The following is a 72,089-nucleotide window of genomic DNA, read 5'->3' as shown; positions in this document are numbered from 1 at the left end:
TTCTTCGTCTTCGGGTCCTCTCCTGGTGGAGAACTTCAGGTCTTTCCGTAGCTGGTGAGACTTGTGGTCTGCGGCTTGTGGTGAACTAAGAGCCAGTGGCAGTTCCCAACTGTACCGACAGTGGATCTGCATATCATGTTGGACATATCGTGTGTCACATCCAGCGCGCGTCGTCATGCCTGTGAGTCAAATTGGTTGCCCAGACCAGGAAACGCGTGCACCTCGCACGGAAACCTGCCGGGATCTCAGGGCTGTGACAGGGAAGTTTTCCATGTTCTAATAATCATAACGCTAGTCCATGTCGTTGGCATGTTTTCGTGGTCACATCAGAACATTACAGCTGCCGCATCACGCCGTTCATCGCCCACAGCGTGCCGTTTTCGCTGCCTCGTAAATGAAGGTGAAAGGATAAAGTATTACTGCACCAGCGTAGGGTTGTTAAATGATATTCATGGTTTCCTGCTCTCCATGAACCATAGTCTATGGTGCAATTGGGCATAGTTGATTCCATTCGAACAGAACCGTGCCGGCCGATGTGGGCGAGCGGTTCTAGTCTGGAACCGCGCGACCGCTACGGTTGCAGGTTCGAATCCTGCCTCGGGCATGGATGTGTGGAATTTCCTTAGGTTAGTTCGGTTTAAGTAGTTCTGAGTTCTAGGGGACTGATGACTTCATATGTTAAGTCTCATAGAGCTCAGAGCCATTTGAACCATTTTTTTTAACAGGACTAGGCCTCACAGTGGATTCGTATAAACAAAGTCAGATTGCATTGTAAGAGGGGATTAATTCAGGGGAGAATTTGTATAGTTTCCACCCCAATATATCCTTTTTTCTGGTTTATATTTGTCATTTTTTAATGATTTATCAGCTCAATTGTAGTATAAAAGAAAGAATAAAAACTTGTCATTATTTTTGTAACCCTAAGTAGGTCATTGTTCTCATTCATACTCCTCCAACCATTCACTGTTTTAATTTTATTGTGGTGATACATTGGTACACCTGCAATTCAAAATTCAAACCTATAAAATTTGTTAATTTGATTATTAATTTGAGTTCTCAAAGCGAGAGCAGACATAGGTAACAAAAGTACCATGAATAAATTCACTAATTTCATGTATAAAAATAACGATTGTAGCTCGCGATTTGAAGATTGTTGAGAAGATGATACTATTCTTTATGTAAAGATAATAACATTTAGCATCACTTGGACATATATTTATGACTAAAGCAAGCGTAGCAAGCAAGTTCATATATTGCTGATCAGCTGAATTTGTCTGCACATGTCTCATGTGTTCTGAGTTTTTTCTGTATTGTGTTGTCTGTCTTGTACCTTATTTGAAGTCCTTGTTTACTCAATATGTTGCCTATTCTGTGGACAATTTTGTTACTTTAGATGAGTGTGTGCAATTTTTGTGTGTGTGTGTGGTGTTGCACTGATGTATTCTGCATGTGGTCATCGTTTGTGTTCCGGCGTAACATCAAGCGCCGGCATGTCGGCCGGGAACGTAACCGCAGAGAAGACTGTGAGATGACGTCAGCAAATAGAACGCTGACTAGCACCGCACCACGACAGGAGCGGCACCTACACGAAGAGAATAGAAGCGCCACAACAGCTAGCCTCGGCCGCACTAGAAGAGCCCTTATCCTAACTCTTTAGTCGCGAGTTGTGCATTGTATTAACTGCTTGCAAGGAAATTGTATATATCGAAGGCCACTGATTATTTGCATGCCGCCCCTTGCTTGTGACACCTCATTGTAACTCAGCTAAGTATTGTCAATTTACTTGACTGTAATAAAAACCATTAACCTGATTTGCTTGAATGTTGTCTAACTATACGAGAAGAACCCTACATTTTTACCAAGGTGGCTTCTGTCGACTCCCCCTCCCGGATGATGCCCTCTCTCCCCCCATTTATCCCTCCTATCAACTCTGATCCTCACCTGCCCCTCCCTTCATCTGTCCTTTTCCCGGGCTCCCTCTTCCCCCCCTTCCATCCTGTTCTTTCCCCACCTACCCTCTCTTCTCTCCCCTGAGTCCTTTTTGCTCCACCCAGCCTCCCCCCCCCTTTTCTATGTCCACTCCCTCCATCGGTTCCCCCTTTTTTTCTTTTCATCTCCTCCCCCCTTTTCCCCCTCATAGGTCCAGGCCCCCCCCCTCCCATCTGCTGCCGTGCCACCTGTTTAGTGCAGTTATGAGTGAGTGTTCAGTGTTGTGCGTCCCCAGTCAGTGTTGCGAACAATCACCATACTGTCGCTACTTGTGTTTTTTATCTCGTGCGGACAGAAACCAGACTGTCGCCGTGTTTTTTTAATTGTGCATGTCTCCTTCCTGTGTGTCTTCATCTGCAATGCCAACGCTGTGTTTTTGTATTTTTAATTCCGCAACTTTCCGCCATTTTACTGTTATTAACAACGTCACCATTTTATCACCTTTTTATATTGTTTGTTCTCTCACCATTTTGTTTAATTTTTCTCTCAGCTGTAGAGCAGCGTATTAAGCTGCTGTCAGCCCGCCCCTCCCAGGTGGGTGGGAATCGAAAATCAATAAAGGAAAAAAAAGACCCAGCATTGGCGATGAGGATGGGATAAAGTCGCGGCTGAACTTAAAGAATAACAAGATAGCAAAGCTATTGCTCCCATTCAAGCTAGTCAATGGGCTAGTCCATTGGTTCTGCTCCCCACACCTTCGGGTCCCATTTGCCTCTGTGTTGACTTTAGGTCTACAGTCAACCCACAAATTGTGACTGATACTTATCCATTGTCATGCCCAGAGGATCTCATGGACAGATTAGGCACTGGTCGTTACTTTTCAAAAATTGATTTGCATGACGTGTATCTTCAAATATGGCTCGATGAAAAATCTCAAAAAGCATGTATAATAAATACTCATTTGGGCTTGTTTAAATATTTGTGTTTGCCTTTTGGCAGTGCTTCCGCACCCACCATTTTCCAACGGTATTTGGAACAGCTGACTGCGCAAGTACCAAAGTGTTCAAACTATTTGGACAATATTCCAAATTTGTGTGCTTTGTTTTGTGTGTTATCTGATGTAGGACTAAAGCGTAGACTGGACAAGTGTGATTTTTTTAACTCTGAGTTGCAGTATCTTGGTCATGTCATAAACAGTCGAGGTGTACATCCTCTTCATTTGCATTTGTTAGATATATGAAACTTGCCAGTTCCTGACAATGTCACAGAACTGCAGTCAGGTTTAGGGAAAATGAACTATTATATTTGATTCATACCGAAAGTGGCACAAATTGCAGCTCCATTGCATCGCTCGCATCGCAGGAATGTCCCCTTTGTTTGGATAGATGAGTGTCAAGTAGCTTTTCAAAAACTTAAAAGGTGCATTGCTCAGTGATCGATGCTTAGCTTACTTTGATCCTTGCAAACCAGTTCTATCGCAAGTTGAAGTTTCCTCTTACGGAACTGGTGCAGTGCTTTCGCACAGAATCGGTGATACAGGCAGGCCTACAGCTTTCGCATCAAAAGTGTTGTCCAAGGCTTAGTGTAAGTATTCACAAATTGAGAAAGAGGCTTTGGTTATTGTGTATGGTGTCACCAAATTCCACCACTATTTTTAAGGCAGAAAATTCTACTAAGTAACGAATCACAAGCCTTTGCAGTCCTTGGTTCATCCGACGAAATGGGTTCTTGTACGAACTGCCCAAAAAATACAAAGATGGGCTTTGTTGTTGTCTCAATATTAGTACGAGATAGTGTACCGTTCGACAGCTCAACATGGTAATGTGGACGCACTTTCACATCTTCCGATTGGCGCTGATACAGACTTTGAAGCTTCTGCTGCATCTTGTTGTTGTCACATTGATGCTTGGGATTCTGAATTGCTTCAATCTTTTCCGCTGCATTATAGGAAAAATGCACAGGCCATGGAACCTGATTCAGATTTAAGCATTTTGCTAACATACATTCGCACATTGTGGCCTCGTTCCTTGCATAGCATGAAAAACTCTGTAGTGCAATGATTCTTAGCACGTCGGCACAGCCTTGCTATACAGAAAGGAGTGATTCTTGTTCAAAATGACAGTGGACAGTCACGTGTGTTGATCCCTAAAGTTTTGCAAAAAGATGTGTTGTAGTTACTTCAGCAAGGATGCTGTGGGATTGTTCGTACAAAACAGGCAGGGTATGGACACCCAAATAGAACAGATGATGTCACAGTGTCATGCATGCATGGACAATCAGTCCGATCCTCCACAAAAATTCTCTGCTTGGCCTCAGTCGCAATCACCACGGCAACATGGGCACATAGACTTTGCGGGAACTTTTGGAACACTCGTTGGTTGATTGTGGTTGGCTCATATAGGAAGTTTCCTTTCCTGTGACAAAGAACTCGACAACATCACGTAGCACAACTCGGGTGTAGTCGTCTATTTTTTGCCTCGAAGGTTTACCTGAAGTCATGGTGTCAGAGAATGGCCCTCAGTTCATGTCAAATGGATTTGAAACATTCTGTGAACGCAATGTCATACAGCATCTAACTAGTGCACAGTTCCATCCACAGTCAAACGGCGAAACGGAACGTTTTGTCAGAACCTTCAAGCAGCATATGGCCAGACTTCGCGCTGCTGACACCAGGAATCAAGCACAGCAACTGTCTCTCGTCTCCTATTGTTCGCACTCACGAGATCGACCATCGCTGCCGGAACTGCTTCACGGCCTCCGCCGTTGGACACTCTACATCTGCTCCACCCTTCTGAGCATCCGGCGCCAAAGGAAGGCCGTAAGTATAGCTTCGCGCCACGTGATATTGTTTTGTTACAGAGTTTTTAGCGGCAGCAGACGGTTGACGCGGGACGAGATAGTCCGTCGACTTGGCGCTTGCATGTCTCTTGTTTCATGTGCAGATTGCTTGCAGCGCCGACATCAAAATCAACTTCGCCACTGTCATGTACACGATGATCTTTCTGTCTCTTTTCACTCAGATTCATGGATCCCGAGGACAGCGCGGCCACAGGAGCCGTCAGAGGATGTCATCTCGACACGGCGGGGCGACCTCATGGAGATAGAGCCTTCGTCTCCTCTACCGCCTTTCGTCTTCCCGACGAAGCTGGACTCGCCCACAAAGCAGCCGCCGACGCCTTCCCCATCTGGTTATTGGCCTCCGGAGGTGGACGCGTCCCCTTCTGGTCGTTTTCCGGGGGACATTTCCGCCAGACCGAAGGCCGGATGGTAGCTTGACGTCCCCTGCAGCCACAGCTTCCGGTCCAGCGGCACGTCCACCCACCAGCCTCCCCCGCCGTTGCCACGCTCCCTACGCGACGACGGTCCGTCGCTTTGAGGGTGAGGAATGTTCCGGCGTAACATCAATCGCCGGCATGTCAGCCCAGAACGTAACCGCAGAGAAGGCTGTGAGACGGCGTCAGCCAGTAGAACGCTGACTAGGACCGCACCACGACAGGGGCGGCACTTAATACGAATATCAGCGCCGCTCCAGCGAGCCTCGGCCGCACAAGAAGGGCCGCACTAGAGGACGAGCCGTATTCCTGGCTCTTTAGTCGTGACTTGTGCGTTGTATTAATTGCTTGCATGGAAATCGTACATATCGAAAGACATTGATTATTTGCATGTCGCCCCTTGCTTACGGTCACTTTGCTAAATTAAGTATTGTCAATTTAATTTACTGTAATAAAAACCATTATTGTGATTTGCTTGAATGTTGTTTAGATCTCTGATAAAATACCCTATAGTAGACGAGAGTCCGCAGCTCGTGGTCGTGCGGTAGCGTTCTCGCTTCCCGCGCCCGGGTTCCCGGGTTCGATTCCCGGCGGGGTCAGGGATTTTCTCTGCCTCGTGATGACTGGGTGTTGTGTGATGTCCTTAGGTTAGTTACGTTTAAGTAGTTCTAAGTTCTAGGGGACTGATGACCATAGATGTTAAGTCCCATAGTGCTCAGAACCATTTGAACCATTTAGACGAGCGGGCAGGTCCCCACAGTTTGTGTGTTGTGCTGTGTGAGGTTTTGTGTGTTGTGTGTTCGTTCCTTTTCTGTTTACAAATTGGTTGACTTCATTTCTCCATCTTACATTTATGATGTAACCATTTTCTTCTGCTATTTGTTTTATTGTGTTTAGCTCCTGTGTGTAATTCTGTTTGCGTATGGGTGTTCTGTTCAATCTGTGCAGCATGAATCTGCTTGTGTGCCACCAGGTGGTTCAATAGATTGTGAGTCGTGGTGCTCATGGTTGTCAGTTTCCTCGATATTATGAAGTCATGAGTGTTGCATGTTTTTCGTGTGGTGACTCCACAAAATTTAGTGTGTTGTCTGTTTCTGTTTCCAGTGTGAAGTGAATTTTTGGATGTAAGTTGTTTGTTACGTTGTGTAGCTGCTCTCTCTCTCTCTCTCTCTCTCTCTCTCTTTCTCTCTTTGTGTGTGTGTGTGTGTGTGTGTGTGTCTGCGCGCACGCGCGCTAGTGTGGGGCATATTATGTCATCGATATAATGAATCCCGTCTATAACTATGTATTTTTTTGGTTTTGTTATGTGTGTGAAGATCTTGTTCTCTATGTTATTCACGAATATGTTGGCTAGGAGGCCACTAGTTGCTGATCGCGTTGGTAGTGTTTTGCATCCTGATTGAGTTCATCCTTTATTTTCAAGTGACACCAGGCTTCAGCTTTTCTGTCAGTTGAAACATGTGTTCTATTCATACGTCCATTCAACTAAAACCACTGTTTAATAGTTTAGTTGACTGAGTTATCCATCTTCCTTCTGAGTGATAGCAGTCTGTAGTAGTTTTGTCAGGTGAAGTGAAGCAGCGGCGTACAGTAATAAAAACAGCTGTGCACATACCCCCAATAGGGTCACCCCACCCCCATGTGTATATGAAGACACTCAATGAGTACACCAAAATTGAAATATTTATGTAATTATTTACTGAAAGACGAATTCTTCTTCCACCATTTGAAACTGTTAAAATAGACCGCTGCACATAAAATTGTTCCAAATGCAATTGGCAACACGTAACTGATTGGTGGGTTGGTTTTGGGGAAGGAGACCAGACAGCGTGGTCATCGGTCTCATCGGATTAGGGAAGGATGGGGAAGGAAGTCGGCCGTGCCCTTTCATAGGAACCATCCCGGCATTTGCCTGGAGTGATTTAGGGAAATCACGGAAAACCTAAATCAGGATGGCCGGACGCGGGATTGAACCGTCGTCCTCCCGAATCGTAACTGATAAAGTATGCTTGGTTGGGAGTTGGTTGTTGAACAAGCATAAAAGTTCTCTTAGGGATGTGTGCAAGGAAAGGATACACGCTAGATTTTTGAACTGTTCGTATTCTGCTTTCCTGAACAGGTGTGACGACGACCACCATTTTAATCTATCTATCATCCTGAGAGTCCGTTTCCGCACGCTTCACGTCAGCGCCCTACTGCTGGCAGGGCCAGGAACACAACCGGCACGAGGAGGTGGCGGCGTGGACGGCGCGGCGCGGGGCAGTGCCGTTAGCAAGCGCTCACTGGCCACCTCCTCCCGCCGGCTGGTCACCTGGTCCTTGCAGCAGCAGGGCGCTGACGTGAAGCGTGCGGAAACGGACCCCCCTCAGATTTAAGTTTTAAGTTGGCACAGTGGATAGATAGGCCTTGAAAAACTGAACACAGATCAATCGAGAAAACAGGAAGAAGTTGAGTGGAACTATGAAAAAAATAAGCAAAATATACAAACTGAGTAGTCCGCGCAAGATAGGCAACATCAAGGAGACTGTGAGCTTAGGAGCGCTGTGGCCCCGTAGTTAGCGTGAGCAGCTGCGGAACGAGACGTCCTTTCTGTATTTTCGCAAAGTTATGAACGTTCGTTCACTGACGTCTCTGTTCCCTGTAATAAGTTTAGTGTCTGTGTTTTGCGACCGCACCGCAAAACCGTGCGATTAGTAGACGAAAGGACGTGCCTCTCCAATGAGAACCGAAAACATTTGATCGCAAGGTCACACGTCAACCGATTCCTCCACAGGAAAACACGTCTGATATATTCTATACGACACTGGTGACGCCATGTGCGTCATATGACAGGAATATGTTGTCGACCCACTTAACTTGTACACTTGGCGAATGGGTAAAAAGATTCTTCTACCTTGCCCGGTTTAGGTTTTCTTGTGGATGTGATAATCACTCCCAAAAAAGTGATGAAAACATAAGAATTTGTCACATAAACTGCAACAAATGAATGCAACAGTTTCACAGTCGCACAGTTTTCCCTGTGCTCTGTCAAAACATATGTTTTTAACGTTTTCAAATTTTTCCGTGTGTAGATCGTCAAATCCTGCATATGTCCAAGCAAATCTGAACATGTCCTGGAATTTTGGAGAGCGAAGTTGATTATGTGTGAGTGCCTGAACTTTGATAATTGTCTGAAAATAAAAAATTAAAATTTTCACTCGAGGGACGACTTGAACCAAGGACCTCTCGTTCGGCAGCTGCTCAGGCTAACCACGGGACAACGGCGCTTCTGAGCTCACACTCTCATTGATGTTGCCTATCTTGCACATAGACTACTCAGTTTGTATATTTTGCTTATTTTTTTTCTTAGTTCCACACAACTTCTTCCTGTTTTCTCGATTGATCTGTGTTCAGTTTTTCAGGGCCTATCAACTGTGCCAACTTATAACTAAATCTGATGGGGGTGCGATGGGGAGGTTCCCTTGTCAGGATGATAGATAGGCGGATGATAGATTAAAATGGTGGTCGTCGTTACACCTGTTCAGGAAAGCAGAATACGAACAGTTGCAAGAATCTAGTGTGTATCCTTTCTTTGCCACACATCCCTAAGAGAACTTTTAGGCTTGCTGCAGTGGTGGTTATCGCTGAGTTAAAAAAAAAAATGGCTCCAAGCACTATGGGACTTAACATCCGAGGTCATTAGTCCCCTAGACAGAACTACTTGAACCTAACTAACCTAAGGACATCACACACATTCATGCACGAGCCAGGATTCGAACCTGCGACCGTAGCAATAGCGCGGTTCTGGACTGAAGCGCCTAGAACCGCTCGGCCACAGCGGCCGGTTCGCTGAGTTCTTGGGTTTATATATATATATATATATATATATATATATATATATATATATATATATATATATATCATCGATCGGTTTTATTCCACGCCAGTTTGATTTGACAGATGAAACCACTCAAAATAAACAGTTTCTGAAACAAACGATTTTCGGCTTTTTATTGGTGTTTCTTCCTGCAATAAACGTAGAAATCGAACAAAGATTGAAAAAAAATAAATAAAAGAAATTCTCTCTTTCAAGTAAGATGCATCTAGAATGAAAATATCTAATTAAATAGTCAAAAAAAATTTATTCCGTTCACCTGTCGTTGCTTTCCTCAAAAAGAGGTAAGTAGTTGAATACTACAAAAAAATCACCAGTATTCTCCTACTGATTCTAATTTTTTCAGACTCTGCTGAAAACTCACATTGTAATCGGAGATCATACCACTACATGGGCATTACGAATAGTCAGTGCAAAAGGGTGAAAACTGAGGGTGAAGAACACGTTTTTTAAGTTTTAATTCGTCCGTTTTCAAGGACAGATAAAGACACAGATGTCGACACAGGCAGCAGCAGATGAGCTACTTTCGGTTTTTATATTATGCTTTGAACGAGTTGTTGTTAAATACTTAATGTGTTACTGTTACCATATTTTCTTTCGTCCTTTATTATTTTAGAGAAATGGCAGACAAACTCTCAAAGCAAATGAAGCACTGCTCTTCATTGGTGAATCACTTCATGAGAATGTTTCCAGATTAGGGTTGGTGCCATTTGCAGTAGAACAGGCGTCCGGCGACGACAGCAAGAAACTTACCGATACGACCAGGTGGATGAAAGTTTTACACACTGCACGTACACACGTACGACACATGGCAGCAGGGACATTGTTCTGTTATGTCTCAGCAATGTTGTACAAGTTCCTAAGCTGTGCGTTTGTCGCTCGGTTCTGACGACATTATTGTTAAAAAAGTACTGATCACTTTTTTCCATTATACACTCCTGGAAATGGAAAAAAGAACACATTGACACCGGTGTGTCAGACCCACCATACTTGCTCCGGACACTGCGAGAGGGCTGTACAAGCAATGATCACACGCACGGCACAGCGGACACACCAGGAACCGCGGTGTTGGCCGTCGAATGGCGCTAGCTGCGCAGCATTTGTGCACCGCCGCCGTCAGTGTCAGCCAGTTTGCCGTGGCATACGGAGCTCCATCGCAGTCTTTAACACTGGTAGCATGCCGCGACAGCGTGGACGTGAACCGTATGTGCAGTTGACTGACTTTGAGCGAGGGCGTATAGTGGGCATGCGGGAGGCCGGGTGGACGTACCGCCGAATTGCTCAACACGTGGGGCGTGAGGTCTCCACAGTACATCGATGTTGTCGCCAGTGGTCGGCGGAAGGTGCACGTGCCCGTCGACCTGGGACCGGACCGCAGCGACGCACGGATGCACGCCAAGACCGTAGGATCCTACGCAGTGCCTTAGGGGACCGCACCGCCACTTCCCAGCAAATTAGGGACACTGTTGCTCCTGGGGTATCGGCGAGGACCATTCGCAACCGTCTCCATGAAGCTGGGCTACGGTCCCGCACACCGTTAGGCCGTCTTCCGCTCACGCCCCAACATCGTGCAGCCCGCCTCCAGTGGTGTCGCGACAGGCGTGATTGGAGGGACGAATGGAGACGTGTCGTCTTCAGCGATGAGAGTCGCTTCTGCCTTGGTGCCAATGATGGTCGTATGCGTGTTTGGCGCCGTGCAGGTGAGCGCCACAATCAGGACTGCATACGACCGAGGCACACAGGGCCAACACCCGGCATCATGGTGTGGGGAGCGATCTCCTACACTGACCGTACACCACTGGTGATCGTCGACGGGACACTGAATAGTGCACGGTACATCCAAACCGTCATCGAACCCATCGTTCTACCATTCCTAGACCGGCAAGGGAACTTGCTGTTCCAACAGGACAATGCACGTCCGCACGTATCCCGTGCCACCCAACGTGCTCTAGAAGGTGTAAGTCAACTACCCTGGCCAGCAAGATCTCCGGATCTGTCCCCCATTGAGAATGTTTGGGACTGGATGAAGCGTCATCTCACGTGGTCTGCACGTCCAGCACGAACGCTGGTCCAACTGAGGCGCCAGATGGAAATGGCATGGCAAGCCGTTCCACAGGACTACATCCAGCATCTCTACGATCGTCTCCATGGGAGAATAGCAGCCTGCATTGCTGCGAAAGGTGGATATACACTGTACTAGTGCCGACATTGTGCATGCTCTGTTGCCTGTGTCTATGTGCCTGTGGTTCTGTCAGTGTGATCATGTGATGTATCTGACCCCAGGAATGTGTCAATAAAGTTTCCCCTTCCTGGGACAATGAATTCATGGTGTTCTTATTTCAATTTCCAGGAGTGTATATAACGACACAGCATTTCGAACCACTGCAAATTTTATATATGAATATTATTCGTTTTGTAAAAAAGGTTCATTTAAAAACGAAAAATTTAGCTCTGCTGCTATGAGTAATTGATATTTTGGTTTTCTGCCCAGGTATTAGTAAGAAATAAAAAAAAGACCTGTTATAACTGAGACCAAACAAATACCGAAAAACACTGGTTATTCAGAACTAAAATAGAGGAATCGGTTTTAACTGGTCGGTTTTTTCCATCCCTACCATGCGCCCGCCTCCAACGACCGTTGCCCTCCCCCCACGGTACGGAAATGAAATCATTCAACACAGAGACAGTGAAAACATTCATATAAGTGATGTAAATGACACACACTTGTGTCAAGCGATTGTTTTACTGCAAATGAAATTAATCAAGCCTAGAGAGTGATGTGACCGCAGAGGAGTTCCATTCGGTTGTTTCTCTTGACTGAAAAAACCGACTGAACGAAAAAACAATCGATGGGAATCGGTTGTTGAAAACGGTCGGTTGTCCTATCAATACGTGAATTCGCTGGTTGAAATATCGCGTGAAAATACGAGTATTTACAATGAATAAAAATCTGATACAAAAATGCGAAACATCAAAGCTAAAATAAAATGGTATTTTAGATCCACAGATTTATCTCGCGGTAAAATAAAATATGTGGACGAGAGACCTTTTAATGATTGTGATTTGGATTTGACTTTGAATTGAATTGAAATTATTTTTGAAATTTTATCTATACTTTTGAGTTTATGCTTTCAAAAACTGGCTGATTACTAAAGATTAAGATGAGCAAACTTTTTGTTCACGTTAAAGTTACTTTAATATGACTCAGTCTTGAAACACATTGAATTTAAATTGAAACCTGAAATAAAATTTTTGTATTTGCCTCGGTTAATATTTTTAACAAGCATGAGTTCTTTGTTAAAATGTGTAGCTGCCCACACACGCGAGAGAATTGTTCTTACCGCCGTTAACAAATAATTGGAGTCCAAGTCGTGGCGCTGGGATCTCGGCGAGTAACTGAAAATACAAATCTTAAAAACTATGTTTTCTTCCGCTGCCTTAGGTGGCTGTGCAAAAATATTTGTTATGTTTTGTGCGGGTGATCTCTTCGCTTCCGCTAAATTCGTTAATTAAAAATGCCACGTTATGGCGTCTGTTGCTGCAGCGGCGGCTGCAACTGTTGACCTGAAAATTACTCAGAATACTGATTTTAAAAGGAAACGGACATGAGACAGGGCTCACGTTCTACAAATAAAGGTGAACAATAACTTTAAACTATTATATTATTGAATTAATACCACAAATGCGCTTACACTCGTCAGCAATTTACAAACATCAGACAAGAGAAAAAATTTAGATAGTAGAACAAATGAACGCTTTTCTTCGTCACATTAAACTTACATAGATTATATTGTGCATAATTAGTAATCTATGCACCCAAATATTGAAATTAACATTATACACAACAATAATACAAAAGAGAAAAAAATTTATGCCGCCTGTGCGGCCAGTATTGCACTCAATATAATATTTCGGATCGAGATAAAAATTCTCGTCCATGTTAAATCTTTTTAATATTTGCGTTTAAGTTTTTTCAATATTTTCCCTGGGGATGGCACATTTGGAAATTTAGGAAATTTATGGTAAGATCTTATGAGACCAAACAGCTGAGGCCAACAGTCCCTATGCTGTTTAGGTTTTTATGTTGGTAACGCCACGTAGCACTCTATATGAAAATCACTGACTGTGCTGTGTGAAGTCTGTGGCTGGGTGGCACTGTTGGAATAGTCGCTATTATAGTGGTGGGCAGTTGGATGTGAACAGCGCATAGCGCTGCACAGTTGGAGGTGAGTCACCAGCAGTGGTGAACGTGCGGAGAGAAATGGCAGAATTTTGAGAGCAGACGATCTGGACATGTGTCCATCAGAAAGAGTAAATTTGTTATATTGGATGTCATGAACTGACATATATGTGATGACTTTTGAACACTATTAAGGTAAATACATTGTTTGTTCACTATCAAAATCTTTCATTTGCTAACTATGCCTATCAGTAGTTAGTGCCTTCAGTAGTTAGAATCTTTTATTTAGCTGGCAGTATTGGCACTCGCTGTGTTGCAGTAGTTCGAGCAACGAAGATTTTTGTGAGGTAAGTGATTCATGAAAGCTATAGCTATTGTTAGTCAGGGCCATTCTTTTGTAGGGATTGTTGAAAATCAGATTACGTTGCGCTAAAAATATTGTGTGTGAGTTTAGTGTTGATCAGAATAAGTAAAGAGAGAAATGTCTGAGTACATTCAGTTCTGCTCAGCTATTTTGAAAATCAAATAACATAAGGGGTTTACCAGCACAGTAATTCATTAATTTCTCTAAGGGGACATTTCATATGGCGACCCTGCCAGGGTACCTCACTAGAATCTTCTGATTTTTTCTTGTAGTTTGTGTAATTAGTGTAGCTATTGTTTATTGCTAGCGCATAATTATAGAGAGAATTTCCTTTGTAGTTGTAGTTTTTCATTGTTGTACAGTAAAACAGTTGTGGCATGCATGTAGATTTGCACCAAGTATTTCAAAGCTGCGCATGCAATTAACGAGATATTATTTTCAGTGCTTGTTTTTTCTCTTCAAATTGTGCTTTTCTTGTTATCGTGTGAAATACGTGATAATTACGGCGTGTGAAAAACGTAACACTAGGCTCCAAAGTAAATTAAGAAATGACAGTGAAGACGATAGTAATGTGTTAGCGGCACCATGTAATGAATTAACATATATTCAAAATAGTAATTCGGTAAGTGTTCGTAGGGAAATGGACCAGGCAATAAATAATGGTGCATACAGTGAAACAATTAGAGAACAGGGAAGCATTGTCGATCGATCGGTCGGCAACAGTTCACCTCAGGAATCCGAAATGACAGGACAAAATTTTGTAAATACCATAGATTCAGGTTTTGCGTCCTCACCTTTTTCTCAAATAAGTCAAGACACATTTTCTGCTTTTCAAAATGCGAATATTGCCGGTTCAAATGCACTGCCGAATAGCACTGAAGAACATGTTTCAGACACCAGTGCATTGTTATTACAGTTAATGCAACAAATGGGACAAGGGCTACAAAAGTCAGACACAACACTTGAACAAAATCAGAAGCAAATGGGACAAAATCTTCGAAAGTTAGACACAATGGAACAAAATCTTCGAAAGTTAGATGCAATGGAACAAACTCAAAAACAGTCATAGCAACAAATGGAACAAAATCAGAAACAAATTAAAGAAACACTTCAACAAACACGTGAAGATTTAACTACTGAATTACATAACATCGAATCGAAATGTCAAAAAGTCTGTAATGACGTAAAAACACAAATTTGTGAGCATTTTCAACCTATTTTTTCGCGGCATGAAAATGCATTACAGAATCACGAAGCAGCCATAAAAGAACTGCAAACTAGTGTTCATGAAAATCACGAGACCTTGTGGGCTAAAACTGACTCAGTTGCAGCTACAGATTCGGTTACGGAACTTGCAAAAACTCAGGAAAACTTAAAGGACACAGGAGATACTCTGAAAATTGGTTCAGCACGACACATGGAGGAAATCAGTTCATTATCAGAAAAGTAGTTGAACTTTCGGATCAGCTAAATAATTTATCTACGAAGGTAGATGATACTCTGAATGACACAAGACCGGTAGTCTTTAATGACACAGAAGAGTATGAACAAATTAGAAAATCAAACGAAATCAGAATCAAATCAATACACAGTACAAAAGAGAAATCTGAAAAGTACAAGATCAGTTGACACAGGTAATACAAGAATTACATATTTCAGAGGACACTCGCGATCCAATACGGGAAGAGGGACATAGAAATACGGAACAGCCACAAAATAATAATACAGGGCACTTCGGAAATTATGAAAGAAATTGGCAAGGTACATCGAATTTTGAGATGGAACCGCAGAAACGACGTAACAATTAGCGACATGCGACTCGCTGGCATGATGATTTTGACTATAAGCTGTTTATTACTACACGTAAATTCAAAACATTTAAGAATTCCAGCAACCACATTCATCTGCAAGCGTGGCTTCATCAATTCTCTCATTGTTTTCCTCCCAGCTGGTCATTGGAGCACAGATTAGAATTTATATGTGGCTATTTAGAGAATGAACCAGCTGTAAGAAGCGATCGCTCATTCACGATTGGCACATTGAAGGAGAATTTTATAATGCCTTCCTCTCAGCATACTGGTCTCAAGCTACACAAGACCGAATAAAACATAGCATCATAATGATGAAACATTTCGAACAATAAGAATTTTCCAGTCTTGTGAAATATTTTGAAGACATGTTGCACAAGAATCAGTACCTGTCAAACCCATACAGCCCCTCAGAACCCATCCGCATTTGCTTAATCAAATTGCCTGAACATTTACGACATATTATTTTGGCAGGACATTGCAAAGACGACATTGAAGCTTTTCAGGGACTGTTACAAGAATTGGAAATTGACACTGACAATTGTGGGACGCGAAAACAGGAACACAACAATTACAGGTCACATCCGTCACAATTCCGCGATCACAGAACTAATAACTAGACACGACAAGGCTATTCTTACAACATAAATCGTGACCAAAACAGACACCACCCATATGACAACCGTTGGCAGAGTAGTAATAATTACAGGGAAAGATCACCTCTCCACGGTAATGACTATCACAGAGACAATCAGAGAAACAGACAATATGGGAACCAAAATAATTACTATCAAGGGAGACAGAATAACTTCAGATGCAACGGTCCACCACGCAGTTATGATTCCGGGAGAAATTCTCCACCACACGACCGACAAAAAGAAACTATGGAAACTACCGACAAAACGACAGACCTGAATTTCATTAGAACTGGCAGGCTTCAAACAGGGCAGGGCCCTCTCGGCAAGGTGAATTTGTAGAAGTTAGGTCTCCTAATCCTAATAACGACGCGCGCCAACTAGAGATGGGCAAGACTGTTCTTTTCAGAGATCAGATCAGAACTGTTCACTCCCTGAAATGAACTAGCTCTTTTTCATGACTCACCACTCATTCACAACAGAAAATAAATGGAAGGCACATTGCCCTTTAAACTTGGTTTATTCCAGTACTATACCTGTATTTTGATCTTATTTGATCCTATTTTGAAGTAACACAGATAATGAGTATGAATTTTGTATTGTTTATTGAAATTTCCATGATATGACAAAGTTTTTGATTATTGATTTACTTTGCACTATCGTGGTTTTTTGGGTGATCGGAAAATGTTGTAACTTGAGATTTACATTAACAATATATTTGGCTATAATGTATTAAAATTTCATTAACCTCGTACAAATACATCGCAAGCCATATATTTTTAAAGTGAACATTTTCTCCCAAAGACGCCTAAAATCGCAAAATCCGTACTACAATAAGAAAAAAATACATAAATTTGACTGTAAGACCAAAGTGCTGCATATAGCCTTCCGCAGAATAAAACAAGGAAAAACTGGTGTATCACTTTTGCTATACATTTATCGGTTCGCTCATAATTAAGGTGTAAATTCGAGTGACCATAATAAAAATTCCTATAGCAAGAGGAGCCATCAGGAACCTAATCTGATCAGTGTAAACAAATAAAAATAAAATAAGAACAAATGATGTATACATAACATAATTATGTAATATACATAACGGTATTGCTACGAAGAACGATATCCAGTAGAGACGAACTCCGATGCAGAGGCGCTGAGTTAAGCAGGTCGAGCCGCGAGCTGTATTGCTGCGTGAGGTAAGACCGCAGAGACCAGAGTGACACCTGAGTTGCTTTGCTCAACGCTCTGGCTAGAGTCGAGAACGTTGAGTGGGTGAGCGTTGAGCCGGCGAGTTCCGAGGGTGGGGGGAGCGGTGGACGGCCACCACTCACCCGCTCGGAGACAAATCGTCCGTTCTCTTGCGAGCAGGTTGTTGCAAGTAGTTCTTATGTTCTCCGCTAGGAGGCTCTCTGTCCTGTTGCTCGCATCAACTGCCCAGAGGGCAGGACGTGCGACTGAAACGATCGCTGACGGAGTTCAGGTGCGTCAGACACTGCACGCGGCAGAGGAAGCACAGAGACGGCAAGGCATATGTGAAACACAAAATCCAATGCGGCACTGCACAATGCAGGCAGCCAAGGCAGAAGCAGGGTAGAGGCCGGCGCTGGCTGTGTTGCGTGGCTTGCAGTGTGCTCTGACCAGCAGAGGCCCCGCTGACCTGCTCCCACTCTCTCTCTCTCTCTCTCTCTCTCTCTCTCTGCTGTGGGAAACGTTTCGAGCTACCGTTCTTTTTTTCTGAATCACTGATTGTTCACTCCTTTGAAAGATTCAACTCTATGAATTAGTTCAGGAGCGGATCCCCCATCTCTAGCGCCAACGAAGAGACAGACAATGACTCGCACAGCAGGCAGCCACGTGCGCCAGCTGGCTCAGAGAAGAATGACATAGACGTTAACCTTGAGAAAAATTTTAGCATTCCTTACTGACGTATAAAACACGATAATTGCTTTGAAGTTGAATCTCTGCGTACTTGGAAGGGTAAAGGATTGCACTGCATTTCACATGTAATACCGTTTATTGAGAGATAATCTGCTTTTTAACTTAGTTTTTGGTATAAAACGTTTCACTTCACATTACTAGTGCGCTTTGACACACTTAGAAACTGTTAACATGCAACAATGATTTAAAGTTAACAATCCAGTCAAGAATCTGGGCAACTTATTTAGACAGTAATTACGAATGCATTGTTATAGTGAACAGACGACATAGTGTTATTGTGTGTACATTCTTGCTTGTTTAGTTGCACGATTATGTAACGACTATAAGGCTTACATACTTAGAACATATACTGGTACTGCTAATGAGATTTTAATGCAACATTTTGGTTTACTTGGAAATACATTCTGGATTTAAAGTACTTTCTGAGAGATACTAGATGACACAGTGGTTAGTTTATTTGACAGCTACACGATTATATCACGATGCTGCTAATGTGTGACACAATTTACATTGTTGCTTTTGCGGTGTATCTGTTTTATCTCTGCACAGTTTTTCTGATTTCTTCTGGAAAGGAAAACATGTTTTAGTAGTAACTTTTGTAGTATAGCTACAATGAGACAGCCTTTTTCGTAGCACAACAATACATTAAAGTATAGTACTATCTTGATCACGCTACTGTACGTAATAACTGCGATATCTATACGCATAGCATTTCACTTTTGTCTATTATGAGGTAAGTACATTGACTTCTACAGAACTTTGCTTATGGACGACGATAATTACGACGCTTGGCACATTTTTACCGTTAAGTAATGACAGAGATTATCTTACAACAAGACACACAGTTTAGCGCTGCAGTACACGTATTTGAGTGATTAATTTTGTACTTCAAACATTTATTTTTAAAGACTTTTGGATCACAAAGATACAAAGAAAGTTTTTGGTGATACATTTCATTCATTTGCTGTAATCTGTAACACATAAGGGTATAATTACATTAATCCTCATGGGGGTACACGCTTACTTTGTGTACCATGTGTGTAGCTAGCACAAGGAGCCATAGCTAATATGGTATTTGCTTATACAACTTTACACATCGGTACCATATTTCTCTAACACAGAATTACAAAGCTATATGATTATTTAACAGAGAAACAAACATTTTTTTACTATGTCAGTGACACATGTTGACGCAATTACACAGTTGGATAACTTTGCACTTATGTAATTGTATTTTGTCTGTACTTTGTGAACTGTTCATTTTTTTTCGGAACCATTGTGATACTATGAGAGCTTTGAATGATGTGTTTGGTATGGGATCATGATTTTTAAAGTACATTTGAGGTAGATGACACTATTGGAATGAGCAGAGAATTTTTTTAAGGTTTTGAAATTATTGCAGAAAGCTACGACGATTTTGAGATTTGGCTGAGGTTTTATGATATTATTACAATGACAATGTGTTTTATGCTGTTGAGGTATGTTTATGATCAATAAGCTGATTCTACCGCGTATGAGGAATGTGATTACGTGTTTATATGTATATGAATAATGAATAGAAGTTGGGGACTCTGGTTTGTGAAAAAGGATGTTGGAAACCGAGAATCGTACTTTAAGAGTTATGAAATGTGTGTATATGCATGAATGTATCACAATGCCGGCGAAAATTTTTTGGACACTGTTATATTTATAGGATTTTGTTTCTACACATTTATAACGCAAATTCTCAACCGGTGAAATTTTTTTATATGAGACTGTCACTGCTATCATAAATATTTCAGTAAGAAAGCTAAGTGACCTTGATGTAATGCGTTATGGGCGCCCAGCTGTGCCAGTCGCCTGGAGAAAAAGCCATTACGTGAAAAAAAAAGAGGCCATTAACCTTGCTATTGACATTTCTTTGTAGAAAGCATCCCAAATATGACACGCTATTACTTGGAAACATATGATTATACTGTGGAGCACGTACTTTGTGCTACTTACTGAAATGCTTATGAATTGATGGGAAATATTCTTACATTTGCTCACCTGATTATGACAAGTGTCTTTCTACGAGAGTTGAGAGAATTTCTACTGACTTATGAAATGCCACATGGCTATTGAATGATGTTTTTATGATTTGCTTTACATACTTGCTTATTTCATTTGATATCTGGTTTCCAGCTGTGTTGCAGCATTGGTTTTATAAAATAAAATTAAATGCACTTGCTAATGTGAACACTTTCTGTCAACAGATTTATTAAATAATAATTTTATGATCCACATTCTTCGAGAAAGGAGCACTTGGAAAGGAAAGAACAATAAGAAGGGACTAATAACAGTAACTTCATACACAATTTTCTTTTCAACAACTTGGTAATTTTTTTATAGCAGAAGTTGTTGTGATGCACCACTTTAATGAGATAGACATTAAGATGTGAATAGCCATTTTCCTTATCTGCATTGTTGTCTTTAGTGTACTATTTTTCTGCTTGTGAGTTTCTCATGTTTAGATATAAGTTATTGCATTTGCTGCTGCTGTTTGTCAGGCATAGTGCTACTGAATTTCACTTTGTATTACTCTGTTAAGCCAGTTTTACTACTGAATTATTGTAATGTCGCATTTGCTTTGCTAATTTAGATATACTGCTGCTTGCTTTACCAATCTGCATTTTTTTGTCATTGCTGTTTGTGTTAATTGTTTTGTGCTACTGCATTGACTTGTCCCTTAGTTTATGCATCTGAGCACGGTAGATTTAAGTTAGCTTAAGAGGGGGTAGACTATATAAGAAACAAACTATGAAGAATAGGGAAAGAATGCATTGAGAAGTTATATGAAAAAGATTTGGGCAAAAATGAGTATTGTACAATGAGAAATATTTATTTTGAAAGAGGATATGAACAAAACAGTAGCGCTTAGATAGGATTTTTTTTTTTTTTTTTTTTTTTTGGCAGGAGAGGGATGATCTATGGAATGAAGTTTTGCAGTACCAGATGTCTAACTGAAAACAAACCTTGTCCTTTCCTTTTGTGTTATTCCGCTATGTGTTTGTGTACCTTTGTGTATTTGTGTTCTTCATGTCTTTATATGTTTATCTGATAAGAGATATGTTGTAGAATTTTTCTAATACTATGTTATTTACTTTGTAACGATGTTTAGACATTATTAATTCTGTTCTGTTTCAATACTCATGTATGAATTTAATGTTTCGAAAACTATTCTCATTATTTTATTTATTTACTTATGTCATTATTCCTGTAACACTGATGTATATGTTTATTTCTATTCTTTTGTAAAGCCCATATTACTACAAATGTTATCTGTACTATTATGTTCTTTGATGACGTATTTTGTACCTTTGTAATTGTATTCTTATGTTGTAAATTTATAATTGTATAGATACCAGTTCTTCAAATTAAGTTTCATTTCACCGCACACGTTTCTGTTGGCCATAGTATATGCACAGTATGTGAGAAGTTGGGACTGTTAGTGATTGCACATGTGTTAATAATTCAGCAAGGGACTGGTTAACAGCATTGCTGGTTCTAAGGACAATTCCAAAACCTTTGTGAGTGCAAAGTGGTTGTTTATGGACTTGCTATATTGTCCGCAAGAGTCTTCGATGGTGATTGTCCACCCACACAGTCGCAACAGATGGCTGCTGGCTGTCTCTGCAAGGACTGCATTGGGTCTGTACCTTTGCTGGCCCACCAATACCATAATCTGTACCAGGACTACAGTGGGTCTGCTCTGTGATGACCTACCTACCGATGTTCTTAAACTTCAACTGACTCTGCTGTGGGTTTGCTTTTGTTGTGGTCCATTACCTGTCTGCATGTCGAGAGTTAGCACTGTCTTTCTGTTGGAAGGACTACACTAATTCTTCAAGACTGCATGGAAATCCACTACTTCCGTGTGCATTTTCTTTTACTGCTCAGACTTTGAGAAAAACACTGCAGTTTTCTGTGATGAACGATCAGGACTGTCTTTATGGTCTGTGAGAAAATCTTTGCTTTTGACCAACAGTATACAATAAGTATGTGCATTTGATATTTTGGTTATTGTAATTATGAAAAATTTTTTCAAATCTGTATTGGCCACTGCCCAGACCAATTTGTAAAATTTTTTTTTGTGGGGAGCATGGGGGCTATGTAAGTAGGCTGTTTAGGTTTTTATGTTGGTAACGCCACGTAGCACTCTATATGAAAATCACTGACTGTGCTGTGTGAAGTCTGTGGCTGGGTGGCATTGTTGGAATAGTCGCTATTGTAGTGGTGGGCTGTTGGATGTGAACAGTGCATAGTGTTGTGCAGTTGGAGGTGAGCCACCAGCAGTGGTGGATGTGGGGAGAGAAATGGCAGAATTTTGAGAGTGGACGATCTGGACGTGTGTCCATCAGAAAGAGTAAATTTGTAATATTGGATATCATGAACTGATATATATATATATACCTCACAAAAATCTTGGTTACTCGAACTACTGCAATACAGCGAGCGCCAATACTGCCAGCTAAATAAAAGATTCTAACTACTGAAGGCACTAACTACTGATAGGCATAGTTAGCAAATGAAAGATTTTGATAGAGAACAAACAATGTATTTACCTTAATAGTGTTCATTATATATATATATGTACACTAAATACATTGTATTTACCTTAATAGTGTTCATTATATATATGTACACTAAATACATTGTTTGTTCTCTATCAAAATCTTTCATTTGCTAACTATGCCTATCAGTAGTTAGTGCCTTCAGTAGTTAGAATCTTTTATTTAGCTGGCAGTATTGGCGCTCGCTGTATTGCAGTAGTTCGAGTAACCAAGATTTTTGTGAGGTAAGTGATTCATGAAAGGTATATGTATTGTTAGTCAGGGCCATTCTTTTGTAGGGATTGTTGAAAGTCAGATTACGTTGCGCTAAAAATATTGTGTGTGAGTTTAGTGTTGATCAGAATAAGTAAAGAGAGAAATGTCTGAGTACGTTCAGTTCTGCTCAGCTGTTTGAAAATCAAATAACATAAGGGGTTTACCAGCACATTAATTCATTAATTTTTCTAAGGGGGCGTTTCACCTAAGCTTACACATTACTTAATCTAACTTAAACTAACTTACGCTAAGGACAACACACACACCCATACCCAAGGGAGGGCTCGAGCCTCCGAAGGGGAGATCCGCGCGAACCGTGACAAGACGCCCAAGACACAATTACTGACGTACAGAATCATTTCGTTTAGCAATAAATCAGTTCGCATATTTGTATTAAACTTTAACTCATTTTCCTAGAAACTTTCTTCAAAAATGCAAATATGTTATTCTTATATGAAAAATATTATCCATGTAGGTGTTGCGCAGGTCTGCGCTCACGTACCAACAATTTTGTTATGAAGATATTTTAGTTATCCTATGGCTCACCTAGTAATGGAAGTCGAATTTTAGCACCAGTGGAACACATATCAACCGTTTCCTCCTTCCATTTCAAAGCTTTACAATACGTACCCATTTGATCCATTCTTCATGACATGAGTGATCGATGATTAACATAGCCAATTAACGCATTATAATCAAACGCAGCTTCTCCAAAACCCTCCCACGTTCTACATGTTGGCATGACGTCTCTCTGATTGCTGTGCAGCATTTCAATGACGCCATCGGTATGAGTCTTCAAGCATCAGATCAGTTATAAGAGATGCATGACGGTCAGCCTCTAAAATGCGACACCCTGTGACAGTTCTCATGTCTCTCTAGCTCTTAAGGCCGCATGACATTATACATCCAAGTTCTGTCGTATTTAACATTGCTGAAAGGTTTGTCGGGTTCGCATAACTTTCATAGCACGAGCCCTCTTAGAACTGTGCACAAACTCTCGCAAACTATTATATTATTGAATTAATATCAAAAATGAGCTTACACTTTGCGAGGCATATCGTGAAATATAAATAATATGTTTCATAAGACTTTCGCAACGTAATAGTTGTAAATACGGTATTCAGACTTACCGGCGAATTTTATAATTGTATCTCCACTAAATTTTGCCATTAAAACGGTCCAGCATCGCCATGTCGTCTGGCAATTCTTTTTAAAGTTTCAGAAACCCGGCGCACGAGAAAACATTGGTTCTCACTGACACGGAATAATCTACAAACACTCAGAGTCATCCACCTCCGCGTAAGCGTCGACTGTATCACACTCCCGTATATCGTATTTAGAACTGTCAGAATTAGTCAAAAAATGATACAACTTTGTAAAGAAGCCTATGTTCCTCCTGAAGGTTCAAGGTATTTCCATGCCAAATTTCATCGAAATCGGTTGAGTGTGGAAACGTAACAGACAGACTTACTTACACCCTATAATATTAGTATTGAAGAGTATGGATGTTTGCTAATTGAGGTTTCCTGTAGTTTATAAACATGGAGTTTAAATAAAATTTTATAAAATGTTCGTGTTAACGAGATTCGAACCAATGACGCTGGGTATATGGCTATAGGCAACTACACTCGAAATCGCTGCGAAATCTTCGGATCTTAAAAGGTGACTTCTTGGAGCAATTTTGTTGCTAGTGCAGGATTTTGTGCACGAACTGACGTCTCAGTTACTGTATGTCCGACAAAAGTTCGATGTGATTCATGTCAGGGGGGGTACGGGTGGCCAATCATTCGCTCGAATTCTCTATAATGTTCTTATAACGAATTGCAAACAATTGTGCCCTGGTGACATGGTTCATAGTCGTCCATAAAAACTCCATCTTTGGGAACATGCAGCCCATGAATGGCTGCAAATGGTCTCCAAGTAGCCAAACATAACCATTTCCAGTCAATAATAGCTTCAGCAGGACCAGACGACCCAATGTCTTCCATGTAAATGCAGCCGACACCATTATGGAGCCGCCACCAACTTGCACAGTGCCTTGTTGACAACTTGTGTCACTGGATTCGTGGCGTCTGTGCGACACTCGAACCCTACCATCAGCTCTTACCAACTGAAATCTGGACTCATCTCACAAGACCATGATTTTCAAGTCGTAGAGGGTCCAACCGTTGTTAAAAGCTGGACATTGTGATTATGCCTTGTGCATAAACAAACTCTGAGTCTGAGATACTATTATCGCGAGTAGTCGCGAGCTAACAGTTATCAAGGGGAGTCGGAAGTGCTCGGACGCAGAGTGCGGTAGAGAAGCCGCGCGCTATGAGAGGTCACAGTCTGCCGTGACCGTGCTAGGAGAGCCGGAGGAGACTTTGGTATTAATCGACGATTTTTTGGTTGTTTGCCTTTTTGCTGCTCGTAGTTGTTGGTTGCTAGCGAACTGGAGAGATTTTGTGGAATTCCCGCTTCAAGGGGGGGGGGGGGGGCGTTGGGTCGTTTGGGGGGTGAGACCAGACAGCGAGGTCATCGGTGTCATCGGAGTAGGGAAGGACGGGGAAGGAAGTCTGTCGTGCCCTTTCAAAGGAACCATCCTGGCATTTGCCTGGAGCGATTTAGGGAAATCACGGAAAACCATGTACGTAGGCTGTTTAGGTTTTTATATTGGTAACGCCACGTAGCGCTCTGTATGAAAATCACTGACTGTGCTGTGTGCAGTCTGTGGCTGGTTGGCATTGTTGGAATATTCGCTATTGTAGTGTTGGGCAGTTGGGTGTGAACTGCGCGTAGTGTTGCGCAGTTGGAGGTGAGCCGCCGGCAATGATGGATGTGGAGAGATAGATGCTTGCGTTTTGAGAACGGACGATCTGGACGTGTGTCCGCCAGAAAAAGGAAATTTGTAAAGATGGATGTCATGAATGATGACTTTTGAACACTATTAAGGTAAATACATTGTTTCTTCTCCATCAAAATCTTTCATTTGCTAACTATGCTTATCAGTAGTTAGAATCTTTCATTTAGCTGGCAGTATTGACGCTCGCTGTATTGCACTAGTTCGAGTAACGAAGATTTTTGTGAGGTAAGTGATTCATGAAAGGTATAGGTTATTGTTAGTCAGGGCCATTCTTTTGTGGGTATTATTGAAAGTCAGATTGCGTTGCGCTAAAAATATTGTGTGTCAGTTTAGTGATGATCAGAATAAGTAAAGAGAGAAATGTCTGAGTACGTTCAGTTTTGCTCAGCTGTTTGAAAATTAAATAACATAAGAGGTTTACCAGCACAGTCATTCAAAATTTTTCTAAGGGGGCGTTTCTACCTAAATCATGATGGTCAGACGTGGGATTGAACCGTCGTCCTCCCAAATGCGAGTCCAGTGTGCTAGCCACTACGCCACCTCGCTCGGTAGCGACTTTGTCAGTGTGTATGAATACACTCAGAGCAATATTCGTATCCTTGCTGTGGCCAGAAACGTTTATTCGGCGTAGACATTGTGGGATGATTAAAAGTGTGTAAAGCCTGTCAGCATTTAAATCATCGATTTTCTGGATATAGTAAATTAAGAGTTTTTATTGATTTCTTTCATTTTTCATTATATCGTTTAAGAGTAGTTGATTAAACCCCTCCTAATCATTTAAATTCTGTGCATAAAAGTATGGCAGTGATTGTTGCAATTAGTCCATGCGTTGCACTCGGCATGGATCGCAGTATTGGTTTTTTGAAATATTTTAGCATATTGCTGATCACACAGTTCCAGCAGCAAGATGAGGTAAGAAGTCTTTCGTAGAGGAGTATTCCAGAACAGTTGTTAGGATATGTTAGGCGATATTTTAAATCTCGCTGTCAGAATGCTGAGAATTGATTCCTTTATAATTCGTGGGAGGAGTAATCAATTTTCTGTTCCTATTTCTGTTTCTTCAGTGTGATTTCCATTATTGTCAGAGACGGAACGTCACACACATATTTCTGTAATGTCATAAAATAATTATGAGCCCGTTTCGTTGTGGTCACGAGCCGAGGAGAGGCGTTGCAGGTGATATCACGCTGTTTGCAAAGGCACTCGCGTCGGTCGTCTGCAGCCGTAGCCCATTAACGTCCAACACTGATTTCTGCTGTTATTTCATGCACTATTGCTTGTCTGTTAGCACTATCAACTGTATGCACACACCTTGCTCTCCATTGCGTTGTCCCTGGTGAGAGGAAACGCCCGAAATTTCCTACTCTCGGCACCCTCTTGAAACTGTGGAATACTGAATTCTCCAACGATTTCCGAAACTGAATGTCCACACGTCTTGCTCCAACTATCATTCCGCGTTCGAAGTCCGTTAATTCCCTTCGTGGGGCCATAATCGCATAGGAAACCTTTCACACGAATCACCTGAATACAAATGGCAGCTCTGTTGCTGTTTTTTCCTTTCTTTATTGTGATTTCATTCCCCTGCCCCATATGGACAGGGGAGGGCTGTCAGCGGCACAATCCGCTGCTCTTCAGCTGAGTGACTTGACAGCTAATACAAGAAGAAGATGTTACATATAAGGTGATAAAAAAGGAGGACATAAAACGGAGTAAGGGGAGATAATGGAGGTAAAAATACACTGACATGGAGAAATTCATGGGGGGACAACTAAAAAAGTTGACATAAAGTTAAAAAACACAGTTGGCGATTCGTAGAACACAAAAAAAGGACACTGAAGTCACATGCACAGGTTAAAAGTTGGCCACAGTATTAAAAACACTCCAGAACACACTTTAAACCCAATTGGAGTACACACAACGAAGAATAAAACTCCCAGGTCGGACCTGCCGAGGGAGAGGCCCGCAGGAGACAGGTGGGGCAGGAGATGGAGAAGGAAGACAAGGCGGGAGGGAGTGCAGAGACACTGAAGGGGAGCACAGGAGAGGGAGGGAGAGTAGGAGGGGAAAGCCACTCAGGAGAACGGAGGGGGAGGAGAGTTTGCCCTGAGGAGGAGGCAAGAGGAAGGTGGGGTTAGAGTTGGTAGGAAGGGTACTTGTCAGGCCGAAGCTCACCATCTGGGAGGGGTGCAGCTCCCCCAGTGCACTAGCCTTTTACACATTGGGTATGCGCTACTGCCGCCATCTGTATGTGGGCAGATAGCTATCCCATGACTTTTGTCACCTCAGTGTATGAAAAAATGGAGGATGGTGGAGAAATTCATTACGTGTGTCCCTTCTGTGTCATCGAGTCGTTCATACACTGCAATCCGCGCCTTCCGTCTGCACTCCAGACCGATACGATACGACAGAAACTGAAGGTGTGATCAGCGCATCGTTGTACGATTTGGTATGAGAGTGTTGTGTTAGACGGGTCACCTACGAGAACCAGATGCAACGGACGTAGGTGAAGAAATTGGTGAGCAAACCGTCTTCTGAAAAGAAGTGGTAGCGTCCCGGTGGCTACGTTATCGCATCCGTACGTCGCGAGCGGCTTATGCAGAGCCGCGATTGCTTCCACACTGACGTAGGAGTGACGCGGATGCTGCAGCGGCTGAGCTTATGCCCGCCGTCTCGGCTATCGGCTGCTGACTCGCCGGCGTGGCGCCGCCAGCTGCAGTCGCCCGCCTCCCGTTCAGCCGCTCCGCCACAGAGACAAACCCAGGACCCGCCGCCATGAGGGACCTCTCCAGCGCCAGCGGCCGTAGCAACACTGAACTACCAGCAGAAAGGGACGCTCCCTACGTGAGTAACACCACTGTCATTTCCGTACCACATTCGTCTGTTTCTGTAAGCCAAGAAAGTGTTTTTGAGTACTCAACAACATACAAATGACATCGCTTTAAAGAAGAATGTGATACAGCAGTACCAAGTGCCGTAAACACGCACACGAATTAATGTAGGTAACATAAACAAATTATGCGTCTGTAAGTTTGGGGGGAAATCAGCTTTCTGTGTGAAATTATGCATGCTGGGATATAAATTCATTACCAAAGACTAGCTTCTCAGTCTTCCACCTCCGCAAAATTTGCACGAAATATTTAGCTCTTACTCATTAAAGCATCGAACTCCCATGTATAAAACAACTTCCGAGCTCTAATTATATTGCAAATCAGTTAAAGTGCTAACTGTCTGACATTAAGCGAGCAAATGATACAGAAATCAAATGGCTCTGAGCACTATGGGACTTAACTTCTGAGGTCATCAGTCCCCTAGAACTTAGAACTAATTAAACCTAATTAACTAAATGACATCATACACATCCATGCCCGAGACAGGATTCGAACCTGCGACTGTAGCGGTCACGCGGTTCCAGACTGTAGCGCCTAGAATTGCTCGGCGACTCCGGCCGGCACAAATGATACATATAACAGAATTTAGTCGTCAGTAATATATTATCCCTCACTATTTACAAAAGTCTGCCAACGCTGGGGTTGCTTTTCGATCCCGCCACTGTAGAAATCAAGTGGTTTTGAGGCGAAGAACTCGTCGAGCGCTGTAAGGAGCGCATTTTCATCCGGTAAACAAATCCCTTATAGGCTGCTGGATAGAGAGCGGAAACGTGAATATCTGAGGGCGCAAGGTCAGGTGAACGAGGTGAATGCGGAATGACTTCCCAACCCAACTCCTGTGTAGTGTTTTTTGTTAGTCTATCAGAACGCGGCCGTGCGTTATCGTGAAGTGGCAATACTTCACGCAGTCTCCTTGGCCGTTGTTCTTGAACAGCGTCTGCAAGACGTTTCACTTGTTGACAATAAATGTCAACAGTGACACTTACTCCTCGGGGAAGCTATTGATGTTATACCACACCGTTGCTGTTCCACCACATGCGTAACATTAAATTTTGTGAATGCGAGCAGTTCTTTGTGCGGGGAGTTGCCGCTTTGTTTCGGCGCAAACATCCCTTTTTTTTCTTTATGTAAGCAGGAAGACGCCATTTCGCTTCACAAGTAACGATACAGGATATGAATGCTCGCTGTTCTTCGCGAGCCAATTGACGACGAGCAAGCGAAGATACATACACTATGTGATCAAAAGTATCAGGACACTCCCAAAGCATACATTTTTCATATTAGGGGCAATTTGCTGCCACCTACTGCCAGATACTCCATATCAGCGACCTCACTAGACATTAGACATCGTGAGAGAGCAGAATGAGGCGCTCCGCGGAACTCACGGACTACGAACGTCGTCAGGGGATTGAGTGTCACTTGTGTCATACTTCTGTACGCGAGATTTCCACACTCCTAAACATCCCTAGGTCCACTGTTTCCGATGTGATAGTGAGGTGGAAACGGGAAGGGACACGTACAGATCGACCTCGTCTGACAGAGACCGTCGACAGTTGCAGACGGTCGTAATACATAATAAGCAGACGTCTATCCAGACCATCACACAGCAATTCCAAACTGCATCAGGGTCAACTGTAACTATTCTGACAGTTAGGCGGGAGGTGAGAAATCCTGGATTTCATGGTCGAGCGGCTGTTCATAAGCCACTCATCACGCCGCTAAATGCCAAACGACGCTTCGCTTGGTGTAAGGAGAGTAAACATAGGACGATTGAGCAGTGGAAAAACGTTGTGTGGAGTGACGAGTCACGGTACACAATGTGGCGATCCGATGGTAGGGCGTGGGTTTGGCGAACGCCCGGTCAACGTCATCTGCCAGCGTGTGTAGTGCCAGCAGTGAAATTCGGAGGCGATGGTGTTATGGTGTAGTCGTGTTTTTCAGGAAGGGGGCTTGCACCCCTTGTTGTTTTGCGTAGCATTTTCACAGCATAGGCCTACATTGATGTTTTAAGCACTCTCACAATTGAAGATCAATTCGGGGATGGCGACTGCATCTTTCAGCACGATCGAGCACCTGTTCATATTGCACGTTCTGTGCCGGAGTGGTTACACGACAATAACATCCCTGTAATGAACTGGCTTGCGCAGAATCCTGACGTGAATCCTATAGAACACCTTTCGGACGTTTTGGGACGCCGACTTCGTGCCAGGCCTCACCGACCGACATCGATGCCTCGCCTCAGTGCAACACACCGTGAAGAATGGGCTGCCATTCCCCAAGAAACCTTCCAGCGCCTGATTGAACGTATGTCTTCGACAGTCATCAAGGCTAGTGGTGGGCCAACACCATATTGAATTCCAGCATTACAGATGGAGGGCGCCACGATCTTATAAGTCATTTTCAGCCAGGTGTCCGGATACTTTTGATCACATGTCCTCATGAATTCGCTTCTCTTTCTGGAGATACAGTTACTAATTCGCTGGTATACAAGTGCCTGTTGTTGATGCCGCTGTGGAAGTGATAGAACTGCTTGTCTTCAACTGGGCCGCGGGCAGGCGGAGCGGCGCTCACGTCCTCTTTGTGTCGCTGCCGTCGGCTTGCCGTCCTGGACAGGGGTCGGTCTGGGTGCCACTGGCTGATGTCTTCTTCACAGCACTCTCTGCTCTAACGATCTCCACCGGTGTGCCGGCGCTTGATTTTATGCCGGAACAGAAAACACAATACACCTCCACCATGCCCTCTAATGAGCGCTCGCTTGACACCATTTCAGTCGCAAGTGGCGGTGGTTTGTTGTCACACTAAGGGTTTCTGGCTCGGATCTGTCCCTGAAGTAGCCGATTTGTAACAGTTCGTTGTGTCACTTGGTGCCAACTGCTGCTCCTAGTACTGCTGCAGATGCAGTGCGATGCGCCAGAGCCATACGCCCAACACGATGGTCTTCCCTCTCGGTAGCGCCTCGTGGCCGTCTAGAGAGCGATCTTCTGGCGACCATACGTTCTCGTGACCACCGCTGCCAAGAATCATGTACAGTGGCTACATTCCTGCCAAGTCTTTCTGCAATATCTCGGAAGGAACATCCAGCTTCTCGTTGCACCATTACACAATCTCGTTCAATCTCAGTGAGATATTAATAATGGCATCTTTGTCGCTTTAAAGGCATTCTCGATTGATATTAACGTCAAATCTCAAAGGTAATTACTGCTCACAGCTGCTACAGTCTCTACTTAAAGCAAACCTGATTTGCATCCTCATAGTGGCGCTACTAGTGCGAAATTTGAATATACAGCATCTTTCAGATGTAGGAACACGCCTACCAACTTTCGTTTATGTCGCACAACAGGTTCTTGCTGTTGCGATTTTTTTCCGTCAGTGTATTATTTCCATTTCGTCTAGACAGTCCATGATTCGCTGCTACAGAGTACCGTAATCGAGATAAAACACTTTGCGAATAGTTCCTTTGATATTATCGGTTTTTTTTTTTTTACTGTCAACAATCGTTCGCCTTTTCATAAGGTACTTTACTTTCGTAAGTTTCTTTACCCATGAAATTTCTAATTCTTATTTCCTATGCAGGAGGTCTAATAAAGAATCAGAAAACAGTAATAAGGGTAAGTTGCTGCAGACAGCATAGTCAACGCATTTTCGCAGCCAAGATAGGTACAAAGCCAGCAGACACTCAAAGAGTACAAGCTTATATGACACCTATCCCCGCAGATGAAGAAACAGATATAAATTATGATCAGACAAAAGAAATTAGACATATACTTAAGGCAGACAAAAACGTAATTGTATTTTAGGACTGGAATTCGGTATTAGAAAAAGAACGAGACGAAAAAACAGTATAAGAACGTGCACTGTCGGGAGACAAGTGACATGGAATGCCGCCTGATAGAATTTGGCACATGGCATGATGTAATCATTCGCAACATTCAATTTAAGAACCATGAAAGAAGGCTGTATTCGTGGAATACACCGAGAGACACCGAAAGTTTCATATAGATTACACTGTTGTAAGACAGATATTTCGGAATGAGATTTTAAGCAGAAAAACATTTCCAGAGGCAGATGTGGACTCTCACCATAAGTTATTCTTTATGAACTGCACATTAAAACTGAAGGATTGGAGAAAGTCAGGTAAAAAAGGGAATGGGATCTGGCAAAATTTAAATAATCGGAAATTGTTGAAAGTGTAAATAACAGCATTAGGCAACGACTGACCCAAAGAGAGGACTTGACTGCAATAGAAGACGTACAGGTAGCTTTGAGAGATGAAAAGATGAAGGCAGAAGAGTATTCAATAGGGAAAAAGACAAGGTCCAGCAGAAATCCTTGAGCAACACGCATGACACTGAATTTAGTCAACGAAAAGGGTAGACATAAAAAGTAGCAAATGAAACGCCACGCATAACTAAGGCAAAGAGCGAATCTGCCTACACGAAAAATTAAACAGATCTTTGGAGAAAAGAGAAGCACTTGCTCGTGTATTAAGTGTGCAGACGGCAGACAAATATTAAGCAAACAAGAGTGGACAAGAAGGTGGAATGAGTGTGTAGAAGGGCTGTAAAAGGGAAATGAACCTGAAGAGAATATTACGCAAAGAGAAGAGGAAGTAGGTAAACAGGAAATAAAGTATTACAATAAGAATTTGATAGAGCACTGAAAAACCGAAGTCGATAAAAGACCTCTTGAGTAGGTAGGTGACACACCCTCAGAATAATCCAGGTCCTTGAGCCAGCCATGACAAAACTTGGTAAGCAAGATGCACGATTCACGACATACCCTCAGACTTCAAGAAGAATGTCATAATTCCTTTTCCAAAGAAGGCAGGTGGTGACTGGTGTGAATATTACCAAATAATCAGTTTAATAAGCTGCGGTTGCAAAATAATGCCTCAAATTATTTACTGAAGAATGGTAAAACTGACAGAAGCCTATCTCCGAGAAGATGACTTTGGGTTCTGTTCCGGAATAATGTAAGAAGCTGCGACTTATCTTTCAAGATAGGCTGAATAAAGACGAACTTCCATTTATAGCGGCCCATATGTTGCCAACGCTGTTTCGCGTACACAGCCGAAGTTTCACTGGGGAGCGCATACACACCTTCCATACTGTCTCTACTTCTTCCTATGCAATTTCCATATTTTTCGGACCCTGAAGAAAGAGATTTGGTTCGGACGAAAAGTTGCACGCCTGGGCGCAATCACAGCTCCGTTTTTCCAGGAGGGCGCTGACCATTTTGTCTCACAGTTCGATAAATGTATTAACAGTTACGGTGGCTAATTTTGAAAAAAATAAACGACTTACTTTTCTCCACCTGATTTGTTTTCATTTGGTTATCCCTTGGATAAATGTATTAACAGTTATGGTGGTTACTTTTGAAAAAATAAACGACTTATTTTTCTCCAAATGTTTTGTTTTCATTTCATTGTCCTATACAGATTTCGAAAAAGTTTTTGACAATATTGAGTGGAATATGCTCTTTGAAATTCTGAACGTAGCAGGGATAAAATAAGGGAGCGAAAAGTTATCAACAACTTGTATACAAATCAGACTGCTGTTAAAAGTATAGACGGCCATGAGACGGAAGCACTAGTTAAGAAGGGAATAAGACGGGATTGTAGAGTATTCCCTTTGTTATTCGATCTGTACAATGAACAAGCAGTAAGGAAGCCAAGGAGAAATTTGGCAGAAGTTTAACATACAAAGAGAAGAAATAAAAATTGAAGTTCGCCGATGACATTCTAGTTCTGTCAAAGACGCAAAGGATTTGGAACATCTGTTCTACAGAATCAATAAGGAATGTATAATGTCTCGAATATACATCATAGGATGAAATCAACAAAAGTAACTAGATTATAATCGACTTAAATCAAGCCGGCCGGTGTGGCCGTGCGGATCTAGGCGCTTCAGTCTGGAACCGCGTGACCTCTACGGTCGCAGGTTCGAATCCTGCCTCGGGCATGGATGTGTGTGATGTCCTTAGTTTAGTTAGGTTTAAATAGCTCTAAGTTCTAGGGGACTGATGACCACAGATGTTAAGTCCCATAGTGCTCAGAGCCATTAGAACCATTTGACTTAAATCAACAGATGCTGAGGGGACGAGGTTAATAAATCAGACACTGAAACTAGATGTCTTATGCTGTTTGAGCATAAAATAACTGACCGCAACCGAAGTATCGAGGATATTTTGATCATTTACTTAATAACATAAGAAGTCTGACAGGTAGCGAAGCAAGTTTTCACTCTAATTTAAAATCGTTTCCCCTGGACAATTCCTATTCCATCGACGAATTTGAACTTACGAACTGGTAGCCAGTAAAAAAAAATTGTAGTTGTTGAGGTGTACCCATACCATTTCGATAAAGGAAAAAGGAATCGTTCAAATTATCTATGGGACATGTAAATAACTAATTATAAAGTGGAGGTTGGCAGTAGTATGTAAAGAGTTTCTGAGGAAGAAAAATTTGCTAATGCGGAATACGAATTTTAGTTTAGGCTATCTTATATGAAGGAATTTGTCTGGAGTGTAGGCTTGTGAAAGTAAAACGTGGACCATAAACAGTTCTGACAATAAGAGGATAATAGTTTTTGTAATGCGGTGTTACAGCTGAAGATTGGATGGGTAGATGCGAAACTGATGAGGAGGCACTGACTCGAACTTGGCAGCAAAAATATTTGGCACAATTGGACTAAAAGAAGGGTTCAATTGATAGGACACATCCCAAGGGATCAAGGAATAGTCAGTTTGCTAATTGGAGGAAGAGTAGGCGTAAAAATTGTAGTGGAAGATCAAGGCTCTTCTACAGTAAGTATTTTCAAATGGGTGGATGTGGCAGTAATTATTCATAGCTGCAGAGGCCTGATATGTTGTGACCAGACGAACTGTGGGTTGCCCCGCAGCTCGTGGTCGTGCGGTAGCGTTCTCGCTTCCCACGCCCGGGTTCGATTCCCGGCGGGGTCAGGGATTTTCTCTGCCTCATGATGGCTGGGTGTTGTGTGATGTCCTTAGGTTAGTTAGGTTTAAGTAGTTCTAAGTTCTAGGGGACTGATGACCATGGATGTTAAGTCCCATAGTGCTCAGAGCCATTTGAACTGTGGGTTCTTTTATCGCTCTGAGTGAGGCTCATGAAACCAGAACACATGAAATATTTTTTCACTCTATTACATAAATGAATAAAAGATTTACTTCTCTCTGACACAGTTCTACGAGGTGCGACAATAAATCAATGACACTGATGTTGCTTACCGTTTTAGTCAAGTTTAGTGTTGTCTCCTTCAAAGTAGCCTAGTTCCCTTCTGATTGCACACACTTTTTCCAGCGCTTCTGCCATTGATGGTAACATTTCTGGAACTCGTCTTCTGTAATATCCTCCAAGACCCTCGTCACAGCTTTTTGGACATCTTGTGTTGTTGTAAAATGGTGCCCCTTGACCGCCGTTTTGACTCTTGGAAATAGAAAAACGTCGCACGGAGCGATATCTGGTGAATAAGGTGGCTGTGATAGTACTGAAATTTTTTTTGAGGTTAAAAATTGCTGTACTGACAGAGCAGTATGAGATGGAGCATTATCGTGATGCAGAATTCAATTATCAGCAACGTTGGTACGGACACGAAGAACTCTTTCACGAAGTCTTTCTAAAATTTCTTTGCAGTAAAATTGGTTAACTGTTTGTACAGGAGGCACCCACTCTTTATGAACAATTCCCTTGGAATCAAAGAATCACACAAGCATGCATTTTAGTTTTGTCTTTGACATGCGAGCTTCTTTTCAGCACCATTGCGAACTTTGGCGTTTTGTCTTTGGATCGTACTGAAAAAACCAACTTTCATCACCAGTGCTAGCACGGTTCATCAGTTCTGCATTGATTTCCGTTTGCTCTAACAGATCGGCTGCCACATTTTTCCGTGTTTCTCGCTGTTGTGGTGTGGGATTTTTGTGGACCATTTTTGCACAAATCTTTCTCATACCAAGATCTTCAGTTAATATTAGACGAACCGTTTCTCGATTGATGTTCAGTTCTTCTGCAATCATTTTCACGGACAATCTTCGATCAGATCGTACGAGTTCACGCAGCCTGGCCAAGTTGACATCAGTCCGTGAGGTTGATGGTTGTCCACTGCGGTCTTCATCTTCAACATTCATTCTGCCTTCACTAAACATTTTATGCCAACGAAAAACTTGAGCTCTTGACATAACCTTATCTCCAAAAGCCTTCTGAAGCTTACCGTAAGTTGTCGTCGCGTTTTCACCCAGTTTAACGCAAAAAGAAATGGCATACCGTTGCGCAATATTATGCGGTTCCATTTCCGTGACGAGAGACACAAACACTTGTTAACTTATTACAGCACAACTCACGACTGAGCAGTTGCATCGATGTGTCACTTAGACTAGAAGCAGCTTATAGACCAAGGCCAAAGATATTGTGCCTACACAAGCCTGCAGGGTTGCCACATCTTGCAAAGAAAATCAGTCTCATTACTTTGTTGTCGCACCTCATAGACCATAGGATTGCTTGGTAATTTACACTGTCACTCGTTATGAAAGCATCACTTGATGCAGTAACTAACTGTTCTCTTAAGGTTCAATGTTCGACATTTACGTCAGCACAAGTTGACCTGAAACTTCAACAATTCATTGTTCCTATACAAAAATGTAGACCTCTGTAGCTGAGATCACGAGCTGGGGCTCAGTTCTTGTATGCTCGCACTATATTGGCCTCAGTGGGAACGCACTGCTATGCTGAGAGACTGAACACCAAACAACACAAGGCAACCACTGATGCAAATGAAGACCTCGGCTGAAAACAGTGTTAAGGGGTGGTCTATGAGAAACAACAGAGTTATTACATGTAAAACATGATAAGTGATGTGCTTTGTTCGTATTAGGCAACAGTTCCACGATGAAACAAGAACTGGCAGCTCTATCTCTAATTTCAGATTCTCACTAATGGCAACTTTGTCATAATGTCTGCCCTTAGACAGCTGTTAAGGACCAAAATTGTGGCTCCTAGTAGTAGTAATGTGCTCTGTTTTCGCGCCAGGAATATGCTTTTCAGGGATGAATTGGACAAATACGAGAATGATGAGGATAAATACGAGAATGATGAGGATAACTACGACTCAGACAAAGACCCTGAACATGTTCTGGAGCGCAAACTGGGTAGATGTAAATAATTCTATAAGCAAATGAACAATTTTAACTTGTCCCTTACCATCGTTTTTGTGAATTTACGTGACAGGTGTGATGGCAGAAATGTTAAGCGACATCCTTAATATTATAGATTGCTGTTTGACGTTGTTATACTTCTTCATTTCTAAACGTTATAACGCAAATCTTAGTACCATAACCAGAAACCATTCGTACCTGTTAAATTCGTACTTTTGAGAGTTTTCACAGTAATGTTTCGTTACCTTGCGCAGCAAGTAAACAGTGGTAATTCAATGGTAGCCCAGTTTGTAAGTAAGTACCTGTTGCGGCTTTTCTAAGAATAAAATTTTGGAGAGAATTTATATTTTCAAAAACTTGTCGCTACACTAGAAATATCTGAAAACAATGGTTTCTTTCAATAACAATAGATATACTTGAAATGTCTTAAATGTAGACACCGGCCTCTGTGACCGAGCGGTTCTAGGAGCTTCAGTCTGGAACAGGGCGACCGCTACGGTCGCAGGTTCGAATCCTGCCTCAGACATGGATGTGTGTAATGTCCTTAGGTTAGTTAGGTTGAAGTATTTCTAAGTTCTAGGGGACTGACGACCTCAAATGTTAAGTCCCATCGTGCCCAGAACCATTTGAACCATTTCTTAAATGTAGATTTTGTTGAAACTTTACTGTGTAATTACTCAAAGCAAACAACTTGTCCCTTCCCATTGTTTACAGCCAAGGTCTTCGATTATGAAATTATACAAAACAATAGCCTTACCGAAACTGGCATATGAAATGAAAAAGAAAATGACTTATTCAAATACCTGTAATGACGTACCAACGAAAAGGTACGGATACAACAAGATCTGGCTGATAATGGGACGACAAAAATTATAATTAGTGATCTACTTACATCAGGGTTAACATACAGTGCGACGACCGAGTATATGTTGGGCAGGACATGCCTAAAACAAAATCTATGATTGATGATGATAGTGATGTTGACGAAACATAGATGGTCATCTAAAAGGCGAGAATTAGGAAACAACTTCAGTTCTATATCAAACTGAGAAACTGTAACATTGTTGAAATATTTTGGAATACCTATAAAGCATACTACTTGTGGAAATAACTTAATAACAGAATCAAACACGAAATGTGAACTAGAATGAGAGTTGTCTTATACGCTCAGTACTGAAGTTCCTGAAGCTGCAGTAAAAATAAAAATACGGTTCTTTCCAGTTCAAACTGACAACAGAACAGAAGTCATTATCCCGGAATGTTATTAATAAATACCTCGCGATTGTCATTCATACTTTCCGAATTTCGACATTTCCTTAAATTTATTTTATGGCTTATACTTCAAGTTTGTAGTCGTTGTGAGACTACTAGGGGTAGCCATAAAATCTTAAGTATCATTTTGATAAAACAAAGGTTACTTTATTAATTTTTTGGTTGTTTGAAATAAATTTTCCAAGTGCTGGAACACAAGTTCCTGCTCCACAGTACTCTAACAGTACAGTTATTTCACTTTGTTCCAGGACTGCAAATGAGTATCTATCAAGAAAAAATTAATTATGAGGGACAAACGAAGTCTTATGACTACCTCCACCCCTCGCAAGTGGTGATATCTCTCGACTTTTTTCTCTGTGTCTCTATCTTGAAAATCAGAAATGTCATATCTTAAAAAGGTAAAATCCGAGATTTGTTCGAACGTTTTAGTCAGCGGTATGATTAAAGACCGAACTAGTTCCTTAGCATGGAACTCCATCACTTTTGTTTAGGCACCAGTGATTACGCAATTACATTCTTTTGCAATGACAAAGAATTCGTATAACAACATTTAGAGCGCGTAATACAAATAAAGCCACGTTGTATAACGTATCAGAAGAAACTGAGATACGCAGTTGCCTACGTCTTAGACTGTCGTAGAAACAGCGAAAGTCATTGCAGAGTGGTACACGGACAGGGTGTAGATCGGAAAACAGCTGTCAGTTGATTCTCAAATGGCTTGCACTTTCCCACTCACTGGCTCCATTCGCTTCATTTCAATGTATTTAATTCACCTCGTATGCGTTTCTCGTACTAGAACAAAGCATGGTCCTCCGCCACATTTCTTTAATTTTTTTCCGGTAATGCTGCGAGAATGAATCTATCGTCGTGGTGATGGGAAACATACATGAAAACATAAGTGACAATGAAAATTTGTGTCTGGCTAGATGTGTGGTCGTATGGACGTAAGGTTAAGCCGTCGAGTCGCGGTAAATGAGCTTCGATTCCCAGTCGCGTACAAATTTTCAGTTGTCTCTTCATATTAGCCGATACCCTGCAGGTTGAGCAGATATGACCTGTTTGCCCTGATACAATTTCATGTCTTTGCATCTTCATTGATTTCGTCCGCGTCAATATCGTCACGTTGTAACCACACTCATGTCCTACTCCGAAAGATGGATCAACGCTTAGTGCTGAAAGCACGATTATTAAGAACAGCAACGTACAGCCCGAACAGTGATCATATGCTGAAAGGAGCGTACAGTTATTTATACAAATATCGAAATTTCAGGAAGTTAGTATTTGTACATGCGTAGAATATCCCACATATACGAACACTGCAAGCATAAGATATTTCTAGAACCTGCCAGAAATGAATAACAGAAAACAACAAATAGTTCTTGGTTGTCAGGTTTGAACCGGCACCCGTAACAGGCCAAAAAAATGGCTCTGAGCACTATGGGACTTAACATCTGTGGTCATCAGTCCCCTAGAACTTAGGACTACTTAAACCCAACTAACCTAAGGACATCACACACATCCATGCCCGAGGCAGGATTCGAACCTGCGACCGTAGCAGTCGCGCGGTTCCGGACTGAGCGCCTAGAACCGCTAGACCACCGCGGCCGGCGTAACAGGCCACCAGCGACGCTAAAACATTACACCATGCCGATAGCACAACAGCTCGTGGCAGTACAAAATCTGAGACAAAAAAGGCGGAGGTAGAGAGAGAGAGACAGAGAGAGAGACGCAACACAGACTATCCGAGTTGGACGGAAATCAGTAGATGTCACGTACATCTATAGAGAAACAAATGATTACAGTTTCATAAAAATTGGATGATTTGTTCAAGAGAAACAGCTTCACAAATTGAGCAAGTCAATAACACGTTGCTTTACCTCTGACCCTTACGCATGCAATTATTCGGCTTGACGCTGAGTGATAGGGTTTTTGGGTGTCCTGAGAGATATCCTGCCAAATTCTGTCCAATTGGCGCGTTAGAAAGTCAAAACCCCGAGGTGGGTGGAGGAGCCTGTCCATAGTGCCCCAAACACTCTCAATTGGGAACAGATCCGGCGCCCTTGCTGGCCAAATAATGGTTTGACTTGGTGAAATGGCTTGCAATGAAAGGTAACAAAACGGGGCGTAGAATATCGTCGACGTGTCGCTGTGCTGTAAGGGTGGCGCCTATGACAACCAAAGAGGTCCTGCCATGAAATGGAATGGCACACCAGACCGCCAGTTTTGGTTGACGGGCCGTATAGCGGGCAACAGTCAGGTTGATCATACAATGAAGGCTTTCACAATCGGATGTTTCAGCTGCCGAGAATTCTTCCGGGTTGTATGGCTGTGGTCCATGGAACTCTTCTATCCCTGACGTTTCGTCCAAAGCTACGTTGGATACATTCGGAGGTGCTCCTGGTTGTGCTGAGTCGGCAACGTCAGGGATAGAAGAGTTCCATGGACCACGGCCATACAACCCGGAAGAATTCTCGGCATTAGGCAGGTTGGTATCCCAACATGTTCGGGGCATCCCTTGACAGTTTTCGGCCTGAAATTTCATTGAGTGGACTAGATTTCTCTTCAGTGATGAGTTCCGCTTCGAACTGAGTCCTGACGACCAGCGAAGAGATATCTGGAGACTCCCTATACAGCGGTGTGGTACCAATCAAATGGTTCAAATGGCTCTGAGCACTATGGGACTTAACATCTATGGTCATCAGTCCCCTAGAACTTAGAACTACTTAAACCTAACTAACCTAAGGACAGCACACAACACCCAGTCATCACGAGGCAGAGAAAATCCCTGACCCCGCCGGGAATCCAACCCGGGATCCCGGGCGCGGAAAGCGAGAACGCTACCGCACGACCACGAGCTGCGGACGTGGTACCAATCTGTCTGTCGCAGTACGGCCCGACAACCAGGAGCGATAGACTGGGATGCCATTTGATTTTATAGCAGGACTCCTTTGGTTGTTATAGCGGCACCCTTACAGCACAGCGATCCGTCGACGATATGATACGCCCCATTTTGTTGCCCTTAGTGAGAAGCCAACCTGGACTTACATTTCAGGAGGATAATGCTCGCGCGCACACGGCGAGAATTTCTACTTGCCTTTGTGCTAGCCAAACCATACCTTGGCCAGTGAGGTCGCTGGATCTCTCCCCAAATGAGAACGGTTCTGGATTTTGACGAACTAACGCACCAGTTGGACTAAATTTGGCACGAAGTCCCACAGGACATCCAACAGTTCTATCAATCAATGCCAAGCCGAATAGCTACATGCTAAGGGGCAGGGATGGTCCAACGCGTTATTGACTTGGTCTGTTTGTGAAGCTCTTTCTCTTGAATGAATCATCGAGTTTTTCTAAAATGGTAATCATTTGTTGGTGTGTACATGTACATCAGTGGAAGGCAACGGGAAACCACCACTGGAATCACTCCCCTAGACGCTCATGCGGTGGACCTCTCTGACGAGGCTTCCCCTATGACAAGACATGTCATCAGGCAGAATACAAAGTTAAGTTTACATGTACATCATATCTACCGATTTCCGTCCCATTCGGGTAGTTAAGATCTCAGCCGGTCTCGTGGCCCAGCCTATTTCAATCCGAACTTGCGCTGCGGCCCTACTGACGCGCTCGTCGACAGATCGACGCACTTCAAGCATACCCCGTCCCAACCGCTTGCAGTTCACTGTAGTCGCGGAAAGAAATTCAATAAACAAACACAGAAGAAAGCTTGTATTTGAGGGATCCACAGCCTCCAAATGCGCACTAATTGAAAGCATAGTTCGTAGTACGCTATACTGTAGTCGATTTTTATTTAAATCGCGCGATTAGCTGATTTTGACGACTTGTTATTTGCAAGAACATGTGCATTATTAGGTATTACATGTCGTAATTGTCAAATTATTTTTCACTATACGTAAAGCGTAGACGTTATATTCCATCCTTACGTTAATGTGGATCCATTCACAATGCAAAGATGGAATATAACGTCTACTTTTTACGTGTAATGAGAAATAATTTGACAATTATGACGTGTAATACGTAATATTACATGTGCTGTAAATCGACAAGTCATCGAAAATAGCTAATCACGAATTTTAAATAAAGATCGACTACAGTACAGCCCACTACGGACTATGTTTTGTTTTATTAAACACCGAAGAGAAGACCCCTTCAAGTGTTGCTGGACGCGCCTCTCTTCTTGAAAAACCACTACGCATCACCACTTTAGAGAAAACAGGTCGCCCCTCTGTCCGTGATAATACGACGCGCTACAGTTTCCTCCTGCCCGCTTATTCACGAACCGTACATCGTAAATCACGCAGGGCAACCAGACTACGCAACGAGTGTTGTTCTTTCAAAGCTTTGTAAATATCCCGGTAGTGCTTTTGTGTGTCTTGTACTGCCGTGAAGTCCTTATCAGCTGTGTAGTTGCAGGCTGCGGTATTAACCTATTAAGTAAAATGTACGAGCGTCAGGACTACCGGTCACGTTACACTCTGACATCCGTGAAGCAGGGATATTTGCCTGGGGGAGGGGGGGGGGGAAGGGGAAGGACTAGGAAGGACGAAGGTTGCTGGTTGCTGTGAACAATGGCCGGTCAGCGCACATATGACGTGGAACACGACGACGAGCAGTCTTCCTACATCAACTTCAGTAATCTGCAAATGACACTCATGTGTTTACCAGAGGATTCGTGGAACCACTTTCAGACTATTTCTCAACTGTCCCACTCTGGGACAGCTCGTGCGTAAAATGAGCACCTGAATCTTTCGCTGACAGCTCTGATTTCTCTCATTTTACCATGGTCATTTCTGCCTACGTTGATGAGAATCAACCAATATGGGATGAAGAAAAAAATACCGCACTTGGAGGTCGGCATACGATAACTGGGATTAAATCCCAGTTCATCCTGCAAAACATAGTCTGTTACCTTTAACAGAGATGGGATTTTAAAAAGATATTCTTGCAACGTTGGAACTGCGTGCAGCGTAGCCAAGAAAAGGTGTGTGTCCTGTTGGCTCATCGGGACGAGGTAATGCAATGGGGAATGTATCGGGTGATCAAAAACTCAGTATAAATTGAAAACTTAATAAACCACGGAATAATGTAGATAGAGATGTCAAAATTGACACACATGCTTGGAATGGCATGGGGTTTTATTACAACCAGGCGCTCCACCCCATATTGCAAGACGCGTGAAAGCTCTCTTGCGCGCGTCGTTTGGTGATGATCGTGTGCTCAGCCGGCACTTTCCTCATGCTTGTCCTCCCAGGTCCCCAGACCTCAGTCCGTGCGATTATTGGCTTTGGAGTTACCTGAAGTCGCGAGTGTATCGTGATCGACCGACATCTCCAGGGATGCTGAAAGACAACATCCGACGCCAATGCCTCACCATAACTCCGGACATGCTTTACAGTGCTGTTCACAACATTATTCCTCGACTACAGCTATTGTTGAGGAATGATGGTGGACATATTGAGAATATCCTGTAAAGAACACCATCTTTGCTTTGTCTTACTTTGTTACGCTAATTATTGCTATTCTGATAAGATGAAGCGCCATCTGTTGGACATTTTTTGAACTTCTGTATTTTTTTGGTTCTAATAAAACCCCATGTCATTTTAAGCATGTGTGTCAATTTGCACCTCTCTATCTACATTATTCCGTGATTTATTCAGTTTTCAAATTTATACTGACTTTTTGATCACCTGGTATATGCACAGTCGTCGATGTTCGAGACAGGTTCACGGCAAACATTTTTTTTCTATACTTAAAGCATCAAACTGCATACAATTTACACTTCCACAGTGCCGTATCTTGCGTATTTCTTTCTGTTACTGTTACCTTTATTTACACATTAAGACACAATACGGACTCATTACAAAGTAAACGACCAATTTTTTACGTCCATCAGACAAACTAAGTCAATAGAAAATAATAGTGGATACAGAAACACCGTCTGTATCCAATGACATACAAAAAACACAATAAGTAGGCTACACTAGATTCCACATCATACTATATCTTCACAGAGCCGTACGCATACGTACGAGCAGCGTTCACTATTGCAAACACTTCGCCACTCGCTGGACCCTATTTTGATGGAACCTACGCAACACACCTGTATCCACCTGTATCCGAAGCGGCATGCACACGCGTTATTAGGTCACGTACATCCATGGGTGGAGTACTATGAACGTGTTCCTTTAAGTGTCCCCACAAACAAAAATCCAGGTTCAGGGAACGTGGAGGACAGGACATCGGACCTCCACGACCGATCTTTTTCCCTGGCACTTAAATAGTTACGAACGTTCCATCTAAAGTGTGGCGGTGCGCCATAACGCTGAAACCATAGCTGTGGCCGAATGCCAAGTGGAACGATATCTGACGCGTCAGGCAAAATATTGCAAATTGTGCGGCAGTAAGGGCACAAAAGGACTCCTTCCACGACTCCAGCCCACAGGTTTATGCCAAATCGTGCCTCAAAGCCACGTTCACGGGTGACATTTGGGTTATGCTCCAACCAATAATGGCCGTTGTGGAGATTGAAAATACCTTCACGAGTGAAACTGGATTAGTCAGGCGATATCGCGTTGTTTGTAAAATGTTCATTATCTTCCACTTGGTGCAAAAGCCATTCACAAAACTGGATTCGTCAAATACGGTCTTATGGCCGCTGGTGTTGAGTTGACGTGTATGGATATGGACACAGTTCTTCATGGTGCAACACTTCAACAACCAGTCTTTGAGATATTTGGAACTGCCTTCCAGCATCACAGGTACTTGGCTAAAATGACTGGTGAACGACGAGAACTAGGGCACGAACGTAAAAAATATCATATCTCCATGTTTTTCATTATTTTTTTTCGAAACATTACAAATTGTTACTCAAAAAAAGAAACTAAACTGGAGTTAATCCTACACTTGAGAAAGAAAAAAATTCGTTTCCAGTCGTGGCTGCAACCATTTTTGTTTACTTTTGTTTTATTAACTAAACAAAAAAACAAGACAGATAGGGCCACAGAAATGACAAACTGTCTTACAGATGAAACAGGACTGTAACGAAAACACCAAAAGGACCCATTCAAAAGGTTTTTTTGTTTCCTGTCAAGTTTATTAAAAGCAAGGTAACAGGAATGAGACATCTGGCAGAAAAGGAATTCTAGGCTTCATCCAACTCCTTGACGATTAAATAGTAGGTACAGCAAATATGCTCATGATAACGTGGCATCCTTTGCCATGTCCAACGGGACAGGTCGCAGACGCAACCCACCACGTAATGAACATAATACTCGACAAGCCACGTAAGTGTATTGTTCTTCGTTCTGGGAAAGAAGCTTGAATCGGCACGCAGGAGAACCTCACTCTCTACTGCTTCTTCCGTCGTCCTGGCAAGAAAGGCCGTTTGTCGGCGAAGCCAACTCTAATGTCTGTGTCCGCAGGCGACGAACTGGTCACATAAAGTATCCGATTCATGGCAACGACTCCATCGGTCTGTCTCGCTAAGGCCAATGTGATAAAGACGAACGTTGATGGGGAGAAGATTACGATCGACTTGGTACCATGGTGACGTCACTTCCATCGGTAGAATAGGTAGGCTAACATTGGATCAAACAACCTTACATTGTTTCTCTAGTGATAGGGACTTCACAGAGGAAGCGCGGTTTGGAAACGTCCACCAACATAACAGCATTTTTACATAGAGATGCGACTGGGAAAGCATAACGACCCCAAAATAACTGTCATGAATAAAAAATTCCCAAATGTGCCTTAATTTATTATTTATTTTAATTTATTATTTATCCCACCAATGGTGGATGTGGACTTGATGTCCCAGCAGTCTACTGAGCGAGCTACGACGGCTGGTAAGGTAGTGCGGGGTGATGCACGTTTCTCTGCACATTGCGATACGCTGAACACTGTGGCAGTGTTGCCAGCTCCTCGTTCTCATACATTTTTCAAAATACATCCGAACTGATTTCACTAGATAAACTTTTGTCTTGAATCTGGATGAGGAATCGCTCGCCGACCTCCAAGTGCGGCATTTTTTCTTTACCCTGTATTTCGGCATTCGGAGGAACAACAACAACCATAATAATAATAATGCTGCCGTATGGCCACAGGCGTGGTGCATGACTTTTCAGCGGGGCGCCACTTGGGAGATAGCACCCGGCCTTTCCCCCATACAAGTACTAACCTGGTACGACGTTGCCCTACTTCTGTTATCGGGCGACAACAGATGTTAACAGCGTGACAAAGCCTTTGACTAGCATTCGCAGCAGAGAGTTGATGATGTTAATTTCACGAAATAATCTCTTCGCAACGAGAAACGCCTTTGTTTCAACGATTACCGAGTCAACTCCCTTATATCCGCTACGCTTTCTCCACTACTTCGGGAGAGTAAAAAACGACCTGGCATTCTTCAGACCTTCTAGATGTGCTCCTTCAATCCTATCCGATAAGGATACTCTAGCAGAGGGCGAACAAGCTAAGTGTAGGAGACCCATTTAGTAGATTTGTTGCATATTCTAAATGTTCTGCCAACAAAACGCAGTCTGTGGTTCACCTTCCCCACAACATTTGCTATTTTGTGGCTCCAATTTGTTTGTGATTGTAAATCCTAGGTATTTGGTTGAAACTACAACCTTCAAACTTCTGTTGGTGTAGCGGAAATTTAACGCTCAACTTCAAACGCTAGCCAATGGCCAAGCCTGTCGCCGAAATTCCTTCACCTGTAGTCACACACACACACACACACACACACACGTACCATTGATGCTACAGGCTGTGGTGCTTTTCGTGTGGACAGTGTATTTCGGTTTGTTACGACTTTACGCACAATTATAACTGCCCTATCGGTAAACGTTTTAACCGCTAAAATTTGCGATACATTCTCAGTGGCGTTATCATTACCATCATCGTTATGTGCTATTTGACATTGTTTGCTAGATAAATGTGTGCTCCAGACTTCCTCACGCATTACGCTCGCAATGGCGGGTCCGTCTGCCCGAGTCTGGCCCGGCATGTTTTCTGACGTCACCAGTCCACTTTCCCACCGTACAACACACGCATAACAGCGCCCTGTAGACGCATCCGTAACACTCACCTACACTCCACAAATCACACACGACGCATCTCTCACGTATCCGCGAGGAAAGGGCCCAATGTGTGCAGAGCAAGAGCAAACTTTCCAGCGCGGTGGTTGAATCCACCCATTGGATTCTCCAGTAAACAAGACCATACGACATTTACATTTATATTCTTTACATTTCAAACTAATCAAATGACTCTCAATTTGCTGCTGACGATATAAACGCGTCCGGGCGACAGAAGCGTCACCTGGCGAAGAATGCCTGCTGGCCAGACACACGCACGGTGCTTCTACACTGCTGGCCGTTAAAATTGCTACACCACGAAGATGACGTGCTACAGACGCGAAATTTAACCGACAGGAAGAAGATGCTGTGGTATGCAACTGATTAACTTTTCAGAGCATTCACACAAGGTTGGCGCCGGTGGCGACACCTACAACGTGCTGACATGAGGAAAGTTTCCAACCCATTTCTCATACACAAACAGCAGTTGACCGGCGTTGCCTGGTGAAACGTTGTTGTGATGCCTCGTGTAAGGAGGAGAAATGCGTACCATCACGTTTCCGACTTTGATAAAGGTCGGATTGTAGCCTATCGCGATTGCGGTTTATCGTATCGCGACATTGCTGCTCGCGTTGGTCGAGATCCAATGACTGTTAGCAGAATATGGAATCGGTGCGTTCAGGAGGGTAATACGGAACGCCGTGCTGGATCCCAACGGCCTCGTATCACTAGCAGTCGAGATGACAGGCATCTTATCCGCATGGCTCTAACGGATCGTGAAGCCACGTCTCGATCCCTGAGTGAACAGATGGGGACGTCTGCAAGACAACAACCATCTGCACGAACAGTTCGACGACGTTTGCAGCAGCATGGACTATCACCTCGGAGACCATGGCTGCGGTTACCCGTGATGCTGCATCACAGACAGGAGCGCCTGCGATGGTGTACTCAATGACGAACCTGGGTGCACGAATTGCAAAACGTCATTTTTTCTGAGGAATCCAGGTTCTGTTTCACCATTATGATGGTCGCATCCGTGTTTGTCGACATCGCGGTGAACGCATATTGGAAGCGTGTATTCGTCAGCGCCATACTGGCGTATCACCTGGCGTGATGGTATGAGGTACCATTGGTTACACGTCTCGGTCACCTCTTGTTCGCATTCACGGCACTCTGAACAGTGGACGTTACATTTCGGATGTGTTATGACCCGTGGCTCTACCCTTCATTCGATCCCTGCGAAACCCTACATTTCAGCAGGATAATGCACGACCGCATGTTGCAGGTCCTGTACGGGCCTTTCTGGATACAGAAAATGTTCGACGGCTGTCCTGGTCAGTACATTCTCCAGATCTCTCACCAACTGAAAAGCTCTGGTCAATGGTGGCCGAGCAACTGGCTCGTCACAATACGCCAGTCACTACTGTTGATGAACTGTGGTATCGTGTTGAAGCTGCATAGGCAGTTGGACCTGTACACGCCATCCAAGCTCTGTTTGACTCAATGCCTAGGAGTATCAAGGCCGTTATTACGGCCAGAGGTTGTTGTTCTGGGTACTGATTTCTTAGGATCTATGCACCCAAATTGCGTGAAAATGTAATCACATGTCAGTTCTAGTATAATATATTTGTCCAATGAATATCCGTTTATCATCTGCATTTCTTCTTGGTGTAGCAACTTTAATGGCCAGTAGTGTACTATCAGTCTGCGTGCTATCCGTGTACAGAGTAGGGATGGCGCGATCTATCTGAGTTTGGCCGAGGTCAGATTGTGAAGGCCCGGAGGCTCGGCACGAGCATTTCGGAAACTGCACGCTTGTCGGGTGTTCGAGGAGTGCGGTGGTGAGTGTCTGGATGGTGATGGTGGTGGTAAGCTCTTATGGGAGGAAACTGCTGAGGCCATCGCTTTCTAGGCTTACACACTACTTAATCTAACTTAAACTAACTTACGCTAAGGAGAACATACAAACTAATGCCCGAGGGAGGACTCGAACATTCGACTGGAGGAGCCGCGTGAACCGTGACAAGAAACTCCAGACTGTGCGGCTACCCCGCGCAGCGGTGAGTGTCTTCAACACATGGCGAAACCAAGGGGAAACCACGTCCAGACGTCGTGGGATTGGGCGGCCACCCCTCCTTACAGATGTCAGGGTATTAGGCTCTGCAGACTGGTAAAACTGGACAGGCGGAGATCTGTGGCGGAACTAACATCAGGTTTTAATGCTGGGCAGAGTACCAGCGTGTCCGAACACACAGTGCACCGAACACTCCTAACGATGAGCCTCTGCAGCCGATGACCACTGCATGTGCCAATGTTAACACCACGGCATCAGCAACTACGACTGAAATAGGCACTGGACGCTGGCGCAGTGGCAGAGCGTTGCATGGTCTGATGAAGCCCGATACCTTCCTCAGCATGCCGGGTGGGCGCGAGTCTGTCGTCTTACAGGGCAAAAGCTCCTTGTCACCTGTACTGCAGGACGGAGACAAGCTGGCGGCAGCTCCATTACGCTCTGGGGAACAGTCACGTGGGCATCCATGAGTCCAGTGAGACTCGTGCTAGGCACCATAACGGCCAAGGAGTGTAGTACACTGGTTGCAGACCTTCATGACGACCGTGTTTCCCGACGGCAATGACATTTTTCAACAAGAAAATGTGCCATGTCACAAGACCAGAAGTGAGATGGAGTGGTTCAAGGAGCACACTGCCGATTTCGAATTGATGCGCTGGTCCCCCAGCTCGCCAGATCTAATCTCGATCGAACACATCTAGGATGTGATTGAACGTGGCGTCAGAGTTCATCGACCCTCTTCCCAGAATTTACGGGATTCAGATGACTTATGTGTGCACACGTGGTGCCAAGTTGCTACTGCGACCTACCTAGGTCTCATTGCTTCCACGCCACGACGCGTCACCGCTGTTATCCGTGCCAAAGGTGGAGACACTTGCACCTGCTATTAGGAAGGCGGCCATAATCTTGTGGCTGACGTGTGAAGTGCAGGCTCTACTGTGTTGCCATTCTGGTAGATATAAAAGTGCGAATGGCAAAGCAGAGCACTCATAGCACGATCGACCTCTGCCAAAGTACTGCACGACTGAAACTGTAAACTTCATGGAATCTGCTCTGTTGTTTACAGACTGCCGAAGGGCAAGCAGAGTTACTCGAATGCAGGCTGTGGACCACCACCTGGATGGTATGAAGAAAACAATATAGGAGAGAAGATCCATCGAAGGGAGATTGTTGTGTGGGAAATCTTATGGGACTTAACTGCTAAGGTCATCATTCCCTAAGTTTACACACTACTTAACCTAAATTATCCCAAGGACAAACACACACACACACACACATGCCCGAGAGAGGACTCTAACCTCCGCTGGGACCAGCCGGAGATTGTTGTCTTTACCAATACTGTGTACAGAAAAGCTACCACCTTTGTTTAAACTGCTGTACCTCTTAAACAGCATTTCAACAGGTCTTTTCCAGTCCGAGTTACGCCATTATCAATCGTAGCTGTGTAGGCAGAGCTTAATTAAGTGTGCCACAGACGCTCGTAATTTGCAAATTATTATCTTGGAACACACGAGATTATTTTTCTAGAGGGTTTCGCCGAACTGCTGCTACGAACAATGCTCTCGCGTGTAAGTGACCGTGACAGGCAAAGCTCTCAAGTTAACGGGTCCGTAATTCGCCCGCACATCTTTGATTTATGAGCTTGTTGTTGCCTGCCGTCTTCCCTTAATCCTACACGACATGGAAGAACAATGGAGAGCTAGCCTGAAAACGTGACCGATACTGCCGCTGTCCTTTGCTTTCCCGGAAGTGCCTCATTCTCTGTTGAGAACGCGCTGGATCCTGGAAAAGAGTTGTGACAGTGCTGGCTCAAACTACGTGAGTCCAGTTTACTAATATTAAGAAATTCTTCAGGATAACTAAAAACTCTACGGATATTGCATACACTTTGGAATGAGAACCGAGATGGGAGAGGTTAATGTATGACCACGTTGTTGACATTCGCACACTATTTTTAGAAATTTGTGTCGTTGTAGAACATTAACAATGCTTAAAGTGGATGTACGAAACCGCGTAGACAAACTAATTAATTGTTGTATTATGTTTATTTTACTAACAAGCGGAGGGCGAGGGATGGGTCTCACCTATTCGGCTCACACTGTTCAAACGGCTCTAAGTACTATCGGACAACATCTGAGGTCATCAGTCCCCTAGACTTAGAACTACTTAAACCTAGGTAACCTAAGGACATCACACACATCCATGCCCGAGGCAGGATTCGAACGTGCGACCACTGTTCCGCCGTTGGTGGCGCAGTCAGTAAATATACAGAATGATAAATTGGCGACTCCAATTCGACAAGTGCTGCTACCTATTTAAATATAGTTGAACAGTTCGATTTATACACGTAAAATTAATGTATATACAACTTACAATTATTTACGATTACTTTACTTTGAATGATGAGTATAATTAAACAATTAAATTTCGTAATTGGGTGAAGTTTTGAATGAAAGTAATATTTCAGGAAATTCTATCAAAGAATTATTTGATTTTTATTTATTACACGCAGTTCAATTATACACTGAAGAACCAACGAAACTGGTACATCTGCCTAATATCGTGTAAGGCCCCCGCGAGCACGCAGATGTGCCGCAACACGACGTGGCATGGACTCGGCTAACGTCTGAAGTGGTGCTGGAAGAAATTGACACCATGACTCCTGCAGGGCTGTCCATAAATCCGTTAGAGTACGAGGTGGTGGAGATCTCTTGTGAACAGCACGTTGAAAGGCATAACAGATATGCACGATAATGTTCATGTGCGAGGAATTTGGTGGCCAGCGGAAATGTTTAAACTCAGATGAGTCTTCTAGGAGCCACTCTGTAGCAGTCATGGGCATGTGGGGTGTCGCATTGTCCTGCTGGAATTGACCAAGTCCGTCGTCGGATGCACAATGGACAGAATGGATGCAGGTAGTCAGAAAAGATGCTTACGTTCGTGTCACGTCTCAGAGTCGTATCTACACGTATCAGGGGTTCCATATTACTCCAACTGCACACGCCCCACGCCATTACAGACCCTCCACCAGCTTGAACAGTCACCTGCTAACATGCAGGGTCCATGGATTGATGTCTCCATACCCGGACACGTCTATCCGCTCGACACAATTTGAAACGAGACTCGTCCGAACATGCACCATGTTTCCAGGCATCAACAGTCCAATATCGGTGTTGACGGGCCCGTGCGAAGCGTAAAGCATTGTGTCGTGCAGTCAATCAAGGGTACACGAGGGGGCTTCCACTCCGAAAGCCCATATCGATGATGTTTCGTTGAATGGTTTGCGCGCTGAGACACGTTGAAGACTCAGCATTGAAATTTGCAGCAATTTGTGGGTTGCACTTCTGTCACGTTGAACGATTCTCTTCAGTCGTTGTTGATCCCATTCGTTCAGAGTCATTTTCCGGCCGCGGCGATGTCAGGGATTTGATGTTTTACCCGATTCCTGATATTCACGGTACACTCGTGAAATGGTCGTAATGGAAAATTCCCGCTTCATCGTTACCTCAGAGATGCTGTGTTCCATCGCTCGTGTGCCGACTATAGCTCAAAGGTCAAACTCACTTAAATCTTGATAATCTGCCATTCTAGCAGCAGTAACCGATGTATCAACTGCGCCAGATACTGGAAATGGAAATGAGCGTTTGGCGTCACTGGCCGGGAGGCCCCTCGCGGGGCAGGTCCGGCCGCCATATCGCAGGGCTTATTACATTCGGCGCCACATTGGGCGACCTGCACGCCGGATGGGGATGAAATGACGATGAACACAACACAACACCCAGTCCCTGAGCGGAGAAAATCTCCGACCCAGCCGGGAATCGAACCCGGGCCCAGAGGACGGCAATCCGTCACGCTGACCACTCAGCTACTGGGGCGGACGCCAGATACTTGTTATCGTACACAGGTGTTGCCGACCGCAGCGCCGTGTTCTGCCTGTTTACATACGCGTGTCTATACCACCAGTTTATTTGGCGTTTCAGTGTATTTTTAAGGTGATAGTCGTCAAAGAAACATTTAAAACACAAACATTGTTCACACCATGCACGTTTTATCAATGCATTTTCTTAACAAGAACATTTTTCTAAAATATGCTTGAGTGGAAAGCATACTTCATTCAGGTTTTTAAATGAAAGACTTTCCTCCAATAATTCTGATGCACACCAAGCATATGGAATCATTGAGGTGAAAACAGGAGCACTGAATTGTTGCTGCACGATCGAATGTATTTTAATTGCATTTTCCCTTGACGATAATTCTCGCTGTTTTTGTAGCAAATGAAGGGCACTTTGCTAATCTTTTAATTAGACTTTTGACTTGGCGATAGGAATACGCATCACGAGGTAGAGCAAGAGGGATTCATACTGTACAGACCGTTAGAATATCTTGCAAAACAGTTGAAATGACAACCCGTCAGAGGTGAAGTATTTAAAAACAAGCTCTGTTTAGATGTTTTCATTATTCGAATTAAATCATCATAACTTATTGTAAATTGTATATATTTATTTTACGTACACAAACTGAACTGTTAAACTGTGGCAGTGTTATTTTTTCGCGCACTTGCGTAACGTGACGTCAGGAAGCGCGAGGTGTTATTTTGGTGGATGTCGTTCTTTATCTTTGTCGTCAAATTATTTAATTTCTTAGCGTTGTTGAATAGAGTTTCGTTCACTCATATTTCACTTCAAATATTGTATGTGGTGTAGGTACACGATTACATAATTGGTTACCTCCATCTAAGATTACGGCAAAACCTAAGCAGTTACAACAATGAACGACGATGAAACACGGTGCTGTCCGAAAACGGAAGAAATTCACAGGTTTCAGAATGAAACTGAAAACTTGCAGCTACATCTCTCGGAAAACACAAACTTTAAGTATGTGCTGGACCAAAGAAATGACACTGATTGAACAACGCCAACACAGCCTAGTAAGCTAACAACGTCAGAAACGGCGGCGGTTGCTACAGCACGACCACAGCAAGGAACAGCAATGGATCTACCCCCTAGTTCCAGCATTGTTCCACTCAGTGGTTGCAATTACGATCATGCTTTCCGAGCCACATTCATGGTCCGCTGAAATGGAAAATATATTTCAACGACAGAGTAGACAACAATCACGAGAAGTTTAGTTTGGTGATTAGTAACCTCGGCGTTAATATCGGACGTTATAGTGAGGAGACTGGAAGAAGTATTAATTTCTCGGTGCATGAAGTGAGTTGACATCAGAGTGAGGCAGGTACCGTACCAAGAGAAGCGGGGAGATAGGACCTCGTCTGAATACTGGCGACATTTACGCATCCTAGTAGATAGCCCGACAGGCTTTGGCAGGTTGATGCTAGACAGCATCCAGCACAAGCAAGGACTGCGGTAAACACATACGAGGAGACATCAGCTGACAAACCACTACTTGCCGCGGACAAAACTTACGAGACGCACGAGCCAACCGCAACAGTACCAGTGATGCCGACATATTCCGCGTACGTCAACCAACGTGGTGAGCAAGGCGAAACCGGAGTCATGACTTTACCCTGCTCCACAGTCACACTACGACACGCGGCAAACACTTCAAACGAGAGTAGAGATTTAAAAGCTACAATAGAAGACTTTAGAACGCATATGCGCTCGCAACAGCGACGACAAGTTAACATTAATCGCACGATAAATAGGGCTAGATGTAAAACAAGAAGCCGGCACAGGATGTATATACAGGGTGTTTCAAAAATGACCTGTATATTTGAAACGGCAATAAAATCTAAACGAGCAGCGATAGAAATACACCGTTTGTTGCAATATGCTTGGGACAACAGTACATTTTCAGGCAGACAAACTTTCGAAATTACAGTAGTTACAATTTTCAACAACAGATGGCGCTGCGGTCTGGGAAACTCTATAGTACGACATTTTCCACATATCCACCATGCGTAGCAATAATATGGCGTAGTCTCTGAATGAAATTACCCGAAACCTTTGACAACGTGTCTGGCGGAATGGCTTCACATGCAGATGAGATGTACTGCTTCAGCTGTTCAATTGTTTCTGGAATCTGGCGGTACACCTGGTCTTTCAAGAAAGAAGTCACAGGGGTTCATGTCTGGCGAATAGGGAGGCCAATCCACGCCGCCTCCTGTATGTTTCGGATAGCCCAAAGCAATCACACGATCATCGAAATATTCATTCAGGAAATTAAAGACGTCGGCCGTGCGATGTGGCCGGGCACCATCTTGCATAAACCACGAGGTGTTCGCACTGTCGTCTAAGGCAGTTTGTACCGCCACAAATTCACGAAGAATGTCCAGATAGCGTGATGCAGTAATCGTTTCGGATCTGAAAAATGGGCCAATGATTCCTTTGGAAGAAATGGCGGCCCAGACCAGTACTTTTTGAGGATGCAGGGACGATGGGACTGCAACATGGGGCTTTTCGGTTCCCCATATGCGCCAGTTCTGTTTATTGACGAAGCCGTCCAGGTAAAAATAAGCTTCGTCAGTAAACCAAATGCTGCCCACATGCATATCGCCGTCATCAATCCTGTGCACTATATCGTTAGCGAATGTCTCTCTTGCAGCAATGGTAGCGGCGCTGAGGGGTTGCCGCGTTTGAATTTTGTATGGATAGAGGTGTAAACTCTGGCGCATGAGACGATACGTGGACGTTGGCGTCATTTGGACCGCAGCTGCAACACGGCGAACGGAAACCCGAGGCCGCTGTTGGATCACCTGCTGCACTAGCTGCGCTTTGCCCTCTGTGGTTGCCGTACGCAGTCGCCCTACCTTTCCAGCACGTTCATCCGTCACGTTCCCAGTCCGTTGAAATTTTTCAAACAGATCCTTTATTGTATCGCTTTTCGGTCCTTTGGTTACATTAAACCTCCGTTGAAAACTTCGTCTTGTTGCAACAACACTGTGTTCTAGGCGGTGGAATTCCGACACCAGAAAAATCCTCTGTTCTAAGGAATAAACCATGTTGTCTACAGCACACTTGCACGTTGTGAACAGCACACGCTTACAGCAGAAAGACGACGTACAGAATGGCGCACCCACAGACTGCGTTGCCTTCTATATCTTTCACATCACTTGCAGCGCCATCTGTTGTTGAAAATTGTAACTACTGTAATTTCGAAAGTTTGTCCGCCTGAAAATGTACTGTTGTCCCAAGCATATTGCAACAAACGGTGTATTTCTATCGCTGCTCGTTTAGTTTTTATTGCCGTTTCAAATATACCGGTCATTTTTTAAACACCCTGTAAATTGTGTTGGGAGAGACGCTTCTCCTACTCAAAGAGCCAAGGTACGCGCAGCAAGAGTGCAGTGTTTTCATTTAAGCAGCAACAACCATCACTGCATACGTCTCCTTCTGCTTCAAAGAGGTTGTACATATTAGACAGACATAAGGGTACTAAGTTTCTGGTGGATACCGGGTGAGATATCAGCTCGCACCAAGAAACTAACGAGATGTGCAGCCACGTTTGAAAGCAGTGAATAACCCTGTAATTAACACATATGGGCGTAGAGCGTGCAAGATTGATGTGTGTTTCTTCAAACAATTTACACGATCTTTTGTGATAGTTGATATATCAACAATCTTTATTGGATGCTGATTTTCTAGCACATTTCACATTAGCGGTCGACGTACAGGGAGAATGTTTGTTAAATTTGACAGACAACAGTATATCATCAGACACTAAAAGGCAAACAACCTGTGAGACGCTGCAGGCAGTTAGCAACTCCTTATCTGAGGAATTACAATATGAAGAGGAAAATCAGAATATTTCGGATGACCAAGCAACCGGAACAGCAGACGAGTCGACTAAACAGGTCCACCCAAAGGAATTAAACACAGTACAGTGCACTATATCTCTACCATGCCAGGACAATCAATTCTACGACAAGCACAGAGAACTACACCAGAGAGGCTGACAGAAACAAAAGCGATACTCGAAGAAGTGTTACACTCGCGGGTAATTCGCCAGTCAGACAGCCTATGGTCTTCGCCCCTACGCTTAGTACGTAAGAAGGACAGATCGTGGAGGCCGTGTGGGGACTACTGGACATTAAACTCGAAGACCATCCGTGATAGACACCCAGTACCTGACATACAGCACTTCACACCTCAAGTCTGAGGTGTATCGCAACAACTGTCACAGTCTTCAAGAACTGTAGCAGAACATTTCGAATGAGATAGCAGCAAATCCAGCAGTCCAGTTTCGATCGGCCTTTAGCAACTTTCTAACCAGTGCCCAAATGTGCCAAGAGATGAATGGTGGTCACTTTCAACATCTGCTGTAGTCGGGTTAGTACTGTATTTCCTTTCCCCTGCTGTGTTTCTTTGTATCCTGGAACCCCACCCTCCGGTCCACTTCTATTTTCCCCACCCTGCAGTAACCCAGCAATCGTCTTCTGAGGCCTCAGAGGTAGTTACGAATAACTCTGTGCAAGTGAGGTAAGAGATGATTCAGATGAGGTACTGCAAACTGTTTAACACGGAAAGTGATGTAAACGTGAGCTCGGAAGCAAGTTCCAGGTGAGCATGTGTGAGATGTGAGTGTGGAGTGTGCTGTTGTTGCAGGAGGTGGCGGTGTGCTGCTCCGGTTCCATCTGCAGTGGTGGTTGCTGCCCGTGGGCCCCATCGCCGGCCGCGCTACTCTGCTGCACCGCCCCTCCTTCAGCAGGTGAGTCTGCTGCGTCAGCTGCCAGCATTTTGCTGACATGTCCATGCTACTCTGCTGTGCCACCTCTCCTCCAGCAGCTGAGTCTTCTGCATCAGCTGCCAGCATTTTGCTGACATGTCCATGCTACTCTGCTGTGCCACCTCTCCTACAGCAGGTGAGTCTTCTGCATCAGCTGCCAGCATTTTGCTGACATGTCCATGCTACTCTGCTGTGCCACCCCTCCTCCAGCAGGTGAGTCTTCTGCATCAGCTGCCAGCATTTTGCTGACATGTCCATGCTACTCTGCTGTGCCACCCCTCCTCCAGCAGGTGAGTCTTCTGCATCAGCTGCCAGCATTTTGCTGACATGCCCATGCTACTCTGCTGTGCCACCTCTCCTCCAGAAGGTGAGTCTTCTGCATCAGCTGCCAGCATATCGCTGACATGTCCATGCTACTCTTCTGTGCCACCCCTCCTCCAGCAGGTGAGTCTTCTGCATCAGCTGCCAGCATTTTGCTGACATGTCCATGCTACTCTGCTGTGCCATCCCTCCTCCAGCAGGTAAGTCTTCTGCATCAGCTGCCAGCTTTTTGCTGACATGTCCATGCTACTCTGCCGTGCCACCCCTCCTCCAGCAGGTGAGTCTTCTGCATCAGCTGCCAGCATTTTGCTGACATGACCATGCTACTCTGCTGTGCCACCCCTCCTCCAGCAGGTGAGTCTTCTGCATCAGCTGCCAGCATTTTGCTGACATGCCCATGCTACTCTGCTGTGCCACCCCTCCTCTGGAAGATGAATCTGCTGCATCAGCTGCCATCATTTTGCTGACTTGTCCGATCTATCCTGCTTGATTGCGCCTCCTCCGGCAGACCAGTCTGCTGCATATATGCCAGCATTTTGCTGACATGCCCGCACTACTCTGCTGTGCCATCCATCCTCCAGCAGGTGAGTCTTCTGCATCAGCTGCCAGCATTTTGCTGACATGCCCACACTACTCCTGCTCGCTGCCCGTCCTCTGGCAGGTGAGCCTGCTGTGTCAGCTGCCAGCATTTTACTGACATGCCCACACTACTCTGCTGTGCTGCCCCTCGTCTGGTGGGTGAATCTCCTGCGTCATCTCCCAGCATTTTGCTGGCATGCCCGAGTACTCTGCTGCACTACCCATCCTCCAGCAGGTGCATCTGTTGCCTCAGCTGCTTGCATTCTGTTGACGCTGTCTCCTCAGCATTTTTCACTTGTTGCGACTGCTTCTTCAACTTTTAAAGCTAATGAAGATGTAGAGGGGGACGAGTTTTACACCTCTGCATTTGCCACTGTGAGACTGAATGGCACATGGTGCCACTGCAGGCACGTGATGCGGTAGGAAAAGTTGCGCAACAGAATCGAAGGATCAGTTTTCAAAAATCCCTATTTACCACCCACTGCAACACTTAAATTTGAAATTTTAATCACAGATGCCTACAGTGATCCACATTTGGAAAAGAGTTCAGAGCTCGTAATTTGATGTTAGCTGTGAGGTGGGTCAATGATGTCACAGTATCAACAAATTTCACACCATTCTTCTCAACGCCACCGTGTGAGTGTCACACGGTGAGACGGTCATCAAAACCGCTCTTATTAACATTTCGCCCTTTCTTTTAATACCTCTGAGATGGAGGTCAGATCTGCAACACCCAGCACTTAAAATACGCAGTTTTCTTGCCGAAGAAAACATTTTAGACGCCCCACCGCTCAGAATCGACAAGAAAGAGGACTCAGTGGGCGGCATAAAGGGCGTAATTGAAACACCCCTTCTTCTGCGGCGTTCATTCCCATACATTTCGCGATCGAAAATGACAGTTCAAAAATGGTTCAAATGGCTCTGAGCACTATGGGACTCAACATCTGAGGTCAGCAGTCCCCTAGAACTTAGAACAACTTAAACCTAGCTAACCTAAGGACATCACACACATCCATGCCCCAGGCAGGATTCAAACCTGCGACCGTAGCAGTCACGCGGTTCCGGACTGAAGTGCCTAGAACCGCACGGCCACCGCGGCCGGCGAAAATGACAGTTCACTGTGCGAAGGAGATGTTCTTCACAATCTTTGACACTGCTCACACCTTCCGACGTTTCAACCCTTCTGTAAGGAATTTGTGAGGCTGCAGACCCATTGAACTTGATCGCTTTTCTTTGGAGTGCAGCGCGGCCATAAGTTCGCTCTCGTGTAGAGGTTGAAACGACTAGGGACCGCTTAAAACCATTCGACGAAATTTGAACGTCATCCGAAGCAACAAAGTCCTTCTGTTTTCTATCCTCCTGTGTTGTCATCACGCGGGACTGCAACATGAACACGAGCGTCAATAGAACGCAAATTTGCCTATACAACCTCCCCCCCTCCCCTCCCCAACAGTTCAGCAACACCTTCAGTGTGACCCACACATCTTATTTGAGCACATTACAAATATATGTGTCAGAGACTTCGACATCCATTCATGTTGACAGCTGCTCTAGCGGCCGAAATTAGATAAACCCTACTCAAGGGGTGTCAAACGGGTTGCCTAGCCTTCAGGCACGACAGCAGCCACGACGCTAAATTGGTATCGAAGTTCCTGATGTATACATTTCTAACGCTTTGGAGAAAGGTGCACGGGTTTCACCGAGTGCGTTCCCGTACTGGGGTGTCTTACGGGAGCCATTTGCCACTTTACTGATGACGTTAATGTCGCACTGTGTGTGTTGACGCCACAGGAGGGCGGAAAACATGAGAGCTGAAAAAGCACAAGTACTCTTTGCTGCTTCGCATCACGTTCAAATTTCGTAGCAAGGTTTAGAACGATCCCTAGTGGTTTCAAATTGCACACGAGAGCGTGAATTACGGCCGCGTTGCACTCGAAAGGGCTGTGGGAATGGAGCACCACAGTGTCCACAGAGAAGGGCTGAAACTCCCAAGGGTGCCAGCAGTGTCAAAGATTGTCCAGGACATCTTTCTGTCGCTCAACGCACTTCAAACTGTCGATTACAACCACTTAAACAACTCCCGAGGGAAAGTGGTGATATCATTGACGCTATTTATGGAATCCCATGAGGCCCTTCCTTGTTCATTCTGAGCGGCGGTATGTCTGAAATGTTTACTTCGGCCACGCATAAAAAAACCGCTTGATTTCAACGCTGGGTGTCACGGTTCTGACCTCTATCGCAGAGCCGTCAAAAGAAGCGGCGAAAAGTTAGTAAGAGCGGTTGTCACGTCCATTACGCCGTGTGACATTTCCACGGTGGCATTGAGTATAATGGTGTTGAAATTTGTTGCCAATGCGACATCATTAATCCACCTTACTGCTAACATCAACTTCCGAGCTGTGGACTCTTTTTTTCGAATGCGTCGACACCTTGCTGTCTGAAGCGTCGTCGAATCCGAGGGTGACATCACTGGGCGCCATGCTTTTGCTTCATCACGGAGAAAAACGTCTTAGGCACATTTGAGACAAATTCCAAACTTAAACGTCGAAAAGAGTGGGGATTACAGGGTTCCGAAAAAGTCATCCTTTAGTTTTGTTACGCAATGTATGCAAGCGGAGCAGAAGCGAATGAAGAGTCGTTCTAGTGACGAGACGGGCTCCTAGTGGGGAAAACTCTGATGTAGCGTCTTTGGTGAACGGCAGATCGTTGTGGCCGGGTGCCTGGGAACGGCGAAGCTGGACGGCTGAAGGATAGTAAAGCCACGAGCAGGCGACAAGTTGCTGTGAGTCCTCGTCTCATCACAGAACCTAGAGGTCAAAAGCTCTCCCGCTCTGTGAGGGGCGAGATCTGATGACAGAGTGGTTTGATAGCCGTGTTAGATAACTACTCCGTAAATAAAGAGACCTTCATCTCAGACTCAAGGGAAGTGATAACTGACCAACAAAAAGCTTTCGGTAGTATTCAAATGGTTCAAATGGCTCTGAGCACTATGGGACTCAACTGCTGAGGTCATTAGTCCCCTAGAACTTAGAACTAGTTAAACCTAACTAACCTAAGGACATCACAAACATCCATGACCGAGGCAGGATTCGAACCTGCGACCGTAGCGGTCTTGCGGTTCCAGACTGCAGCGCCTTTAACCGCACGGCCACTTCGGCCGGCTCGGTAGTATTGAGCCACAGTCATGCGATACTTTTTAAAAGATCAAACTGCCGTTTGACTATGTATTACTTAATTTATCTTCTGTACTATCTACATACATCAAAAAACGTTTTGCATCATCTCGGTTCTTCCGGGACCTGTACAGGAAATTGGAATAGAGAGCAACATAAACATTATTTGAGCCCTTTTTATTGCTCATGAAAATAACACATTGCATGTTGAACCACCATACAGAGATGGTGGTCCAGATTGCTGTACACACCAGTACCTCCAATACCCAGTAGCACGTCCTCTTGCATTGATGCATGCCTGTATTCGTCGTGGCATACTATCCACAAGTTCATCAAGCCACTGTTGATCCAGATTGTCCCACTCCTCAACGGCGATTCGGCGTAGATTCCTCAGAGTAGTCGGTGGGTCACTTCGTCCATAAACAGCGCTTTTAAATCTATCCCAGGCATGTTCGATAGGATTCATACCTGGAGAACATGCTGGCCACTCTAGTCGAGCGATGTCGTTATTCTGAAGGAAGTTATTCACAAGATGTGCACGATGTGGGCGCGAATTGTCGTCCATGAAGAGAAATGCCTCGCCAATACCCTGCCGATATGGTTGCACTATCGGTCAGAGAATGGCATTCACGTATCGTACTGCCGTTGCGGCGCCTTCCATGACCACCAGCGGCGTACGTCGGCCCCACACAATGCCACCCCAAAACAGCAGGGAACCTCCACCTTGCTGCACTCGCTGGGCAGTGTGTCTAAGGCGTTCAGCCTGACCGGGTTGCCTCCAAGCACGTCTCCGACGATTGTCTGGTTGAAGGCATATGCGACACTCATCGGTGAAGAGAACGTGATGGCAATCCTGAGCGGTCCATTCGGCATGTTGTTAGACCCATCTGTACCGCGCTGCATGGTGTCGTGGTTGCGAAGATGGATCTAATCATGGACGTTGGGAGTGAAGTTGCTGACACAGTTGCGCACAGTTTGAGTCGTAACAGGACGTTCTGTGACTGCACGGTAATCATTATTCAACATGGTGGCGTTGCTGTCAGGGTTTCTCCAGGCCATAATCCATAGGTAGCGGTCATCCATTGCGGTAGTAGTGCTTGGGCGGCCTGAGCGAGGGATGTCATCGACAGTTCCTGTCTTTCTGTATCTCCTCCATGTCAGAACAACATCGCTTTGGTTCAGTCCGAGACACTTGGACACTTCCCTTGTTGAGAGCCCTTCGTGGCACAAAGTAACAATGCGGACGCGATCGAACCACAACATGTTTTGTGCTCAAGAATTATAACTTTTTAGATAACGAAAATCTCCTCTATATAAATCAAAAATGTATTCCGCAGAGATCTTATGAATATCAACTCGCTTTGTTGCTCCATGAGATCCATAGTGCTGTAAAAATGGCAATCAAGTCGAAGCCGCGTTCCTCGTCTACAGGAAGGCGTTTGATACCGTCTCACACTGCCGTTTAGTGAAAAAGAAATAAGAGCTTACTGAGTATCTATTTGCGAATGGATTCAAGACCTGTTCACAGATAGAACTCAACACGTCGCTCTTAACGGAACGAAATCGACAGGCGAAAACGTAATTTTCGGAGTACCACAGGAAGTGTGACAGGACCGTTACTGCTTGCAGTGTATGTAAATGATTTGGTACAAAGTAACCAGGCGGGAAGACAGTATCGATTTGCAGAATGACCTGCAGATGAATAGTGCAGGCTCTGGCAATTGACCTTGAGTGTAAATAAATGTAATATACTTGGGATACGTAGGTAAAGAAATCCAATACAGTTCAACTGCACTATTGATGACAAACTGCTCGAAATAGTATCTACGTAAAATATCTAGGAGCAACCATGGAGAGCGACCGTTAGTCGAACGACCACATAAGGCAAATAGAAAAAGCAGACGCCGGAGAGATCCATAGGATGACTCAAGGAAGTGTAACTGATCGACGAGGGAAGGGACTTATAAGGCGCTTGTTCGCTCGGCTGTTGACTCTTGTTCATCAATATGGGAGTCTTAGCAGGTAGGAGTGGTAGAAGAGATAGAGAAGATCCGACGAAGAGCAGCGCGTTTCTTCACAGTTTCGTCTAGCCGATTCGACAGCCTTAACGAGATGCTCAACAAACTCCATCGGCAGACGTTACAAACGAGGCGTTTCGCATCACGAAGATTTCTATTGAAATTTCGAAAGAGCACCTCCCGGGAAGACTCGGACTACATATTACTTCCGTCCACATACATCTCGTGTAGTGTCCGCGACGAAAAAATCCGAGAAATTGGAGCCAATACAGAGGCTTACCGACAACAATTAATCCCACTCGCCATTCACGAATAGAACAGGGTAAGGGGGATCAGTCTGTGATACAAAATGTACCGTCCACCACACAGCATTAGGTGACTTGCAGAGTAAAACGCCCGCTAAACCCGCTGCGTAGAACAGGTGAATAGGATTGTGGAAAGGGCCAAATAAGGTGTGGGTCAGGTTCACTCAAAATTGTAATTTAATAACACCTTTAAACCAAAACGGCACATAACCGAACCTTTAGAACTTCGAGCTTCAAAAGGCAATTTTTTCACGGCTGAAGGTCTCCAAATAAGAAATCTTAAGCGAACAAGATAAATCTCAAGTGGTGAAAACATGCAGTTAAAATTGCAAATAAAATAATTACATCCGGCGAGGCTGAGAGCCTCAAGGCAAGTGTGAATAAACAAACATAAACAAGAAGCAATACAAACGGCTGAAGACCCACAAAAAAATTTTCAAGATTTTAAAATAAATTACCATAACCTTTCAAACGCAGAAGGCCGCGATGTTTTTTTTTTTTTTTTTTTTTTTAGAATAAGGATTTAAGTGGCTGAAGGCCCACAATTGATTTTGCAAGATTCAAAAATACATAAAATCTAGTAAAAACAAGAACTTTTTAAATCATTGACTATGATTATAAACAGACAATTAAACACCGGTGAGAAGGACAATAAAAAAAACAGCACTCAGAAGCCTCCAGGGAGGTCGGTCTGCCCTCATTCACTTAGATGAGAAAGGTGGTGAGCCCAACTACACTTGATCCGTCAGAACCCAACCAGGGGACAGTCACGGACCGACCGACAAAACGACTTGCTTGCCGCCAATCGGACATGAGAACTCAAACACAAAAGTTACGAACGTGATTTTCCGCAATGAAATATGTATTAGCTGTCAAAACTACACACCATGTTGAACAGCGACAACAGGTGAGGAAAGGACGCTGCCGGCGTTAGTGGCCAGGGCAGGTAACCGGAACACTAACGGCCACAAGGCAGAAAATTTCGCTGGTACACTTGAATTTGAAATACGGTAACGTAGTTAACTTCACCCAAAAGGAACACTGCCTGAATTTACGTCAGTGGCCAGAGCAGGTAACCAAAACACTAACGGCCACAAGGCAGAAAATTCCGCTGGTGTACTTGAATTGTAATCAACCAATATAGTTAATTGCACCGCATGGCGGCTAAATTTCAGCAATAGAAACATTCGGTGTTGCTCACAGGAAAACCTCCCCAACAGCGAACCACCGAAACGAACCAAACAACACGAATGGACGTCGCTTGGGTAGTTGAAACCACTACTCAACTTTGACGTCCTGGGTCGGTAAGCCACGAAGCTCTTAGCGATCGGACAGCTCCACACACACTCTGACACTGCGCAGGGACCGGCAGCGAACCCAGCCGACTGCACCTCGTGGGGATAACTTCCCTGGTCCACAGCAACCGACCGACCACTGCAGACCCCCTAGCCGGAAACTATATGCACAAAACCAAAGGTAGTACACGGTGCAAAAAATGGTTCAAATGGCTCTGAGCACTATGGGACTCAACTGCTGAGGTCATTAGTCCCCTAGAACTTAGAACTAGTTAAACCTAACTAACCTAAGGACATCACAAACATCCATGCCCGAGGCAGGATTCGAACCTGCGACCGTAGCGGTCTCGCGGTTCCAGGCTGCAGCGCCTTTAACCGCACGGCCACTTCGGCCGGCCACGGTGCAGATATCGAGACACATCGCTGCTGCGACACGTAGAATGAAGAAGAACCACGACGTAACCGGAACAAGGGCGGGAAACCAAACACAGATAAACAGCGAAGTTCACGAAAACGCATAGTCGGGAGTGAGCACGGCTCACAGAGTGTGATGTAGATGTAGGCGAGGTACAAGTGCTTAGGAACGAAACGTGCAGGGCACACTGTAGATCATGAGCACCTGGGGGAGGCGTGTTCGCATGTTGACTGCTTAGAATCGTCAGTTACGAGTGCAGTGGGCATGACGTCATCGAAGCTGGACTGTGGGTCAATGGGAAAGTGTTGTTCGGCCGGATAAACCACGTTTATTGTTACAACCAGCCGGTGGTGGTGGTGTATGGATACGCTGTCATTCCGGCGGACGGCTGCTCGTGACGCGCATGTTTCAAGAAAGTAGTCGCCTGGACGACGGGCGTTGGTCGGTGGGGGAGAGGGGCGAGCAGTATTATGCTGTGGAGGATAGCGACCGAGGCTTCCACCGGGCCGTTAGCAGGCGTCGGAAGTACAGTGGCAGCCGTGGACGATGTGCATGTTACTGCGGGTCACCTGCATCACTTAACGTTTCATGTCTTCTCCGACAGCGATGGATCTTCCAGCAGGCTAACGTCTTCACGACAGTGCTACAAGCGTGCTGCTTTACTCCAAGAAGCACGACATTGAGCTCCCCCTGACGTCTCGGCCGCCAAAGTCGCCTCTTGTGAAGAAGCCTTTGCAACGAATCTCGGACGCTAGCAGCTACCAGGTCGACGTGCACAAATCTCCACAAGTTCGTAAGTGGCGGCAACTGCGTGATCTGGGACCAGACGTCTGGTGTTACGCAGTTCCGAAAACCGATCAGGTACAGTGCTCGTCAAACACATGGCCGCGCACAGTAAATGTTCTGTATGGTGTTCCGGAGGCAACGGCCTTGCCGCAGTGGATGCAACGGTTCCCGTCAGATCGCCGAAGTTAAGCGCTGTTGGGCGTGGCCAGCGCTTGGCTGGGTGACCATCCGGGCTGCCAGCGCTGCTGTCGTTTTTCGGGGTGCACTCAGCCTCGTGATGCCAATTGAGGAGCTACTCGACCGAATAGTAGCGGCTCCGGTCAAAGAAAACCATCATAACGACCGGGAGAGCAGTGTGCTGTCCACACGTCCCTCCTATCCGCCTCCTCATCTGAGGATGACACGGCGGTCGGATGGACCCGTCGGGCCACATGTGGCCTTATGACGGAGTGCTGTTGCGTTCCGGGGTGGACCATAAGGGGGTCAAAATAATTTGTCTGGTCAATCTGTAACAGACTTTTCATTTTCATTTCTCCCACTTGTTCAGCAGAAATGCTATCCATGCCTGGGGCTTTCTTATTTCTCGGCTTTTTCACAGCTAGTTCTAATTCCTCTTAAAGATAAGTTTACTAATAGATCTGGCTTCTTCTCTTTCTTTTTTAACCATACTTCTAGACAGTACTTCCTCACTGTACAATTTCTCTGTCTACTGTTTCCATCTTCTTGCAGTTTCATCGTTATCACTCAGTGCAATGGAATTTTCTTCCGTAACTATTCTACCTCTCTTTTATCTCTAGAAAAAAAATTACAGTTTTACGTGTTTCTTCATTAACGACACATGTTACTTCCCACTTCGCATCTAAGATAGCATTTACTACCTTTCTTTAACCTGACTTTTAAATCTCTTTCTAACATATACGAAGTCAATCCGGAGGATGTTGTAATCTGCGGATATATTCCAATTATAGGATGTGATTCAGCTGCCCTTCTGCTGTCGTTTTATGCAACTGAAAATATTATAGCTGGCCTTCATCAACTTCTATTTCATATTCTCTCGATCGCTACGCGCAAACTATTTGTCCTACAGAAAACGATCAACACCTTTTTGTAGGAAATTCTATGTAGCTGGAGGCCACGACGTTCGAGTTATTCTAGTAAAACGTACAACAGTGACCTTCGCACACAGCTCTACCCCACAGTCATCCCTCACCAGTCAGGATTTCTTGTATGTTGTTCGTATCACTCCTTTCTACCACTGTTCAAAAATATCCTACTGCACGGACCGTTCCCCTTATTTGAACTGTTGTGGTAGCTGCTGATTGGGCTTTTATGCCACCAGCATAGTCGGCTATGTCGTTAAAATTAATAATTTAAACGTTCCCGTGGGGGTAATGAAAGAAAAACGACTTTTGTACACGTTACCCTAATACTAATTACGTTGACAATTCGATACAAACTTAACCCATACAAGTACTATGTAATTGTTTATTTTGTGCTGTTAAAATACACAAAATTATCTGGTAAACGCCAATTTGGAATTTTGTCAGTGGTCAACTAACCCGGTGAGATGATAACGCCAGTGATGAAGACCAAAAAAGGTCGAATGTGAGAAATAATTCGTGAAATTTAAATTTTTGTTTAGCGGTAGGAGGGAGTGCCACGAACAACATGCTATAAATCATGACTGGTTTGGTCTAGGTGTACGAATGATCACTTTTGTAATTTTTTCTGGAATAACTCGAAAACTATGATCTCCAGCGAAAACGTACCCCAGTACCATACTTAACTACATTAAATTTCCGCCAAAAGGTGCTGTTTATTTTTTCTGTAGAACTTATAGTTTTCTCGTAGCGAGCGAGAAAATAAGAAAATATAGCACGTGCGGTATGAGAGCCAGCCATAACATTGCGGGTTGTATTAAGCGACGGCGGTTGGGGCAGCTGCATCACAGTGTATCTCATTCTTGAGTGATGGCTAAACAAGACCTCCGTGATGGAAATATATCTCTTTGGGACATGCTACACGCTTGTCTCTTTCATTCCATGATTCCGAATCAAATTTTCCAGCCAGTTCTAGTTCCCATCGCTTCCATCTACGGCAATCATATAATCAAGTAAGATACGCGCGCTGTCAGAATTTTAGCAGTGAACTCCGTGATGCACAGCTGCTCCTTCGTAGCGTCTGGCAGTGGACTTTTGTTGAACAGCGTTGTAACACTCTAGCGCCCCTTAAACGATCCCGTGACGAAACGGGGCTATTCTCTGCCCCTTCTACTAAACCAACCTGACGAGGGTCCAGCCTGGTCAGTAATAGTGAAGAATAAATGGCACAAGTATTCTATACGCCACTTCTATCGTGGATGGCTTATATTTCCTGGAGATTCTTCCAATGAATCCCAGTCTGGCACTTGTTTTCCCTAGATCTAGTTTGATGCGGTCATTCCAGCTCGCGTCGCTCCGGACCGTTACTCTCAGATATTTTCCGGCTGTTATTGTTTCCTGAGAAGGACCACCAATATCATAACAGAACAGTAAAGGAAGTTTATTCGTTACATTTTGTATCTTCAGAACGTGGAAGTGCGTGTTGCGAACCATACGTGCGCTTGTACAATGTATTATGTCCTTTGGACGCCAGGAACGCACAACTAAATCTCAGCCAACATCACCTGATACGCCACTGGCTGGATTCAGCAGACGCCATATTGGGACACTTCTTACTAAAGCTAAAACGTCGCGTTTCGTGCTTTTTTTATAAGCAAACTGCCAATTTTCGTTCAAGAGGGAGCAGACCCATAGGATTAGCCCTTAAGGACTATGATGGTGCTGAAACACTATCAACACTATGAAAAAATGCTGTTTCAGTGTGCGAAAAAACGAGGATGTTCCAGTTAATTCTAATGTCAGATGGTGAACATTAATAAAACCGGCATACTACAGGGTCGAATTCCTGACTGGAGGTGGAGGAAAAAAGGTCCTATCAACATGTGTCTGGCCAGTGCTGCATCGCATCCACGTCACAACAGATGTTCAAAGTGGCCTCCTTAGGACGCAATGCACACGTCCACACGTCGAATTATCGATTGCCGCACTCTTTAGCACGTTCCCGCCTCTCTATGAATAGCGTCGCAGACGTCGTGAACACGCTGTTGAAGGGTCTGCACATCAGTAACTGGTTCACCATTCACAACTCTTTTCAGATGCCCCCAGAGCTAAAAATCCAGAAGGTTTAAGTCCTGTGATCTAACAGTCAGTGCTACAGGGCCTCCGCATCCTATCTAGCGTCCGGGGAGGACGCTGCTGAGGTGTCAGCGAACGGTAATGCGGAAGTGGGGTGGTGATCCGTCACTTATTGTAGAACCCACATAGTCTGTCGTATTGTCAAAGGCGCATTGTCAAGCAACCCAGACAGAGTATTCCGCAGGGAGTCCAGGTATATTGCTCCGTCGAGGCGTTGTGGAATAATAAGTTACTGAAATATGTGGTCGCCAAAAATCCCTGCCCACACACTGACGCTGAACCGATGCTGATGAGACTCCTCAACCATTCTCCGAGGATTGTCTGTACTCCACATATGACGATTATCCAGGCTGATGTTGCCAGTTCTGGTAAAGGTTGCTTCGTCTGTAAAGAGGACAAATATCCCACAATTGTGGTGGTCTGGTGCAAAAACCATCGGCAGAACATTTCCTGTAGAGGCAAATCTGCTGCTGATAATCCTTGCACTCGTCGCAGGTGATAGGGGTAGTAGCGGTTGTCATGCAGGATACACATAATCATGCTTACGCCTACACCATGTTGGAGGGCCATTTGCCTGGATCTTGTACTTTGGTTCGTTTCCATATCCTGTAGAACCCGGTCCTCCAAATATGGTGTAAACACAGTCTGCGGCCTCCCTACACGTTCGTCTGAAAGATCCCACCATCACAAAATGCCTAAAAAGGGGCTTGAAACGTTGTGTGATACGGTTGGTGTCCGTGAGGGCACTTGTTTTGGTACAACCGTGCTGTTTCTCCACCGTTTCCATCTGCTTGGTCGTACACGGACACCATCTCGATTTGTCGCCGACATGAACACCGGACCATTCGGCTGCCTGCAGTACGCTGTGACGTTCACACAGGTAGCAACACGCAAGAAACAAACGGTACGTGGTCAGAGGATCTTTCATTCGGCAGCGCCGTCTACCATAGTAACGATCCATTTCCGGACACACGTTCATAGGACTTTCCATCCTCTATTTTCCTCCCTGAAGTTTTTACGTTTTATTAATGTTCATCCTGTATGGAGCTAACTAAATACGCTAGTCAAAACTGGTGTAATCCTGCGAGTAACATAGTAAAAA

The sequence above is a fragment of the Schistocerca piceifrons genome, chromosome 2, assembly GCF_021461385.2.
Source record: "Schistocerca piceifrons isolate TAMUIC-IGC-003096 chromosome 2, iqSchPice1.1, whole genome shotgun sequence".
Classification (NCBI taxonomy): domain Eukaryota; kingdom Metazoa; phylum Arthropoda; class Insecta; order Orthoptera; family Acrididae; genus Schistocerca; species Schistocerca piceifrons.
The sequence above is the reverse complement of the archived record's forward strand: the minus strand, read 5'-3'. Positions refer to the sequence as shown.